The sequence below is a fragment of the Manihot esculenta genome, chromosome 13, assembly GCF_001659605.2.
Source record: "Manihot esculenta cultivar AM560-2 chromosome 13, M.esculenta_v8, whole genome shotgun sequence".
Taxonomy (NCBI): Eukaryota; Viridiplantae; Streptophyta; class Magnoliopsida; order Malpighiales; family Euphorbiaceae; genus Manihot; species Manihot esculenta.
In genome coordinates, this window is record NC_035173.2 from 8,532,372 (window position 1) to 8,604,460 (window position 72,089).

A 72,089-nucleotide genomic window follows, 5' to 3' on the forward strand; every position below is an offset into this window, starting at 1 on the left:
AAATTAATTTAATTTAAATTTTACTAATTAAATTAATAATAGAGTTTATATAAATTTAAATCCTTAATCTTCTTCTGTTTAAAATTTTTATATAATTTGTATTATAATTTAAAATCTCAAAAATTAAAATGTAATTTAATCATAAATTTTTGATATATAATATTATAATATTATAATTTTAATATTTTATTATAAAATATATATTATGATCTTTATAATAAAAATATAAACATCAAAGTATTTTTATAATATAATTTTATATTATATTTAATTTTTTTATTTTTAAATTTTAATATTATAAATTGATTTATATATGTATAAATAATAAACTAGAAAATGATTAAATTAATTATATATTTAAAATTTTCATATATAATATTATATATTTATAATTTTAGTATTTCATTATAGTATTAAATTATAAATATATATCATGATTTTTATAATAAAAATATAAAATATCAAAATATTTTTATAATATAATTTTATATTATATTTAAAAATAATGTTATACAACAATAGTACAAAATAAATTATAAGATATAAGTTATAAGTTGTTGTGGTATGACAGGCTGATAAGCCGATATGCGGTACCATCCGAGAAAAAGAAGACTTGAACACCATTAAACTTGATTTTTCATCAAAACTCGTCTTCTCATAAATAAATTGAGTCTTTCACATAAGGTTATCACTATACTTATAATCGCGGAATCCCCTACCGATTAGCCGGTGAGATCCCTTATCAGTTAGTCAGCCATATTATTTCTGCATTTTCAGGAAATGTTATAATTAACTCTATCTTTCTACATTATAAAAACTAAGGATTACATAGATAATGAAATCCAAATTCTTACACAATTACTCTTAACTTCTAAGCATTATGTTATACTCGCTCTTATCTTTAGTTTACTGATCTGAGCGTCGGAGTGGTTGCTATAGACATTAACTACCTTATTTTCTCTTTCTTGCAGATTAGCCAATCGCAGAACAGCTCTATTTTGGCCACATAAAAATGAATATAAAAATATGTAAAGCAATGTTGGATAATACTAATTTTAATAAATATTCGAGTTAGTATTCTACAATATACTAAATTTATTATCTATTAAACTCTAAATTTTATATTTTCTTCTATTCATACGGTTTTTTTTTCAATTGGATTGTTGGTAAAATTTTCTGTAGCTCTTTTTGCAGTGGCCCTAAAATAACATGCTTGCTAATCGGGTATATCACCCTATCACTTGCCTAACTAGTGGCCATAAAATAACTTAAAAAATTTATAGAACGAGATTAACATTGGGATACATGGCTTGGCGATTACCCTCCTTGTGGCACTTTTCAATAGAAAATTATCTGTCATTTGAGACTAACGCCCGAAAACTAGCCTAGTGGTTATCTACCTTGATTCTTTAGAGACTAACGTCCAAAGACTCGTCTGGTAGTTACTCTCCTTGTGACATCTTACGGTAGAAATTTTTTAAGACTCGTCTAGTGGTTACTCTCCTTGTAGCATCTTCCGGTAGAAATTTATCTTAGTCTTTTGAGATTAACACCCGGACATGTAGCTTGACAGATACCCGCCGCGTGGCCTTGGCATGAATGTCTTAGGTAGCGGGAATAACACCCAAATTCTAAGCCTGGCGGAACGACAGGAATTCGCCTTAGAGATTTTTTGTGAAATGGGACTAATACCCTGTCTCATGGCCTGACTAACACTCGCTTTATGGTATGGGCATAAAATACTTTTGAAACTTTTTGTGAAGTGGGACTAATGTCCGATCATGTGGCCCGACTGACTCTCATCTTATAGCTTGACTAAGATGCCTTGTTTAGCGGGACTAACACCTGAATTATGGCTTGATGGATTTCTACCTTATGGCCTAGTATAAGATGTCTCATTTTACCATGATTGACACCTGAATTGCGGCCTGATGGATTCCCAACTTGTGGCCTGGCATAAAATGTCTTGTTTTATCGAGACTGACGCCCGGATTATGGCCTGATGGATTCTCACCTTACGGCCTGGCATAAATACTTTATTTTATCGGGACTAACACCTAGATTATATCCTGATGGATTTTCATCTAGTGGCATGGTATAAGATGCCTTATTTTATAGGGACTGACACTCGGATTATGACCTAACATAAGATGTCTTATTTTATCGGGACTGACACCCGGATTGTGGCTTGATGGATTCCCACCTTGTGGCCTAGTATAAGTTGTTTTAGCAGGACTAACACTCAAATTATGGCCTGATGGATTCTCACCTTGTGACCTGGCATAAGATGTCTTGTCTTAGCGAGACTGGCACCCGGATTATGGTCTGATGGATTCCCACCTTGTGGCCTTGAATGCTCTTTAATCTTTTTGAAGAAGGCAACTCCATCGTTCCTTGTTATTGAATAGCACAATACATGAAAAAACATATATTGTTAACTGTTACTAATAAAATCTTCTCGGCTTACAAATATTCTAGGAGTGGGAAATGACTCAGTCATCTAATCTGGCCAGCTTATAAGATCCTAGATGAATAACCTTCGAGAAACTTAATGGTCCTTTTTAGTTTTTCCTCAACTTACCAGATCCGGCATTACCTCCTATTTCATCTGTTCTTTTAAGGACTAAGTCTTCTGCATTAAGGACACCACCTGACTCTGCTGTTTGAACATTCTGGACATCTTGTTTCTATAAACTGCCATTCTAATTGCAGCATGTAAAAACTCGGCTTGATCCAATTTTGTATTTCTTCAAGGTTTTCTAAGACTTCGAGGCGCTACTTCTGGATTTATGTGAGAATCAGTTTTCTCCAGCAAGTCGATAGGCATTGTTGCTTTCCCAAGACTTTTTGTGGAAGGTCTATAGCATTTTTGGGCTGATCTCTGGCTACCTCGAACAACCACCAATCCTCCTAGAGCTAGCAGTTTAAGACATATAACATCCATATTAATAACTATACCATTGCAATTTATGACTGGGCGACCTATTATCGCATTATATACGAGCAGGATATCTACCACCGCAAAATCCGCATATAGCTCCCGCTTATGCTTCTCATCACCCAGCACAAGGGGGAGATTAATAGTATCCAGTACTGCCACGGTCTTATTTTCTAATCCCATTAACGAGTAGAAGACTTTAACAAAGTTATTCTTATCTAACCCCAATTTATTAAACACATCTAAGGTGAGGAGATTAACATAACTACCTGTATCCACCAAGACACGCCTCACCTCATACCTATTTGATAGATGTTGACGACCAGCTGTTCATTTTAAAAAAATCCTATTGTCTTATCTGTAGGTTCGAACCTTACCTCTTGTTTGGCCTATGGTTCCTGCTCAACTGACTGGAAGTCTTCTATGACGCGTTTATTTTTCCTCTTGCCATTGCAGGGTCCTCCTGTAATTATATGAATAACCCCCTACAGGTTCACTGTTAGGGATAGTTTCATGAGTTGTTACCTCGGGTTTAGGACTCCTCTCTTCCCTACTTTTTTTGGCAAACTTTCAAAGTATGTCATCCCTTATTAACCTCTAGTTCTCGTCTTTCAGTTATCGGCACTCCTCCATTGTATGTCCGTGGTCTTTATGAAAACGACAGTATTTGGTCCTGTCTTGCCTTTCGGCTCTCTTTAGATTGAGCTTGGGAGGCCATCTGACTTCCTTGTCATTCTTTCTAATCTACATTAGAATACGTATTCATGAGTCATTCAATGGAGTATAATTCTTATACTTGCTTTGGTCATCCCTTCTCTGGGAGACTGGATAACTTCTATGATCTCCTTCATATCCTTGCTTCTTTGACTTTTGATTTTGCTTTTGACTTTTCCTTTTGTCTTCTCTCAATGCTTGGACTTCGTCATCTAGCCTGATGTACTTTTGAGATTTGTCCATTAGCTGTTGGTACGTAGTGGCTGGGTTCTTAATTAGGGAATCCATAAACTTGACATTGCATGTCTCTTTCTTTAATATTTCACATGCTATCTCATTATTTAATTCTTCCACCTATATGACTTATGCATTAAACCGTGAGATAAAATTCCTTAATTACTCACCTTCTCTTTGGAGGATATTCCAGAGGTTAAAGGAGAGTTTTTTAAGAAGTATACAAGTAATAAACCTGAATTTAAATAACATAGCAAATTGCATAAAGTTTTGAATTAAACCTGAGCTCAGATGTTGGTACCAGTTTTTATCTAAACCTGTGAGTGTTGACGGAAATACTCGGCATAACATGAAATCATTGACATCTTGAAACTGCATTGTCATCCTAAAGATCGCCAAGTAACTTCTAGGATTTTCTGTTTTGTTATATTTGCCCAAGCTGGGTAGCTTGAATTTAGTTGAAAAAATTTCTACTAAGATCTCTTCTAATAGGGGTGAGACATCGTCCAGGCTATAGTCCTCCTCCTATTCTTTTTGATACCTTTGTACATCTCGTACCAGTTTTTAGTCGACGTCTTTCAGAGCATTATCTAGCGACCCTTCTCTTTGAACTTGACCTTCTTTTTGGACCGCCTCTGTTCGAATCCTTGGGGTATCCATGGAGACTTCCTCCCTTTCTTTGTGAGCCATGAATGATGCTCTAGAGTAATTGCAACATTTTGATGTATTGGAACATTTGCTCATTATCTATATTATTAAAGATCTACTTCGTTTATCATAAAAGAGTGTTTTGTCCAATACCAAAAAGAAAAAATGATAGCACCCTCATTTGTAGCAACCCTAGCGGTCGTTCATGAATTATCGATCATTTCGAAAAGATAAGTTTTTTTTTAAGAGAAAAAAGGGATAATAGACCTGTTTTTAATCTAAATGAACAGATGAAATTCAATGAATTTTGTAAATAATACATTTAACATATTTTACAATTCATTTCGTGAATTTTTGTAAATAATACATTTTTTAAAAATAATTAATTATGAAAAATTACTAAATTTAATGAAAAAAAGTATTTTCATAAAAATTTAATGTTTTTAGTAAACAAGGTATGGTTATCAAAATTTCCCAACTTAGATCTAAAAATCTTAATTAAAATTACAAAAATTTAGAGAAAATTTTATGTTCTTGCAAAATATGATGATTTAATTCAATACTATTTTACAATTAATCTTAAGAAAGTTTTGTAAAATTGCAAAGTAGTTCATTAGGAAACTTTATTAACCTTAATGCAAAAAAAGAAAAAAGTTCAAGTAAAAGAGTAATATTTTTTTGGTAATTCCATAACAAAATAATTATAGATAACAACAAATATGTTATAATTATCTAAATTTCAATAATTAGAATTTATAACTTAATTAGAATTATAAAAATTTATGAAAATTTAATATATTAAAAAATAATAATTTTGTAAAATGATTTTTTATTCTGTACAATATTTAATTTCAAAATTTTTTGACTAACTTAACGAAAAATAAAGTTTCTTCATAAAAAAAATACATATAATATTTTAGTAATTATGTAAAATATTAATTATTAGTCGTATCATATGAAAAATATGAGTGACCATTTAATTGATTTGATTTAAAATTAAATTAAATTAAATAAATTTAAAATTAAAATTTTAATATTTATAAAAATCAAATCGAATTGATTTTAAACATAAATTGAATTGAATTGAACCGATCTAATTTGTTTTGAATTAGTTTAATCGGTTGTAATTTTTAATAAATTGTTTTACACCTTATTTTTAATATTTTAAAATTTAATTAAAATATTTCAACCTTAATTATGGTATAACCTCTATGAAAAATAATATATTATTTTCAGTTCAATTCAATTTTTTTATTTTTTTATTAAAATAAAAGCGAATCAAAATAATTAAAATTTTTAAAATTAAAAATTAGATAAAAAATAAAAAAAAATCAAATAAAATTTTTAAATTAATTCAGTTTAATCAATTTTTTTAATTTGAATCAAATACTCTACGTTTCTAATAAGAAGCGGTCCATACTTACATTCATATTATTAATAAAAATTACAAAATTTCATAAAAAAATTAAAATGTTATAAAAAATACGATTAACGTGATTTTATAGTTCACTTAATGTAAAATAATTAATTGCAAAAATTTTTAATTATGATATAATAAAATTTTAAATTTTTTAATAAAAATCTTTGGCAATATAATAAAAATATTAATTATAGATTATTTCAAATAAGATATGGTCGTCTGTATAACATATTTAAAATCTGTAATTTTAATTAAATTATAAAAAAATTTAAATGTTGTGGAAAATTTGATACTTAACACAATTTTACAACTACTCTCACAATATTTTTATATAACGAAAATTTAATTTGTAAAGTAATTAATTACTATAATTTGCTAAATTTAACGAAAAATTAATTGTTGAAGAAAAAAAAGTTTATGTATACTATTTTTTTAATATTATAAAATAAAATATTAATTTAACGTTAAATACAATTGATAAAATATTAATTAAAATTAATAATCGAATAAGATATTTAGATGACATTTGGTTTTATAATTTGCTTAAAATATTTTAAAAAATATTTTTTAAATTTAAATTATTTTCTACAGATAAAAAATATATTTGTGAAAATTATGATATTTAAAATTTTTAATATAATTATATAATTCACGTAAAGCTATTGGATGAAAAAGACTAAATATTTATACTAATTCATATTATAGACAAAACATAAAATAAGGATGATAAAAACAAATCTTTTAAATTAATAAATTTATAAGTAAAGAATTAAATTAAATTTTAAAAATTAATAAAAAATTCCAATATGGTCCTTAATTTTATTTATTAATAAAATAATCATTCAATTGAAATTTAATAGTAAAAAAATTTATTAAATATTTATTACACATCGTAAATATAATACTTATAAATATGAAATATCTAAAAAAATTATTAAATATTTTAATATATTTTTTAAAATTAAAAAATCAAAATTTCTATAAAAACTCAATAATAACTTTTTTTATTAATTACTATTTAAAATCAAGAAAGCAATATCAAATAGATTGTATTTTACATTTTTAAATCTTAATGAAAAATAATCTGTTTTGATATTTTAATAATAATTAAAAATAAATTTAAATTAAAAAATAAAATTTAATGTATTGTTTTACAATTTAGCCTTTTGGTCAAAATATATTTGTCAAAAAAAAGGGTCGACGCCGTTGTCCAAATTTAGCACAATAAAAGCAGTAAACCGTTGCAGAAATCGCGCTAGTGTTCGTATGGGATCGAAGGCGAAAGAATTTTTAACATTTCACATGTTCACGTGACACTCACATGCATCTATGGCTTATGCAGACTATATACTCTACCCGCACCCATTCAGATTTCACTTCTCTTCCTCTTTCTCTTTCCTTCTTCTTCCATTGCCCACTTCACTCTCTCGAGTGAAGAAGCAAAGCAACCATGGAGGATGAGAGGAAGAAGAAGAAAAACCAAACCCTGTATAGACCTCTAAAACCCCCTAGAATTGCGCGCCATTGCTGTGCTCTCTTCTCCTTCTTCACCATTTTTAAAACTGGACTTGCTTTTGATTACGCTGATGCATTAACCAAGAGCCTCCTCTACTTCGAAGCACAGCGCTCCGGTCGCTTACCCTACAATCAGCGAGTCACTTGGCGCGACCATTCAGGCCTCACTGATGGCTTAGAACAAGGAGTTAGTACAAAAAATTGCTCAGAATTTTGAGTATTGCGTTAAAATTCGAAATTGAAGAGACTCTGTTGTGTTCTGTGATGTAGGTGGATTTAGTTGGAGGATATTATGATGCAGGGGATCATGTCAAATTTGGGCTACCAATGGCATTCACTATTACTATGCTTTCGTGGAGTGTCATCGAGTTCCGTGATCAGATCTCTCGTGCCGACGAATTAGAACACGCATTAGAGGCTATTAAATGGGGGACTGATTATTTTATCAAAGCGCACTCTAGCCCAAATGTGCTATGGGCAGAGGTTGACTACATCTTCTATTGCTACATTTGCTTCATCAGGATCAGAATTTAAATGATTTTGTTTCTTTTCATTATTAATTATTCATTTAAATTATGTCCTTGTGGTCGCATTTATAGGTGGGTGATGGTGACACTGACCATTACTGCTGGCAGCGACCGGAGGACATGACTACATCCCGCCAAGCCTACAAGATCGATGAGAACAATCCCGGGTCGGATCTTGCCGGAGAAACTGCCGCCGCAATGGCTGCCGCATCAATAGTGTTTAAAAGAAGAAACCCGCATTACGCTCACTTGCTTTTGCACCATGCCCAACAGGTGACTGTTAATAACTGTCATTAGTCAAATTGGCGTCAACTTATAGACCTGGTGGGTCAATATTGGAAATCACATACAATTCTGGTGCGCTAGAATGGTCACAATATAATATTAATTAGTGGCATAATTATAGGGGACTTTACGGTGAAATTCATGTTGTCTCTGTCTACCATGGTCATTTTGGCTTGGAAACTTAATTTTTAATTAAATTTGATAAGATGTATGATTTTTCTAAATCAAGATTTTATAAAATCTCACATTTTAATGACGATATGACACTAATAGATTAATAAGTCAAACAATTAACAAATTATTATTGATTATAGAGAAATTTTATAATATAATTTTCATATATTTATTTTAAAATAAATAACAAAAATTTATTTTGAAATAGTTTATAGTATTATAAAAGTCATTGTATATTATTTTCTTTAATGACTTTTAATTCACTAATATGAAATTTTGTTTAATATGGATGCAGTTGTTTGAATTTGGAGATAAGTACAGAGGAAAATATGATGCAAGTGTGGAGGCAGTAAAGAGTTATTATGCGTCGGTGAGTGGGTACATGGATGAATTGTTGTGGGGAGCTATGTGGCTGTATAAGGCCACCGACAATAAAGAATACTTAAATTACGTAATTAACAAAGCTCATTATTTTGGCGGGACTGATTGGGCCATAACTGAGTTTAGTTGGGATGTTAAGTATGCTGGTCTTCAAATTATGGCTTCAAAGGTAAACTTTCCCTTTTTTTTATATACTCTCTTTTCTTGAGCATGAAGGCTGTGACTGTGTGCTTGAAGAAATGGGGTCTTTGATTTAGGGACTGCTCTCTCACAATCTTTATATGATTTGCCTACAACTCAGGGACGGAATATATAATAACGTAGTACTTAGTTAGATTATGCTTTTACTTTCTAACAAAGTTAATTACATAGAGTAAGCTCTAATTAAGGTATATACACTACTAGTCCTCTATTTTTTTAAGCAACTTTTCAGAAAAAAAACATGTGAAAAGAAAAAAATAGGTTCTCCAGAAGCATAAAAGCATGTGCTGCTGATGCTTTGCATTGCAGTACTTCCGAGTTTGGACATTGACGAGTGGTGTTGCTGCTTCAAAAAATAAATAAATAAAAGGTAGTGCCACCGGGCACAATGCTAGTGGGTGCCTTGCATAAAATGTGATATCAGAATTTTATCACATCACAGAGAAGGAAGCAGGGGGAAAGGTCATGCTGGATTTGCAGATCATGATCATGTATGCAATTCTATATGCATGATTCTTTTGTCCCAGCTTTTAGATGGGACCTCCTATTTCAGTTTGTGGGTCCCACTTGCTTAAAACAAATTGAATGGACAACTCTTTCTTTCATTTATGGTCCTCATGGGTGTAGTCTGCAGGGTAAGGCACAAATGCACAAGCTTCTTCACTACAATAGACCCACATGTAACTTGCTGCATGCTGTGCTGGGCCACTTGTTGAACTAAAAATCCATTGAGCAGAGATCGTTGGTTGTGTGAAAAATTTTTGGAGAGTTTTGAGGTCTGAAACTTTGTGTCACACTGAATAGGAAACATGGGCCTCATGCAGTAAGGGTGGCATCGCCACTGGAGTGCCTTAATTTGAATTTTTTTTTTTTGGCTGTTTATGGGTAGAAAGTTATTGATGAGCTCATCATTGGCTTGAGTTTAAACATTTCAATTCATTTCTTTTTACTGCTTTTCAAGTTCTATGATTCAATGTTATCTGTACACAAATTTTAAATTGCAGTTGCTTATGGATGGACACAAGGAGCAGAGTCACATGCTAGAGCAGTATAAATCAAAGGGTGAATACTACATATGCTCATGCCTAAACAAAAACAATAATGGCAGCAATGTGGACCGAACTCCGGCAGGCCTCTTACACATCCGGCAATGGAATAACATGCAATATGTTTCTACGGCAGCATTTCTTCTGACTATATACTCCGGTTACCTTCAAAGCTCCAATCAAAAGCTTGAATGCCCTAATGGAGTAGTGGATCATGAAGAGATCTTCAATTTTGCTAAATCACAAGTTGATTATATCTTAGGTTCTAACCCAATGAACATGAGCTATTTAGTGGGATATGGTCCTAAATTCCCCACAAGGGTGCACCATAGAGGGGCCTCAATAGTGTCATATAGAGAGAACAAGGGGTTCATTGGGTGCACCCAAGGATATGATAACTGGTACAGCAGCCAAGAGCAGAACCCCAATGTCTTGGTTGGGGCATTGGTTGGCGGACCTGATAGGCAAGACAATTTCAGGGACCAAAGAGGTAATTATATGCAGACTGAGGCCTGCACATATAATACAGCACCATTAGTAGGAGTTTTTGCTAAGTTGTTAGAAATGGAGGATCCAAAAGGTTATCATGATCATACTGGGCCTTTGGTTGCTTCTTATTAAAAATAAAAATATACATATATATAAATTGGGATATAGAGTGTGTTGTCAAAGCGCTCGTAGTTTGGTGGTTATAGATTTGAGAAGGCAAAAAGATGGCCTCATTCTAAGTTTATAATACCAAATATTAAGCCATTATTGTTCATTCCTTGTCTTTCTATTTCATTTTTGTTTTTCTATTGTGAAATGTATGCTCCGTAAATTTGATTGATTTAACGGTTCTTCTTAAATCTATTAAAGTATTTCTAATATTTTAAAAGGTCTATATCTAATTTCTGTATTAATTTTAGTCGTTAAATATTTTATTATTTAATTTATATGATTTTAAAAAATTCATTAATTTATTACTTATATTTCTAAAAAATCTAGTAATTAGTCATCCAAATAACATTTTTCAACCTAAATGCATGTATACTAAATAAAAAAATCTAAAAAACTTCAAAACAATATGACAAAAGAAAAAGTTTTAAACCCAAATAACAATATACAACTACACCAACAAAGGATTCAAAAGAAACTAGCACTGATCAAGTACTACCTACACATAAAATAAGAAACCAAAAGATTACCAAACGACGTCACAGGGAGTAGTGAATTGTTCTTGTCTAACAACATCTTATTTAGCTAACACATCAACAATCCAATTGGCCTCCCACAACACATGCTAAAAGCAAAGGGAGGAAATTTTTTTAAATAAATTAACTATCCAATTATGGACATAATCTAATTTCCAAGGATGGCTTCCATCCGAAGATGCCCATGATACAACAGCCTGTGATTCATTTTCAATAATGATGCTCACATAAGAACTCCACAAATTTGTCTTAACAACTATAGTACTCAAGGCCTTTTCAATAGCAAAAAATTCTGCAATATTAGAATCATGTTGCCCAATGGAACAAGAGAAAAAATATAGGAAATGACCATCACAATTGCGAAGGACTCTACCAATATCTGTTGTACTAGGCTTGCCTTTTGCCGACCATTAACATTCTATTTAAGACAACAATGAATCAACTCCTCTCAAACAACTAGAGGCCGCTAATCATGGGTAGCATTAGTCTAAATCTTAGAAGATGAGAGCAAATTTAAACTAGTATATAGAAAAGAGGCATTTAAGACTCAATATTTTTTTACTAGAAGCACTACCAGACTATACGAATTTTAATTTTATTAGTTATTTTCTTAGGAATCTTGAAAATGTAAAGATAATAGAAATGTAAACTATCGATACAAAATTTAATCAAAGTTAATCTCCTTGCCAATAAAAGAACTTTACCTTTTCGAAAGAACTCATTCTGCATTACCGATGTTCAATACTATATTTTCTACTATTTGCTCCTAAGGAAACCCAAGATATCTTATAGGCAGGCCACATTATCATGTAGCAGTTTTAATTTCTTTCAAAGAGAAAGGCAACTTTAAGGCTCGTAGCAATATCCAATGACAAAGATTGAAGGCCATATTAAGGAAAACACACTATAAGAAATTAGCATTTTAGTAGAGATAAAAAATTCACTACTAAACATTAGTGGCAAAATTAAAATGCGGTCCTAGTTCACCCCAATAATTACGACGCTAAAATTTTAGTGGTAATTTTTTCTATTTAGTAGCGAAATTTTAATGCACTTTTAATGGTGATTTTTTGCCACGGGAATTTCATTGCAAAAGGTTCAATATATCATAGTAACACTAGAAAAACCTTTGAATTCCAAATCTTTAATTTTTGAGACAAAAGCTTCATTTTAAATAGAAGAGAAACATTAGCATTATTCGACGTTATTTCTTTTCAAAAGTAATCCACCACAGCACGGAACCCAGGCCAAGATCACAATGCATCAAGAAAAAAAAGAAAAAGAAAAGGCTTGCGTCCCAGATTGAGAGAATTCTCTATAGATAAAAGAACAGGATTATGGTCAGAGGGCCTTCTGGATAACCCAATTAATCAAAGAGAATGAAAGGGTTGTACCCAGTGAAAGAAACTAGCACTCGATCAATTCAACTTTTATTTATGGAATTATGCTAAGTAAAATTATAAGTCAGCATCCACCGAAGATCAGGCATCTACTAAATTCTTGAAATTATGAACCCTACAGGAGGAGACATGACCACTAATTCTTTTTAAACAGTTCAACACCTGATTAATAATAAATTTTATATTATATTTAATAATATACTTCCATTCCTATTGCTTTCTTGTTATGTTACTCTTGAAATTAATAAATTTTATTATTGTAATAGAAATTAAATAGTGATACATTAAAAGGTTAATAAATAAATTATTATTTTAAAAGAAAATTACTTTATTATTTAGAACGAATAAAAAATGAAAATAAATTTATTTTTTAAAAAATAGTATAATAAATTTTAAAAAAGAATATGTTAGAGAATTGAATTGAGTAGTTCACTATAAAATAATGTTTGCAAAGTCTTTTTCATTATTTTCCAAAATAAATTGCAAATTGAACAGTAACACATCAAGTGAAAGAGAAGCAGGGAAATAATTGATAAGGCATATTTTTCAAGCAATTATGCTTATATGGCATATGCCCGTGGAAAGGGACTCAACACAAGCGGCCATTTATTTCTAAATCGGGTATATATGAATTTATAGTATAAATATATAAAATTTTATATAAATTTCATTATGTTTTTTTATTAATAAATGACTAATTTGATTTCATTACGAATTTTAATTAATATTATTTAGTTAAGACGATATAAGAGAAATGAAAGGTTAAAAATCGAAAAGTCTTATTCAAGTAATTCAAAAATTGAAAGTGAGTTCTAAATAGGAAGAATATTTATAATAAAAAAATTTTTTAATATTTAAAATTATAAAAATATTTAATAAAATAATTAAAATACAAATTTGACTCTCTAAACAGTGAAATTTTCATATCGAATTTTGTAACAGACGTACGACTTTTGTCACACTTTTAAAAGTCATGCATCTCGAAATTTTCTTTTTCGAAAAATTATCGCGGGTCTCTATCGAACGTCAACAATAAAAATTAGGTCTGATTCAAGTGTGCCATAGAGTGTAAGACTGATTGTTTCGTGTCATTTACGCTATAAGTCTACATGAAATATAGTCTAAGTAAGTATTTTTTTTAAATACAAACAATTCTTATTCAGATGGGAATATATGAATTTATACTATAAACATATGCAATTCCATTTAGATTCCACTATATATTTGTATTATAGGTCTGTTTAGATCTGATTTAAATAAGTATTTTTCGTAAGATAAACATGTTTAATAAAAAGCTGAAATTCATAGTAGGCCTATAATATCAAGCTTTCATACAATATAGTTTAAAAAAGAAAAATTACTACTTAATTCTTATAATATTAAAAAACTTACTAGTTAGTATATCAATTTTAAAAAATATATTAAAACGTTCTTTATATTTTAAAAAATATACTAATTAATCTCTCCATTAATTTTAACGGCTAAATACTATATAAAAGTCTAAAATATCTTTGATATGAAAAGACTAATTAATAGACTTTTTAAAAATTTGAGGGATCAATTAATAAATTCTTTTTAAATTATAAGGATTAAATTATAAAATATTTAATGGTTAAATTAATAGAGAGACTAACTCATAGACTTTGTAAAATATCAGGATGTTGTAATGTATTTTTTAAAATTGAAAAACTAACTAATGAGTTTTCTATGTTAGGGATTAAATAATAATTTTTTCTTTAAAAATTTATAGATAATTAAATATTTCAACCATCACTAAAAATGTTATAAAATAAAATAAGTGGTCCATTTTAATAATAAATGAATGAAAAAATAGGATAAGAAATCTAGGTCTTATTTAGTTGGAATAATTCAACTAAAAAATTTTAAATTTTCATAAAATATCAAAATTTTATTTATTTGAGTGTCATTTTTATTAATTTCTTACAAAGTCAGAATTATTATTTTTTTTGTTATAAAGAATGTAAATTACTGTCTGATGACCATTGGGCTTCATCTCCCCCATATAAGGCTAGGTCCACGTTGATGATCCCAGACCAAAGGTCTTGAAGCCTATTCAGTGAGCCGGCTTGGACCCTTCGACTTCGAGATTGGACCTCCCATGGGCCTCAACCCTTTCACATCTAGTCCAGTCATGAGGCCTAATAGGAGAGGGATAATCGGTTCATCCATCCAACGTGATCTGTTCACACGTGCGTCCGGAAGGGATTAAATGGCCGTTTAGCGTGGAGTAAACGTCTGATACTTTTGAGACAAGTGGGCCAATAGGAGCAAGACCGTTATGCGTCACTAGCGGACAAAAGAAAAATATAAAAGGGAGGAACTCTCTTCTCTCGGACTAAACTTACAAATCTTTTTTGAAAATCTCTATTTTCTGGATTTCAGATTATCACTTCCTATAATCTAGTTAAGTTATTTACAGAAAGTAAGCCATTTCAATAAGGCATTAATAGACATAGATTCTTTGACTAAAATCTACAAGCAATAATTTAACATACAGACCAATATAAAATTTCAGTTTGTTGATAAAAATTCTATCAACAAGCAACGAGCAATAACAATCTAACGTATAGACGAATCTACAAGCAATAATTTAACATGTGGTTTAAAATAATAAATTTTAATTTTTAAAAATAATTTTATAATAATAATCATTTATTTTTATTTTATTTTAACTAAAATTATTATTTATCGATTTTTCTTAAATTTATCTAATATGCGTAACATTACTTTTAAAACTATTATTTAGAAAATAATCTTATTAAATACATTAGTTATGAAATATTAAAAAATAATTTAAAATAATATTTAATATAATTTAATTTCAAAATATTAAAAATAATAAAATATTTTTTTTAGAATATATTTTTTAAATTATTTTTTTAATTCTCAAGTATAATACTAATTCACTATTTTTTTCTAAATTATACTAATATTTAAATTGAATTTTAAAAAAATTAATAATATATAAATTAAATATTTAATTGTATAGTACGACTTAGTTAAATAATTAAAAAATAATATAATTCATCTAAAATTATAAATTTAATTTTCATTCCTCCATCTCCTAAAAAAAATTATTAATAAAATAGATAATTGCTAAAATACTCTATATTTTTAATTTTATTGTAATTATATTCTAAACTTTTAAATTATTATCAATTTTATCTTAAAATTTGTTACCGTAACATGTGGCAATAACGGTAAATATAATTAGAATAATTTTAAAAGGTTAAATTTTAATTGGTAAAAAAAATATAGGATGTAATTATAATAAAATAAAAAATAAAGATTTTTTTATCATTAACTCCTTAATATTACTAAACAAAGTCTTAGTTGTTTAGAATCATATACTCTATGGTTCCATATTTCATGGATTTTCCTAATTAGCAAAAGATTTTCCTAATTGCATTTTTTAATTAAATATATATACTATTCATTTTACAGTAATAATTTTTTGTTTGACTGATATGTTTTTGGGTTTTATTTATTAATATGAGTTTTACTTTAATTATTATTTGATTTTAATAATATATTTATAGACTTATATCTAACAATAAAATTTTATTAATACTAAATATTAATTGATTATAATTTAATTTGAAATGTTAATGAATAATGCTTAAATAGTAATATATTCATATATAATATAAGGAATTTTAAGATAACAATTATTATATTTTTGTATGAGATAAGATTTTTAGTATTTAAAAATATTTAGATAAAGTTTAATAGATTAATTTTTATATAATAAAATATGAAAATAATAAAGAAAATAATGCCACGTGTCACTTTTTAAAAAATATTATTATCATAATTTGTATTAAATAAAAATTATATTTATTTTTATTTTATTATGATTTGAATTTAAATAAAAATCGATAATAATTCAATGTAATGCCGGAGCGAGAATAGAGAGGAAGTGATCAATATTTGATTTAAATTAAAAAATTTGATCGAAATGAATTAATTTAAAATTTTAATTTAATTTTTTTAAATGTTTTAGTTCAGTATAATTTTTAATTTTAAAAATTTTAATTATTTTGATTTACTTTGATTTTGATAAAAAAATTAAAAAAATCAATTAGTGATAATAATATATTATTTTTAATAATATAAAGAGATTATATCATATTAAAATTAAAATATTTTAATTAAATTTTAAAATATTAAAAAAATAAAAAAATAAAAAAATTATTAAAAATTTAAATAGATCAAATTGAACTAAATCGAATCAGATTGATTTGATTCGATTTAATTTTTAACTAAAATTAATTCAGTTTGATTTTTATAAATACTAAAATTTTAATTTTTAATTTATTCGATTCAATTTAATTTTGAAACGAATCGTCTAAATGCTCTGAGGGAGGATAATTTTGAAATTTTATATTAACTAATCGTGCATTAATTAGGTATAATTTTAATATTAGTAACTATTTAATTACATAATGATTTTTTTTTGTTATTAGTAAAATTTTATTATTAAAAAATAAAATTTAAAATACAATAATTTGAAGGACCACAATTGAAAATGATTTAAAATCAAAGATGGGAGTGTTGCGTTCAACTACGTAAAGAAAGACTGGAAATGACCAAATGCTTTTCATATTTTTGCCAACTAACTTTATTACACATATACGACAATCCAATCTGGACCTTTTGCAATTTAAGCCTAGGGCTCAGTTTGTTTTACACCAAATATTTTTTATGCATTTAAAAAAATTAATTAATAAAAAGTATTTTTTAATTAAATAAATAATTAAATTATTTTCTATATTTTAAAAACTTTATCAAAATCATCTTTTACTTTTTTTAATTTAAACAATAAAAATATACTTATTTTATTTAAAATTAAAAAATAATATTTTTTAAAAATTTAAATACTTATTAAATTATAATTAAAATTAAAATATTTAATAAATAAAAATATTAAAATACAGATATAGCGACAATAATCTCACTTATCTAAAGGTGAATATTCAGTCAGTTCGATTTAAAATCGAACTGAACTGAATAAATCGAAAACTGAAATTTTAATATTTATAAAAATCGAATCGAATCGATTTTGGTCAGAAATCGTATTGAATCGAACCGGTTCGATTCAGTTCGATTCGGTTTGGTTTGATCAGTTTCGATTTTTAATAATTTTTTTTATTTTTTACACTTTATTTTTAATATTTTAAATTTAATTAAAATATTTTAATTTTAATATAATTTAATTTCTCTATATTATTGAAAATAACATATTATTATCATTAATCGGTTCGATTCAGTTTTTTCGATTTTTTTCTAATCAAAATTGAACCAAATTGAAATAACCAAAATTTTTAAAATTAAAAATCAAACTGAATTGAATAAAAAACCGAATCAAATTTTAAAATTAATTCGGTTCGATTAATTTTTTCAATTTGAACCGAATACGCTCACCCCTACACTTATCCACTCTTTTCTTTTTATTATTCATGAAATGATATATCTCAAATCTAATTATAAATATTTCTTGCCCACTTACTTGAGAGTATAAAATTCATTAAAATATAAAAAAATATTAATTAATATTTACTTTTTTTTTTCTAAATAATTAATCTTTGCTTAATATAATTGAAATGAATATGGTGACTCACCCTCATGTGAATTGTGTTTTTCACTACCAACTTATTTAAATAAAGTCTATTCATATCCATCATCTTGTATTGTTTAATATAGAATTAATAATTATAAAATTTAATTCAATTATTTTTTTATATTTAAAATTAAAAAATTAATTTTTAATGTAAATAATTTATTTTAAAATTTTAAAATCATATATTATTTTATAAAAAAAATAATTAAAAATTTTTATTGTAAAATGAATTCTTTTAAACAAAGGTTATATTAATAATTTAGCAAAATCAAGATGCATAATTATTTTTGAGATATTTAATTTACATTCGTTGCCTTAATTGTGTTGAAATTCATATTTATTAAAAATATATATTAATACTTAACTTTAATTTTAAGAGATAATAAAAAAATAAAAATTCTGAACTAGATTTTTTAAACTATTAAAATTAAATCCAAACTCTCAATGTTAAATGTAAGTATTTAAACATAGCAAACATAGCATAAAGTTAGGTATTAAGAATATTTGAATTCAAATATTAAATGTTGATATAAAATAAAAACCAAAAAGATAAACCTAAAATTATAATTTTTTTAGAAAAATATTTTGCATTTGAGATATTTTGGGAAGGTATTTGGAAGCTATGCAAGTAATCCAAAATTAGGAAATAGGGCCAACAAAGCAAAAGATTTTATAAAATAAATAGAAATGAATCTTACCAGACAACAAAGTAAAAGGCAAAAATTTTCAGACCACCCTCAATAATTTTCTCAAAAGTAGCTTTTGCTTTAACTAGCCAACAATGGTGGAAAAAAGAAACCTTAGACTGTTTCTTTGATAGGAGAATGTCTTTATTATACTATTTTCTTTTATTTTATTTATAAAAGTAGACAAAACAAATAAAATTTATCTAAAACATATTTAGATGAGATCTAATATTGACAGAAAAGATCTTGATCTAACTTCAAAAACTAGTTCAAAAGCGATATTTATCACTTTATATTGTTTACTAACCTACTGAACTAAAAGAGTTAAAAATACAATTATAAGAATTGCTTGACAAGGGTTTCATATGACCTAGTATCTCACCTTAGACGCACCTGTATTATTTGTAAAAAAGAAGGATGGGACACTAAGATTGTGTATAGATTACAGGCAATTAAATAAGGTGACAATTAAAAATAAATACTCTTTGCTCCGAATAGATGACTTGTTTGATTAATTAAAAGGATCAAGTGTCTTTTCTAAAATTGATTTGAAATCGGATTATCATCCGTTGAAGATAAAAGAAACAGACGTTTCTAAAACTGCTTTTAGAACTCGATATGGACACTCGATATGGACACTATAAATTTCTTATTATGCCTTTTGGTTAACTAATGCTACAACTTTATAATTACTTTTTTGTCTCATAATTTTATCTATTTTTTTATTTTTAAAATTATTATTCATTTTTTTAAAACTATAATAATATATAAATTAATTATTATAATTCTATTTAATTTTATTTTATTTTAAAAAAATTTCTTAAAATCTAATATAAATATAATTAAAAAATTAATAAAAAATTATATATTTTTAATATGCATAAAAAAATAAAATATGTAAAAATTATGAAATGAAACGAGTATTAATTTAATATTATGAAAGGACTAAATATTAATTTAACAACGAATTGATGATTGATGGAAGCTAATGTCAATTCTCAATTACTTAAAAGTTAGCATGTCATATGGTTCACTCATTTGTAGAGTGATGAATCCAACGGTCCAGAATATCCCACTAGCCCCACATGAAATGGCATTAGCCATATATGTCCAACCGGCCAAAACTTTAGAGAATTTTTCAAATCCTTGAGCTCATAGATCATAATCATTAAGAGATAAGAACCAAAAATGGAATGAAATTGAAACGATTGTCACTTTCCAATCAACTCCTTGATCTTTGATTAGGGCTATAGCCACCAACAGGTTCAGAAACCCTTTTCCAAAATTTAAAATTCGTCTCTAAACAAATTAATTGCTTATTTTTTAAGTAAGAGACTAATAATATGGGATTCGACATGAACTTATTATGGAAAAATATACTTTTATCCATTTAATCAAGTTAGATTCGGATATCTTTTTATTAATATTCAAAAAATATTTTATTCGTAATAAAATTAATTCACTCATATTGTAAATTCGATAAGTCAAGCAGATTACTTCTATATTTAGTTATAATAAATTTAAACGGCTAAAAAATTAAATTTGTCCATAAACTATATAGTAGAGACAAAAATATTAAATTTTATTTTTTAATAAATTATCGTTAAAAATTGAGTAAAGTAGCACTTACAGATTTAGCTTGGTGGTACATGTATCTGAGTAAATCTGAGAGATCTCAGGTTCTACTTCCTTAATCTCCATTTAAAAAAAATTAATTAATTAATTTCTTAGTGTGATCTATGCTTTAGTTTATTTGATCTTTTATTAATAATTTATAGGTAAGTTTAGACAAAAAATAAAAGTTGACATTTTCGACCCCAGTAAAGTTAAAGTTTTCGCTAAATTTAGACTGATTTAGGGTTGGATCTATCAATTCAGTGGTTGGACCGGCCAGTTCAATTCAAGCTAATAGCCATGCATCTAATAACTCCAAATGGGGGGGCACATGGTTGTTGGTACATACAATGCAAACAACAAATCATCTAAGTCACTGTTTATGAGTTATCAATGGATACAAGTTGTGGAAACTATGACAACTCTACCACTGCCAAATACTTATCATAATTCCCTCCTAATCATGCAATTTCTCACATTTTTTATACACTACAAACACACAGAGAGAGAGAGAGAACTAAATAGCACCCATCTCCTTCCCAACTCAAATCATTCACTCCTTTTTTATACACCCACCCTTTTCAGAGCTAAAGCATTATCAACTCTCTCTCTTACAAAATGGTAACTGAGCTTCCTTAAAATTTCACCATTTTATTAATTATGGGTTCTTTCTCTTAATCATCTCTCAACTGTAACAGGTTCTAGTATCCAACCATGGAGACAAAGATGGAGCACATCAAGACACTGCTTTGGATTTTCATGGAAATCCAGCAGACAAGTCAAAAACTGGTGGATGGCTTGCTGCAGGGCTGATTTTGGGTGCTTCTGCTTGAACAACAGCTTGTGTTTGTTGATTTTTTTGGATTGTAATGAAGCTATGTTGATCTCCATTGTAATAATTTCTTACAGGAACTGAACTCTCAGAGAGGATATGTGTTATGGGGATAGCAATGAATCTGGTGACATACTTGGTTGGGGATCTGCATATTTCTTCCGCAAAATCTGCGACCATTGTCACCAACTTCTTGGGTACTCTTAATCTCCTAGGTTTACTTGGAGGTTTCTTGGCAGATGCTAAACTTGGTCGGTATTTGACAGTTGCAATCTTTGCATCCATAACAGCTTTGGTAAGCTCCGCATAAATTACTCTCAAGTCCCCGTATTACGTCAAAATTAACTAGTTCGTCCTATTTATCTGCACCAGGGGGTAACTCTATTAACACTGGCAACAACCATCTCCAGCATGAGACCACCACCGTGCAGCGACTACAGAAGACAGCATCATGAATGTGTTGAAGCCAATGGCAAGCAGCTGGCTCTGCTATATGCAGCACTGTACACCATAGCACTTGGTGGTGGAGGTATCAAGTCCAACGTTTCAGGGTTCGGTTCGGATCAGTTCGATTCGACGGATCCCAAGGAGGAGAAGGCTATGATCTTCTTCTTCAATAGGTTCTATTTCTGCATAAGCATAGGTTCATTGTTTGCAGTGATAGTGCTGGTTTATATACAAGATAATGTGGGAAGAGGGTGGGGATATGGAATCTCAGCAGGGACAATGGTGATTGCTGTGGCTGTGTTGATTTGCGGGACAGCTTGGTATCGTTTCAAGAAGCCTCGAGGTAGCCCTTTAACGGTGATATGGAGAGTATTGTTGTTGTCTTGGAAAAAGAGGAATCTTCCTTACCCTTCTCATCCAAGTCTTTTGAATGATTACCACAATTCTAGGGTCCCCCACACTCAGAAGTTCAGGTAAGTTTTGTTCACACCATCAATTATTTCAAACTTACAAAATTACTTTTACCTTGTTGTAAAATTATCAAGTTTTTTCAAATATATGGAAAATTATTTGATGCTCTTAGCATATTAATAAAAATTTAAAAGGTTGATTTTGCTTGTTGATATACTTCTACTTTCTTAGCCTTTATGTTTTCTAAGTTTCCAGATAAATTTAAGCAGTAGAAAATTTCTTATCTATATTAAGCTGTATACACACATGGTGTGTAATAAGATTTGCTCTATGCTACAAAACAATAATGCAAAAGCACACATGAATATGAGAACTCATCACTACCAGACATAGAAGCTATTTTGGGACCAAAATACTAGTTAATCTTCTTCAATATTTTATGTCAGTCAATTTATTTCACATGATTTTCTTTTGCTATGCATGTGAATCGTTAGATGTCTGGACAAGGCTTCAGTTATAGAAGACAACATCTCTGCTGGAGGCAACAAAAACAACCCTTGGATAGTATCCACTGTAATGGAAGTTGAAGAGGTGAAAATGGTACTGAAACTCATCCCCATTTGGTCCACATGCATCCTTTTCTGGACAGTCTATTCTCAGATGACCACTTTCACCATTGAGCAAGCAACCTTCATGGAGAGAAAGCTTGGCTCCTTGCTTGTTCCTTCTGGTTCGTTTTCTGCTTTTCTCATCATCACCATTCTTCTCTTTACGTCCCTTAACGAAAGGCTCTTCGTACCTCTGGCTCGAAATCTTACCCACAACCCCCAAGGACTCACAAGTCTTCAAAGAATTGGTATTGGACTAGTTTTTTCAGTAGCTGCAATGGTGGCCGCTGCTGTTATTGAGAAGGAGAGGAGGATAATAGGTGTTCAACGAAATTCCCAAATAAGTGCTTTTTGGTTAGTTCCGCAATTCTTCCTGGTGGGTGCTGGGGAAGCTTTTGTTTATGTTGGACAACTTGAATTTTTCATCAGAGAAGCACCTGAAAGGATGAAATCAATGAGCACAGGGCTTTTTCTGAGCACACTCTCAATGGGTTTCTTTGTTAGTAGTTTGTTGGTGTCAATAGTTGACAGAGTGACCAACAAGACATGGCTGAGGAGTAATCTGAACAAGGGAAGGTTAAATAACTTCTATTGGTTGCTTGCTTTGCTAGGAACGTTGAACTTCTTTGTTTTCTTGATGTTTTCAATGAGACATCAGTACAAAGTTCGGCTTACACCAGGGGACTCTGGTGAAAAGGATATTAAAGCTTCCAATGACTTGATTGCTGTTGAGATGGAGAAGGTCAGTGATGGAAAAGAGGGAGCTCTGGTGTAATGTTCTCATGTGCCTTTCAATCCTTATTTTGATCTAAATATTCATATTTTACTTGAAATGTACCACGCTTAGTGTAGTAATAAGTACACATTTCGCTTGGCCCAGATTTAGTTCGGTGACTAAAAATATATCGCTCGAAAATAACATTCGAGAGTCCATACCTCAGTTCTCCTACCAATTAGAAATATATATGTTTTCCTTGCATTTTAGACCTAAAAATATATGTACATTTTCCTTTCAGTGTTAGCAGAAAGGCGAAATTGTTGGATTTCTTCACACTTGTCAATTGCTAATTGGCATTAAGTCATTCAATTTTTGGTTTATTTTCATCAATAGTCACTCATATTTTGAGTCATTTTATGGTCATTGAATTTCAATTGCTTATGACAATAACATGCAAGTTTTAATTCACCTTGATCACAATTGGAAAATGGCGAGAAATTTGAGTCATTTGAATGAATATTTTCTTAACCATAATAAAATGGTTTAGTGGGTCCAATGAAAAATTCTCTATTGTGACCTGGAGGACACGTATGTTTCTCCTTTCTCGTCTATTTCCACATCAGATCTTCAACCACGTTTCAATGAAAGTGGCCTGATTAAATCGAATAAATCATTTGCAAGAAAATAATTCAAATGAATTCTTTCAAAATCATACCTACATTCTTAAATGATAACTTCCAGAGACCATCAGTAAATATAGTCCTCTAATTTTCACTCATTGAAAGCAGTTAAAACTTACGATGCAATATTGTGTGAAATGTGCACAACGTTAAAAAGATTAAAGAAAAAGAAATTCCTAGGCCTGTAATCCAATATATCACAACATCATTTAAGAAAAAAATCATTTATCAAAACATCAAAAGAAAAATTCAATTTGTATACCAGTGTCATACGATTGTAATATTGCTACTTCAAGAACTTCGAAAAATATTTTTGAGATGATCAGAGTTAGATACACAAGTGTATCTATTATGTCAAGTAAACTAAACAAAGCTCCGAGAATTCAGTTCATTAAATCAGCCGTACTACAGAAAATACATTGCCAAAAAAACATACCCCATGAGCAACAGACGCATACTAAAGAAACAGAGAGCTGACCTCTAAAGGACTATATAAAACAGATGGAATGATCTAGGAAGAATTGCTTGCATGCGCAGGTGAGTGGCTAATGACCAAAGGGGGACGTAGTGATCCATGGTTTGCCTCGTTTTGTTTGCGGGCCTTGTACATCTCTTCTGTCTCAATCACGACTAACCTCTTTACCTGCAGAGTAAAATAAATAGTATATTGAAGACAAGGACCATACAGTATAAGCTATGTAAAGTTAAAAGGATTTATTCAGCTTATATTAAAACCTGTTGGAGCATTCCCCTGACAGTGGGCGTATTCCATCGCATAACAGTACGGTTGCATTTGCGAAGACGCAATGCCTCTAAGGTACGTCTATGAAGTCTCCTGGTTCCTGGAATGCCCCTCACTAAGGTTATATATAAGTTAGGACTCCATGCAATTGGAACTTGGGCTTTGAAAGCCTTGAATGCATTCATGTCTTTCACTCTTGCACCTGCATCACCCACTAATACATTTTAGCTTTATCTCATGATATAAGCAAATGGAGTTGCACTACAATGACAAAACTGGAAGACAGATTATGATAAATGAAGAGTTGAAATTTGGCATGGTAAATATTTGACTGCCATCAACCTGAAACACACACACGCACACATATATATAAGAGAGAGGGGGGTATATAATCAAGGTAAATAGTGGATTTCCCTGTTTGATATGCATAGCGAATGCAGATATCTTTGAAGAGGATGAAAAATTCAGATAGGAATCAACAAACTTTTATATCAGAAAAACATATGTAAAATTTAGCCAACGAAATGAAATTCAAATACAAAACAGAGAAATCCAACTGAAAGTGAAAATTTAAAAAAGAAGCTTGATCCTTCATAATTTTTGCAAATTGAAAGGGGAAGCTTGATCCTCCTCCAATAAAATGAAAAGCAACGAAATGAAACAAAAATGAAATTATGAAAATAACAAAATTCTCGTAGTTTGCAGCTAAATTTAAATTGCCTCACATCATATGGAAATTATGCATGCAACATGAGATTAAAATACAAATGCGAGAAATTTGATTATCCACTCTGCTGCCTACACTCTAATAGCATGTTTGGTTCACTTTTGCAAGAGAAAATAAAGTGTGACAGTGCACGCATGTGTTTGTGTGTGTATTTATATATTAATCTTATCTATGATTCTCGCTCCAAGTTTACTTTTTCATACGATAAAATACAATTTAATGTTAGTCTTAAGAACTACACTTAAAACAAATGTTATTTTTTACACCTAAATTGCAATGAGTCGAATAAATAAGACTACAATGAATTTAGGCTCCTCATATACCAAACAAGAAATGGAATCATATCCTAGGGCATTCATATCCAAGCACACTAAATGTTACCTAAATCCTCATCTTTTTTAAAAATTTCATTGGATATTTGGTTTTCTTACTCTAAAAACTGAAAATCAGTTTAACATTTTCCAGTGTGTTTTTTCATTTTTCCTACAAACTGATTTTTGCTTAACTGAAAAAGCAAGAAGACAGCAATCCACTGCAGCTTCAAACTATTTCCAATCACCTAACCTGCAAAATCTACAAAATGGGAATAGGAAATATCTTCTCACAACAGCAGCAACCTCTCACTATCACAATCAAATCTGAAACATTATAACTCAATCCTCATCCTTCAAAAAAAAACACCTTATCACCATTCTTCAGATGGAAATCCGAAATAACAGTAGACGAGAGAGTATAGCAAAGGATTACAAGTTGATATAACAAATTCATTTGGAAAACCTGGGAGGTAATAATTTTGTCAATTTCATAATTTTTTTATATGTAAATGAGAAGACCCTAATTATTCAATTGAGTGAATCAAACCCAGACCAACGTTTCCTGTAAACACTCTTTGAGGGTTAGCAGAATCAAATCAAATATAATCACCACTACATGATACCTATACCGCCGAAGTAGCCATAGCTATTAAGAATCAAAAGAGGCGAAACTATAGCAAATAACAGGCAGAAGCAATTGAAAGAGAAACAGAGGCGGAGGCGGAGGCGAAGGCCATTGAGAACTCACCTCGAATTTGACCTGTAACGGAGCTTGTTTACTGGTGAACCTGAAAATTAGCGCAGAAGGTTTTCTTAAGAAATAGGCCTATGCCTGTCAAGCCCAACTTAACCGGCCCGTATTATATAGACTTTAGGGTACACATAAGTAGGCCCAGTAACCCAAGTTTGCGGTCCTCTTCTGCGAGGCAGGAGGCAGAGCGCCAGTGAGCCAATTAACAATGAATAGAGCCATCCTCTCCATCGCTAAAAGAGCTGCAACTACAGTTCAAAACTCTGCTTCAGCGGCACCCAATAGTAAACTATTTGTTGCAGGTCTCTTTCTCTTTCCCTCTATCACCCATTTGTTATTTATGCTTTTGTATAATTGTATGGCTATTTTGCTAATGGAGGGCATTTGTGTATGTTGAAGGTTTGTCATGGTCAGTTGATGAGAAATCCTTAAAAGATGCTTTCTCTTCGTTCGGAGATGTTACTGAAGGTACTGATATACAATCCACCAATGACATCGTTTAACAGCATAACTCTTTTTAATTAAGTAGTCATCCACCCGTTCGACTAAATGCCTACATGAACATAAATTATTATCTTATCTTTTGGTGTTTGTGTTTCAGTTAAGATAACATATGATAAAGACAGTGGCAGGTCAAGAGGCTTTGGGTTTGTTAGTTTCTCAAAAGTAGATGAGGCTGTATGTGCAAAAGATGCCATGGATGGCAAGGTGAGTTGTTGTTCTCATGGACTTGAAAGTGTTGAATTCTTGTGAAGTAGATAAAACTACCAAATACAGAGATAGCTTTCCTTTCATTGCAGGCATTGTTGGGTCGATCATTGAGAATAAGCTTTGCACTTGAAAGGGTTCGTGGTGGACCAGTGATTGTCCCTCGCCTTTCAGACAGTGGAGATCACTATAATCGCAATGGTTGAAAGTTGGAACTCCTTCGAATTTGAGCAATGAACTGTGTGTTGTAATTGTAACAATGGAGATGAATAATGTATTTTTTTCTTTTATGGCAAAGTGAAATTATATTCATAAAAAATTATAGTATCATATGAAAATTGGAGAGACAGGATCCTACTCCTTTAGATCAGTTTGTCGTATTTGTTGGTCGTCTTACACAGTTTACAGCCTGCACCAATCCCATCCACCGACTGAAGCATAGCAGCATCACAGTTTACATTTCATAAAACCCATGGAGGCTTGGTTCACATTAGCATACCATCCTGTCCCGAGTCATCGTTAACGCCAGCGGGATCGGTCTCCTTAGGTTGAGCAGCTTGCTAACTCTGCAGAAAAGTAGAAGCCAAAGAAGAGACTCAATCCACCGATGATCTTTTTTCCTACCACATTGTAACAGTTCGAACACAATTTGCCTGGACTTGCTATGGTGCTACTGCTATATCAGGTACAATTACTAAACTAAATCAGTACTAGACCGTCCAATAATGTGGTTAGGTAAGCTTGTGTTTGAGCGATTCCATCTCGTTTATAACAGGTTTAAATAATATTTGAAGACTTTTTTCACTTTGTTTAAAATAGTTAATTCAAGTTTTCTAAATAGATTTAATCTAGAATATTTTATATTACTTGCATTTAATTTTCTCAGTCAATAGTGAGATTGTCACACAAACAACCTCCGCTACATTGTTTGTATAAAACCAAAATAACCATGCATATTAAACATACCTCCATGTAACAATTTCGAAGCAAAAAAGACAAATTCATGCATTAAAATGCTGCATTGATGACTCCCTTCAACCGGAACTCTTTAGCCACGTTGCATGAAATAAAACATCATCCACAGACTCAGTCCCCGAAGCACCCCCTTGTGGGGATTCTGGCATGATGCACTCTTAGAATATACTAGCTGGTATTAATAATCAATTATCAGTTAATCTCGGTTATCTATTAGCCACCATTGGACCAAACAGATACAGTAAATAATAGGATCAATTAGTTTTTTTTTAATCCTTCAATTATGTCAACAATAGCACATGTATCTTTTGATTTTTTTACTATATATTAAAATGAGCAATTTTCTGGCGAACTCAAAAACTATATATTAAAATGATTAAAATATGTAATAATTATAATAATAAGAGAATAGAAGTTGTGAGAATATAGATACATGTATAAATAGGGAGCATTGTAAATAATTTCAGGGGGAAGAATTCAATAATACAACAATTCTTTCTCTATATTTCTCTCCCGCTCTCTCTCTCTCAATTCTATTTTCTCTCCCCATTTAATCTGATTCTTTCTCTCATCTCATGATCTAATCTTCTGCTTCTCATCTTAATTTCTTCTCTTTGACATTTCTAAATGTTGTTCTTAATCTCTCTTCTTGACAAATTGGTATCAGAGCCTATAATCCACAGGTACTAAATTTTAAGTTTTTCTTATGTTCTCATCTTATGCTTCTTTTGCTTTTCTTTTTATAATTCTTTCTTCTTTCTTTCTTGAATTTGTTGGAAATCCAAGAAATATCAAGATTCTGATCATTTTACCTCTCTAACTCTCTCTACTTTGCATTTCTTTCCCTTCTTTCTCTACTATTTCTTCTATTTTTCTCCCTTTCCTCTATTGCTTGAAGTTGTTGAATTTTCTTGATTTTCTTCTTTTCTTGAAGTTCTTGAATATGTAACAATTGGACTCTTTTCTCTTCTTCTACTTCTTTTCTCATCCAATCTTTTCCGTAGACCATTCCAGGGCTCTGTTTCTATTTCTTGCTCTTGATTAATTCAGGGCTGATCTTGTTTTGGATTTTTGTTTCCTTATTTTTTTTTATTATGAAAGACTAATATTGGGAGCAAATGCTGCTGGAACTTTTTTTTTTGTCTGAGAAAGCTGCTGGAACTTGAACAAGCCATTGGCAAAGCTATTGACCGAGCATTTAAAACAATAGAGGAGGGGCTGGATAAAAGATGGGAGAAGTTGGAAATATTGTTTCAAGAAAAAATGAAGTTAGAAGGCTCAGTTTAAAGAAATATGGAAAATGTGACAATAGATTCCAATAAAGAAATATTTGATGTGCAGATATTGAATGTAGATGAGGAGCAAGTGAAAGTTCATGTTCGACTTGCTACTGTTATTGTTGAAGAGAATTCAAAAAATGGCTTAATGTTAAGGCTCATACTTCAACCAAGAGATGGATGTCAAGGCTGATACGTCTAAACCTACAGATTTTTTCAGTTATGATATCCCAGAAAATAATCCAAAACGATTTTCGATGGTGGTAGGATAGAGGGAAGTGGTTTGAATTGATGAACTTAGAAGGTGAACAGGTGAATGTTGTTTCACCCTTAATGACATCTACAAATTCATGGCTTAAATTGGATGACTCAATGGCAATCAAGGTTGGTGAATAGATTCATCTTGAGTTTCATTGTTGTGAGTTGGAGACGTTTCCTTTGAGATTGTACTTTTCAAAGAGGATGAATATAAGAGATGGCAGAGAAAGAAAATGAAAATAAATGTTTGTCATTAAAGAGATGAGATATGGTGGATGATTCAGTTCTAGCATTCAAGTGCAGCTCCTACCTTAGCATTTCGGATACTTAAACAGAAGGCCTTTTATTCATAGAAACTTTTGGTTACATTCGTTCTTGAGGATAGAATGATCTCAATAATTCTAATAAGAGAGTAGGGGCTATGAGAATATAGATAACATATATAAATAGGGAGCTTTTAGGAGAGAATTCAATAATACAACGATTCCTTCTCTATTTCTTTCTAGCTCTCTCTCTTCTATTTTCTCTTACCATCTAATTTGATTCATTCTCTCATCTCAATCTAATTTCTACTTCTCATCTCAAATTCTTCTCTTTCTCACTTCTAAATTTTATTTTCACTCTCTGTGCTTGACAAAATATCCTTAATAATAATTTATTTTATATATTTATACTTGAAAAAGTATATGTATTTTTATCAATTTTATATTTTAAAATTTATAATTCGATTTATATTAAAATAATAACTCGTGCAATTATTAACAAATAATGATAATTTCTAAATATTATAAAAAATATTTACATAAAAATCATATAATAAAATATTTTTTTGATATAAATTAAATTATAAAGTATAAAGTAAAAATGAGGTGACTCATATGTTTTTTTATATTTTTTTAATTAATAATTAAATTTTTTAAAATATTTTTTAGTATTTAATAAAATTTAATATATTTAAAATAGATATAATTAAAAAATTAATAAAAATTATATTTTTTAATATAAAAATTATAAAAAAAGATAAATTAATATTTAATGGTTAATTTATAAAAATATAAAATAAATTATAATTAAAGGAATTATTTTATTACAACATAAAATTTTATAATTAAATTTATAAATAAACAGGTCACATTATATATTTTATTAAATTTTAAAAATTAAAATGTAATTTATTTTAGTTAAAAATTATTTTTAATTGATATTAGTAAGAAAAATATCAATTTATTGACGGAATGGAATCAGTGATTGTGTTTGTACCAGATTAAATCACAAATACCTATTTGGAAAAAAACTGTGGTTTAAGTTTTTTATAATTATCCCTTCATATAAATGCCGATAGCGGATTAACGAAGAAGTTTGGCCTGAGATTTACACAGCTGCCATGGAGGACAACACAGACACAGCTGCTCTTATCAATTCTTTCTGCGAGATCACCTCCTCCTCCAAGGAAGAAGCCCTCTTCTTCCTCGAGAGTCACCAATGGAATCTCGGCTCCGCCGTGTCTACTTTCCTTGACAGCAACAATTCTATTAATAACAATATCGACGACCATGCTTCGCTTCCCATCGCTCCTCCTGCTCCTGTTGCGAACTCTCCCTCTCATTCTTCCTCGCCTTCGGAGTCTCAATCTCCCAATTATTCTCCATCGCAATCTCCGTCTCGCTCTCGCTCTCGCTCTCCTTCTCCGACGCCGTCTCGGGTCCCTTATCGGCTTCGATCGAGGGGTAAGAGGCCGGTTAAGTCTGTGGCTGATGGGAGTAGGACGCGTGGAGGAATTCGCACGCTTGCTGATCTGAATCGGACTCCTGAGGTTGCATTGGGGAGTGACGATGACGACGATGATGAGCGACAACAGTATTACACTGGTGGCGAGAAAAGGTAACCTTTTTTGTTCCAAAGCTCCGACTCAGAAAATTAAAATTCAATGTAGTGTTTTGGGATCGGTGGCATTAGATCATGAATTCTTCGATAGAGCTTGATAGCAGTTGATTAGATTCTTCGATCATTGCTTGATACCTGCATAACTCACCTGTTTCATAACTCTGAACTGTCAATTCTTATCACCGTTTATTAAGCTGTCTTGGGGTTAGTTTAGTGCTATTACTTGTAAAGACTTAGATTTTTTTGGAACAAGCGGATTATGGAAATTTAATTAAAATTCATTAGCAAATCCACATTTTACATGTTTGTAATCTCATAAAATTCAATTGATAATGAGGAGAAATTGATTAAGTAAATTGCAAAGATGATAGATTGGTATCATTTTGGTTCCTAATACTGTTGGAGAAAAGTGGCAAATAGGAGGATGGGCAATACAGGAAGAAGGGGAGGAGGAGGAGGAGGGAATTCTTTAATTAAATTGCAAATAAAATTAACTTTGTATTCATTTTGTTCCTGATACAGTTGGAGACAAGTGCAAAAAGGAGGATATGCAATAGAAGAAGGGGAGACTTTCATTGCTATGCTGATGGATATTCACTATTTAACCTCTTCTTAATTTTTCTTCTTTCTTTATATATCTTTGTCACTTCAATGTTTTTTGCTTCTATATTGAAAGTTGTCTTTCACTTGCCCTATTGTGCAGATTGTCAACTGTATTTGTTCCATGTAATACTTATCTTCCTTTCTTAAAGGAAAGGAAAAAAAGAAGAAAAATTAACTTGTAAAATAAATATCTGTAATTATCATTGGTATTGGTATTTTTTTTTTTAAAAAAAAAAACTTAACTAAACTTGGCTGCCCAGATATTTTGCAGCTCTATGCATAATTTCGGTGAAATGCATATTTTGCTGTCACATTGGTATAATTTCTTCACACTTGTTGACTATGAATTGTTAACCAGAATCTAAGCTTTATCCATGTTTCAGATGTATTTCACCTGATTATATGAGATGGTCTGACACCAGATTGTATATTTTCTGTGAATCTGGGTATGAGCGTAAATATTGTGGCATACTTCACCGTGCATTTAATTTTTGGTTGCAGTGGGATGCTGGTCCAAGACCCTACCAGACGATATGATGCAGATGCCGTTTTTACTCAAGCTAGACATTCAGGAGCTGTGGAAAGGCCTGCTGATTACCTACAGTCTTCTTCAAGTTCAAGAAGCTTCACTGGAACAGGGAGATTACTTTCAGGTGAGACAGTTCCATCTGCTCCTCAACCACCTGAGGTTGTTCATCACACTGTCACTCTTTGGAGGAATGGCTTTACTGTAGATGATGGACCTTTGCGAAGTTTTGATGATCCTGCCAATGCATCATTCTTGGAGGTAATACTTGATTATTTTCAGAAATTACTTGAATCATAATTGCTGATAATCATAATACGCTGTAGTGCATGTATGATGCATGTCTATAGGATAAGGTCAACAGACCACTGGACGTGAGGCCTTAAGGGATGATTGTTTAATCCAATTAATTCATCTTGTTTAAGGGTAAACTTTTGTTTTAACTGATGACTGAATGGTAATTTGATTTGAGTGCATGCTAGATTTGTAAATTATTTCAGATGAAATAGGTTGATGGATTTATGTTATGATATGCCTTTATTTGTTTCAGCTTCTTGGATGATAAACTTTTTCATGGTAAAATACAGATGATAAACTTTTTCATGGTAAATTATTTGTCATAGGAAAATTCTTTTTTCTGCTTTCTCCAACTTAAATTGGAGGGTGATGTTAGAACGCAGCAATAGAAGGATTCTCTGTTACTAATGTGCATTCTTATGACTTATAGCATCTTAATAATGCAGAGCATCAAGAAGTCTGAGTGCCCCTTGGAGCTTGAGCCAGCAGATAGGAGAACTCAGGTCCATCTTGATCTGATGAGACGGGAGGAAAATTACTCAGTGAGTCATTTGTTTATCCCATTTGTTTCATGTCTTTACCCTTTCATTATTATTACCATTTTCATCTTTACTTTTCACACAGGAACCAGAGAAACCCCAAACTCCATTCAAAGGCTTGGGAAGAACTTTGTGCAGCAGCAGTGGCAGTGTCAACCCAGCAACTGCCTCCAATCCAACGTCTCCCACTATTCCGAGTAAGATGGTTCCATCGCCAGAAGTAGGCCTAGTTGTAGATTCTTCAGCACCAACTACGTCAATTCAGGTTAGGTTAGCGGATGGCACACGTATGGTTGCACGTTTCAACTTACATCATACTATCAGAGATGTACGTGCCTTCATTGAGGCATCAAGACCAGGAGGGGCAAGAAATTACCAACTGCAGACAATGGGGTTCCCTCCCAAACAACTCACAGATCCAGAGCAGACAATAGAGGAGGCTGGCATAGCAAGTTCTGTTGTTATACAGAAATTCTAAACAGATAGTTGGTGGGTTATTTACTTTGTTCTGTAACATTCCTGACATATTAGGTTCCATTTCCTTTTATTAAGGGACCCAGTGGAAATTCAATTCTATTTAGTTTGAATGTATTTCGTTCCCCTCTCTTTGTTTCCTGCAGAGTGAATATTTTCATTGAATAACTACAGAAGATCTATTTAAAACAAGGTAATCTTGGAATCCATGTTGGTGAATGTAACATTTGTTTGCTATGGAGGAAGAGTCTAGTGTGAAACTGGGCTGGTCTCTTATGGGTTGGAACAAAGGCACAAATAGAGTTGTATTTTGGTCCTATTCCACGATAGTAGCTGTTTTGTTGGTAGATGTTCTTTTAACCAAAAGTTGGAGAGAGAACTTTTCATGATTTGCTCTCACGACCTTCAAATGCATATGGGGGATGTGGAGTAGAAACTAACCTATTTGGTATCATCAATAAGCTTATAGACTCTTGAACTGTTGCATTTAGAAAAACTGTCCAATTAGAGCTGTTTGGGATTAGGTATTGTTATTTCGATTTTGATTACTATCAACTAATCGATGCTCAAACCCAACTGGGTGTACAAGCACAGATAGTATGCAATAATATATAAAATTATAAGACGATGACATATAAAATTATAAAATTAATTTTAATTAAAAAATGGCATCAAAGAATATATCAAAGCATATTCTTATATATCTCCATAAAAGGTAAAATATATGGAGCTCTTTTTTTATCTTGATAAAAGAGTTTCTCTTCCTTTTTATTCTTTTAACTTCTTTCTCCTCTTTTCTATGATACTTTTCACTGCATTTTCTATCATTAAAATTTTATTTTAAAAATTTTAAAATTTTTAAAATTAATCTAAATATTGGAAGGTCTCCACTGGAATATTTCGATAAACTCCTGAGCTCATTTTCTCTATTTTGTAAATTTTTATTTTTAAATTTTACATTGTGAAATCTATATGATATGATAGAGTTATAGAAAAAATTTTTATCACCAAACATGATAAATGAGTTAAATAAAGAACTTGTTTAAATTAAAATTTTTACAAATATTTAATTTTTAGATGTAGGAGATCAGTCCAGCTAGTAAAATTTATTAACTTTATAAACAAAGGCAACTTAATGTAAAGGAAACAATTCAGAAGCATTAGGGAACACACAAATTAATGGAATTGAAGGAGAATTCAACACAAAAGAAGGGTAAGATAGAGCAAAATAGAGAATGCCATGAAAGGAAACGGGAAATAGCCACTGCAAATTGATTGGTTAAAAAGCTCAACATCCTTCAAGCTTAGCTACTATAAAATCATTTCCCTTGTGTACTAAGGCCTCCTCCATTATGAACTTATGTCCTCGAAGGTTGAAATTTAGGCTCTTTTATTTCACTGAAATATTTTTTTTTAAAAAATATTCTACATAAAAAAATTAATCTACAAAAAATTTAGAAGAAAATAGAATTTCTGTGACAAAATGAGTGACAGTAGATACCTTTGTTGCAAATATTTTTATTATCGCTGAATACATGACGGATTTGCCATCCGTTGCAAAAAAAAAACTTAATTACCAACTAAACATAATGGATTAGGAAAAAGATTTGAACAATTTCCAATAGCTTTTAGATAGATTAGCGACAGATTCAAAGGCAATTAGCAACGGATTTTAATCCATGGCTGATTCCATCATATATTACAATAAGAGCCCCAATTTTAAGATTCTGTTAAATACCTTGCCCACTCCAATATTAATAAGATGGATTTAGATATTTTTTAAATGGATTCTGATTTTTTTTAATAATTAATTTAATCCTTAATAAGTTATTAAGAATAATAAATGAAGTTCACAATATTGTATTATATAATTGAATTTATTTTATAAAATCTATATCTCTCTTCTCCCTTATAATAATGTACAAATATATATCAGATATTTTTTTTTCTCTGAGTTATATATAATTCCTTATATTCAATACTATTCTCTTCCTACCACTATTTCTTTCGATTAAATTGCTTATCATTTCTTAATACTCTATATTTTTTTATATTTAAATTATTTTTAAGAAAAATGATATTCTCTTTTTAAAAATTTTATTAATATTACCATATAAATTTATTAATATTTTTTATTTTTAAATTAAAATTAAATAATTGGAAAATATTTTTTTGAGAAAAATATTTTTTAAATGCTCAAATTACCGTAATTTTTTAACATGGAATGCGATACAAACAAGCAGCTGATCCAAGAAAGTCATGGCTCGTTGATCTGCATTCAAACGCTGGAATAACAGTCCAATCCATGTAGAAATTGAATGAGCATCACTCCACCAGCTTAATCCGCTGCGTAACCATAAGGCCTTAGAAAAGGAGCAGTCGTACAGACTATGAATTATTGTTTCATCACATTCAGCAGATACTGGACAATAATTCTGCACTTCGACCCTACGTTGAACAAGTCGTGATAGCACAGAAGATGGTTTGATACCTCCCTCCATACAAAATTCAAGATCTTCTTTAGCACATCCACCTTTCACAGGCCTAACCACAAATATGCAGAAATAGAAGGTAAGTGGTATAGGCCATTTACCAGTAACCTGTAGCCACTCTTTACCGAATAAATCCCTCTGCGTTCCTCCAACCAGAACCAAGAATTATCAATGGTGGTGTAACTGACCAGGATCCTCAGGATTGCTGCTTTCTCTTCCGAAGAAAACAATGAATGTAGGGCCTTATATTATCCCATGATAGGTTATCCTCCCCTTTAATATCTACAACCACCAAATTTGCAACACCTGAGTTGTTTGTAGAGGTGATCTGAAAACCTTGTAGTTATAGTTAAAATGAGAAATAGGTGATTCCATTCATTAGAGAGGTTTTACATTTGTATTTATACAGCAGAATAATGTGTGAGAACCCTAACTAAGAAACGTATACAACAACTATTATGATAACAACTAGTAGCTAACAGAATAACAAACTTTGGTTAAGATAAATTCTTATCTCCTAATACCCTCCCGCAAGATGGCAGACCGTGAAGAAATGCCAATCTTGTCACACCATTTATTAAAAGCTTGCGTTGAAAGAGCTTTAGTGAGCAAGTCCGCAAGCTGTTCTTTTGAGGAGACATGAGTCACGCGCAATGAGCCATTTTGTACTTGCGACCTGACAAAGTGGTAGTCAACAGCTATGTGTTTCATCCTTGAGTGAAACACGGGATTTGCAGCAACATACGTGGCACTCAGATTATCACAATAAATAACAGGTGTAGAAGAGATGTTCACCTGAAGTTCAGCTAAAAGATTTTGAACCCAAGTAACATCAGCAGATGCGGATGCCACTGACTTGTATTCAGCTTCTGTGGAGGACCTCGCAACGGACTTTTGCTTCTTGGATGACCAAGCAATAGGATTGCGGCCAAGAAAAATAATATTAGCACTTGTGGACGTGCGATCATCAGGATTGCCGTCCCAGTCAGCATCGGAAAATGCATGGAGATCACACTTGGAATCTCGTCGAAGAAATAAACCTGTATCAAAAGTACCAATTAAAAATCGCAACAACCGTTTAACCGCCGACCAGTGATTAATGATTGGTCGAGAAGTGAACTGAGAAAGCCTATTTACAGCAAAGGCAATGTCTGGTCTAGTAAGTAAGAGATACTGCAGTTTGCCAATAACTCTGCGAAAAATGGAAACATCATCAAGATGTACTGAATCAGCTAACCGAAGAGTGGACGATGTTGACAATGGAGTATTGACAGCCTTTGCACCCTCCATTTTCGCAAATTCAAGTATCTCCCTGATATAGTTTTGTTGAGATAGAAAAATTCCTGTTGGCAGTCGTTTGACTTCAACACCCAAAAAGTAACTTAAATCACCCAAGTCTTTAACCGAGAAATTGGATTTGAGCTGAGAGATAAATTTTTCCACTGCTTCCAACTTGTTTCCTGTGATGATTATATCATCAACATAGACTAAAACATAAATAATCAGTCTATCATGAATGTAAGTAAACAAGCAAGTATCAGAGTGAGACTGAGCAAATCCACTGTGAATTAAATAATTTTTCAACTCCGAATACCAAACCCTTGGTGCCTGTTTTAGCCCATACAGAGATTTATGCAGTCGACATACAGCAGTGGGATCATTACTATCAACATATCCAGCAGGCTGTTCCATGAAGACAGTCTCGGTTAAATGCCCATGCAAGAAAGCATTATTAATATCCACCTGTCTCAATGACTAATCATTAGTGACAACAATAGATAACAAAATGCGAATGGTTGGATGTTTGGCTACCGGAGAAAATGTCTGATCATAATCCAAACCAGGCCGTTGAGTAAATCCTCTTGCAATGAGGCGTGCCTTGTGCCAAATTGGTTTACCATCCGAATCATATTTGATGCGAAAAATCCATTTGCAACTGACCACATTAGTTGCCATAGATTTCGGCACCAATGTCCATGTCTTTTGTCTTTGTAAAGCATCATACTCTTCATCCATAGCAGCTCTCCACTGTGGAATTTTTAAAGCTTGACTTACTGTTTTAGGAACAACCAACAAAGAATCATTAGCTTTTTCCGCATTCAAACATAAACGCTGCACAGGTTTGACAATATTGTTCTTGCCCCGAGTAACCATCGGATGAGTATTCTGAAGTGCCATTGGCACAGTTGTCAATTGCCTTTGGGAATCGACCACTGTTGCACTAGAAGGCAACATGTAACACCCCTTACCCTATCAAAGAGTAGACAGTGCAAGGAACGTCACAAACTATACCTTTTTAGATATATCACAACTAAACAATTACCTTTATCTGTAAATACCAAGTTTTAAGGTAATGCATGTAAATTTTATCAAATAAATGTGAGATTTTAAAACCAAAAAGTTAACAGAGTCTCATCTGTTTCATTAATATTTCAAACTGTAGCACATGAAAAACACATGAAAAATTATCAATTAATATTTGACATCTTACTAGTCTTTGATTACATAACCTTTACAACTCACTCTATTAAATATGTACATGCCAAAATATAACTGCACGATGACTCAGAAACTCAAAACAACCAGCTATGATAATGGCCTTGGTATCTGATGTAGACCTCTGATGAACTTCACGTGCCTACGTTATCTACAACCTGCGTGAGGTAAAAACCAACACGCTGAGCTAATGCTCAGTGGGTGATAACAACAAATAATATAATCAAACAAACAAGCTCGCATACATAGATAATCAAGTAATCAATTACAAGCTAGTAGATGTAAACATGTTAACATTCACCAATAAGTTCACAAAATCAAGTATCAATCTTAATTAAGATCTTAGCCCTTATAACCACATATTAGGATCGACTAGGTAGATAAGGAGTTATAACGGTAGGCACAGGGTGCCGAACAGTAGGCTCAGAGGCCAAAACTGTGATAGCAGGGCTCTGTGGCCATGCTTATAAGGTACCAGATATGTAACCTCTAATATAGATCATGTATCGGTAGCAGTACTGCGAACTCTGTATATTTATATGGCATGCCATACCCTTAAGCTAACCTCGACTCCTATTACGTTTACCAGGGCCAAGTATCATTAACTCAATGTATCAATGTAAATGCATGTCATTTGAAGCTATTTGATTTCTTTTTCCAAAGTACATATATCATATGCCAAGGTTTACAATATGGAAAACTCATGGCAAATAGTGCAAAACTCTATTGACTTAGCATTTCAATATAGAAAACTACATTCTGCCATATATTGCATAAACTTTTCAAGCAGTTTAGAGTTACAATTTGACTTCAGTTTCTTCATAAGAAATGTACATTTATGTCTTATCTTTCCAACAAGGTATGGTTCATGCAAATCTGATCATCCTAGCTTAAGTTATGAATTTTTCTTTACAAGCTGCTCAATAAGGTCTTAATCAGTCCAGTATTGGTACTTGTTTATAGTATCACAAAACTTATCAGATTCATGTATTTCCATACAAATTCAAGCTTAAGTGTCTTCTAAAAAGTTTTAGGTATACTTCGTAAGATTCATTTGGCACTGGTTTGAACAAATTTCACTGAGTATGTAATTAGTTATGGTATAATCAATAGACTCTGTTCCGGATGCACTCCCACTGTGTCCAGTTTAGTTTCACTTGCAATTTTCATCATTTTAACTACAGATTCAGAATTTTGTCAATTCATGAAAGTTTTAGATATTTGTCTTAGCTTTCATTTGGTATATCTTAGGCCTAATTGCAATAAATACACAATAAGTTATGAAGTTAGTAACACAAGCTGTCCTGTTACAACCTATTCTGCCAGATTTACACTTTTAGCTCCCATGTTAAATTTCTTTACTCTTAAGCCTTTCAAACATCATGTTAACATTCATATAACATATTTATACAATCAAAGAAACATTTCCAGCAAGTAAAATCAACCCCTAATTTCACTTATTCATGGCAGAATCAAAGGAAAACAGAAAATCATTAAAACACCAAACCTTTCTTGAATTCTTCTTTTCTTTTCCTCTTCTAATCTCTAGCTATCTCCTTTCCCTTTGATGTTCCTTCACCTATGCCAATTTATATCTTAGGGAAGGATTGAATAAATTGTAAATTAAAACTTTATAATTCACATTCATGCATGAAGAAATGAGATGATGCTATTTCCTACTCATTTCTAAGCTCACCTTTGATTTTCAAGCTTGGTGCATATGGAACCCTAAACTTTTCTTCTTCAATTCTTTCACTATATGGCTGTTCCTTTAGCTCTTGATCTTAGGATGAATTTTGGTTAAAGGAAGAAGTTGTTTTGGTAAGGTTTTGGCTTGGCTTTGGTGGGAGAAAGAAAAGCAAATTTTTTTCTTCTTTGAGGTTGGATGACCTACGGCAACATGGACAAAGGAAGAAGACAATCCCTTTTCTTTCTTTTGCATTGTCATTTCTTCTCTCCTTAGGTAGGTGACACATGGAAAGTAAATCTGAATTTTTATGTTTTAACTTTCCATATTTCTACTTTAACCTACTAAACTCTTTCCAATGTTTCAGTAACTCCATCCATCTTCTCTGTCTCAGGTTTAGCTCCTTTTGTGTGGGCAAGTATTTCAGGCTTTTATGATCTGTATAGATGTAACATTTCTCACCATATAAGTAATGTCTCCATATCTTTAGTGCAAAAACTATGGCCGCCAATTCTAGATCATGGGTAGGATAGTTCTTCTCATGTGGCTTCAGTTGTCTGGAAGCATAGGCAATCACTTTACCTTCTTGCATCAAAACACATCCAAGTCCATTGTGAGAAGCATCACTGTATATCACAAATTCCTTGCCAGAAACAGGTTGTGTAAGTATAGGTGCTTCAGTAAGCATAGTCTTCAATCTATCAAAGCTTGCCTGACATCTATCATCCCAAACATACTTAACATTCTTATGTAGTAATTTAGTCAATGGAGCTGCTATAAGTGAAAACCCTTTCACAAACCGTCTGTAGTATCCAGCTAGACCCAAGAAACTTCTGACCTCTGCAACATTCTTTGGTGGCTTCCATTCCAGAACAACATTAATCTTCTGAGGATCTACCCTGATTCCCTCTGCTGATACAACATGTCCCAAAAATGCTATTTCATTGAGCCAAAAATCACATTTACTGAACTTGGCATAAAGTTGCTTTTCCCTCAGAGTCTGCAATACTACCCTCAGATGTCTATCATGGTCTTCTCTCGTTTTAGAGTATACTAGAATATCATCAATGAATACTACAACAAACTGATCTAAATATGGATGGAAGATACGGTTCATTTCCTTTCCATGTGTCACCTACCTAAGGAGAGAAGAAATGACAATGCAAAAGAAAGAAAAGGGATTGTCTTCTTCCTTTGTCCATGTTGCCGTAGGTCATCCAACCTCAAAGAAGAAAAAAATTTGCTTTTCTTTCTCCCACCAAAGCCAAGCCAACACCTTACCAAAACAACTTCTTCCTTTAACCAAAATTCATCCTAAGATCAAGAGCTAAAGGAACAGCCATATAGTGAAAGAATTGAAGAAGAAAAGTTTAGGGTTCCATATGCACCAAGCTTGAAAATCAAAGGTGAGCTTAGAAATGAGTAGGAAATAGCATCATCTCATTTCTTCATGCATGAATGTGAATTATAAAGTTTTAATTTACAATTTATTCAATCCTTCCCTAAGATATAAATTGGCATAGGTGAAGGAACATCAAAGGGAAAGGAGATAGCTAGAGATTAGAAGAGGAAAAGAAAAGAAGAATTCAAGAAAGGTTTGGTGTTTTAATGATTTTCTGTTTTCCTTTGATTCTGCCATGAATAAGTGAAATTAGGGGTTGATTTTACTTGCTGGAAATGTTGCTTTGATTGTATAAATATGTTATATGACTGTTAACATGATGTTTGAAAGGCTTAAGAGTAAAGAAATTTAACATGGGAGCTAAAAGTGTAAATCTGGCAGAATAGGTTGTAACAGGACAGCTTGTGTTACTAACTTCATAACTTATTGTGTATATATTGCAATTAGGCCTAAGATATACCAAATGAAAGCTAAGACAAATATCTAAAACTTTCATGAATTGACAAAATTCTGAATCTGTAGTTAAAATGATGAAAATTGCAAGTGAAACTAAACTGGACACAGTGGGAGTGCATCCGGAACAGAGTCTATTGATTATACCATAACTAATTACATACTCAGTGAAATTTGTTCAAACCAGTGCCAAATGAATCTTACGAAGTATACCTAAAACTTTTTAGAAGACACTTAAGCTTGAATTTGTATGAAAATACATGAATCTGATAAGTTTTGTGATACTATAAACAAGTACCAATACTAGACTGATTAAGACCTTATTGAGCAGCTTGTAAAGAAAAATTCATAACTTAAGCTAGGATGATCAGATTTGCATGAACCATACCTTGTTGGAAAGATAAGACATAAATGTACATTTCTTATGAAGAAACTGAAGTCAAATTGTAACTCTAAACTGCTTAAAAAGTTTATGCAATATATGGCAGAATGTAGTTTTTTATATTGAAATGCTAAGTCAATAGAGTTTTGCACTATTCGCTCCAGGTTGTGGGCCGTCTCTACTAAAACTGAAAGTTCCCTGATATGCATAGCTGTGAGGTACATCCTGATCTCAGCATGTAATCCCTGCTCAAAGCGTTTACATCTTTCTTCCTCTGTAGGAACTATCTCTGTGGCATACTTACTAAGTCTGACAAATTCTCGCTCGTACTCAGTTACTGTAAGCCTGCCCTGTCTGAGGTATAAGAACTCCCTCCTTCTCTCCTCTATATATAAGGCCCCAACATACTTCTTCTTAAACTATGACAAAAAGAATTCCCAAGTCTGGCGCTCTGGTCGAACCATCTGTGTTAAAGTTGTCCACCATCGATACGCTACATCTTTTAGCAATGATACTGCACACATCAAGCTCTCTACTGGTGAACACTGTAGCTGCTGTAAAACCCTTTCTGTACTTTCTAACCAGAATTCTGCAGCTAAAGGATCCTCTTCCTTTTTACCTCTAAAATCTGTTGCACCATACTTTCTGAGTTTTTCTATTGAAGGCCTAGCTACCACAGGTGGGGGAACCTGGACTGCTACAGGTGGTGGTGGTACCTCTGGTACATTTTGTGTAACCCTCCTAAGCAACTAAGCTATTTGCTGAAATAATGCATCCTGCCCTAGTCCGCCAGCAGCAGCAGGTGGAGGAGTAGTAGCAGGTGTAGCTGCCTCAGAGGGAGCATGACTCTCTACCTCCTCATCTATTGCTCTCTGTGAGTCAGATGACATCTTATATACGACCTAAACACAAAAAGAAGAGATTTACATCAGAACCATATCATAGCTGTAACTCATTTTGGCATGTACATATACTATGCATATACACATACATACTATGACCTAGAACCGCCTACACCTAAGCTCTAATACCACTAATTGTAACACCCCTTACCCTATCAAAGAGTAGACAGTGCAAGGAACGTCACAAACTATACCTTTTTAGATATATCACAACTAAACAATTACCTTTATCTGTAAATACCAAGTTTTAAGGTAATGCATGTAAATTTTATCAAATAAATGTGAGATTTTAAAACCAAAAAGTTAACAGAGTCTCATCTGTTTCATTAATATTTCAAACTGTAGCACATGAAAAACACATGAAAAATTATCAATTAATATTTGACATCTTACTAGTCTTTGAAAAATACAGTTACAAGAGTTACTAGATAAGGGCTTTATTCGACCTAGTGTTTCACCATGGGGTGCACCAGTGTTGTTTGTGAAAAAGAAAGATGGATCTCTTCGATTGTGCATTGATTACAGACAGTTGAATAAGGTAACTATAAAGAATAAATATCCACTGCCCAAAATAGATGATTTGTTTGATCAGTTGAAAGGGGCCAGCATTTTCTCTAAAATAGATTTGAGATCGGGTTACCATCAGTTGAGAGTTAAAGGGGCAGATGTGCCTAAGACTGCATTCCGGACACGATATGGACATTATGAGTTTTTAGTTATGCCATTTGGGTTAACAAATGCACCTGCATCATTCATGGATCTAATATAAACAAGCACCTCAAGCAAGCACGTCGGGAAATCCTAAGCACCTCCCGAAAGTGACTCGTTCCCGACTCGCTAATTACACTGTCTGCTTTATTTCTGGATATGTCCGTTTCTTTATTTAAGTTTTCTATGATTCAGTTATTAGGAGATTAGAGTTAAGCTAGCACCTCCCCTAATGCCACTTACTCTAGGAATGAAATAGCCTAACGATGGCACTACTCTACCTATGGGTTTGAGGATGTTACACAACACGACAGACAAGGGAGTAGTGTCCTGAGCATGAGCAGAGGCTGATTTCATACCTGAGGATTCTGGTTCCAAATTCTCAGTATTCGGATGTGGCGAATGATGCTCCAAGGTTGCCGTCGGCGAAGGAAAAGCCAATTGTTGAACAGACCCCATTCCTGCATTATTAGAACTGATCGGAATAACAAAAGGGTGATTTATGATTTAGTCCCTGGGTATTGCCATTATTAATAAGTCAGTCCCTGTATTTTTAGAAACCTATTAAAACGTCCTTATATTTTCTCTCCGTCAACGAAATAGTCCTTCTGTCTATTTTTGCCGTTAAAAATATAGTAAAAGACTAAATTACCCCCAATTATTTTTCTCCTCCTCCTCCTTCCTTTTCTTCTTCATCAATTCTTCTTCCTTTTGCTTCTTCTTCTTCTGCTTCTTCTCCTTCTTCTTCTTCTTCTGTTTTTTCTCCTTCTTCTTTTGCTTCTTCTCCATTTTCTTCTTTTGCTTCTTTTTCTTCTTTTGCTTCTTTTTCTTCTTTTTCTTCTTTATCTTCTTCTTCTTCTTCTCATTCTTCTCCTTCTTCTTCTTCTTTTTCTTCTTTTTCTTCTTTATCTTCTTCTTCTTCTTCTCATTCTTCTCCTTCTTCTTCTTCTTTTTCTTCTTTTTCTTCTTTATCTTCTTCTTCTTCTTCTCATTCTTCTCCTTCTTCTTCTTATTTTTCTTCTTTTTCTTCTTTCTCTCCTTCTTCTTCTTCTTCTCCTTCTTCTTCTTCTCCTTCTTCTTCTTTTTCTTCTTTCTCTTCTTCTTCTTCTTCTTCTTCTTCTTCTTCTTCTTCTTCGGAGGAGGAGGAGGAGGAGGAGGAGGAAGAGGAAAGAAAAGATAGGGACTATTTTGTTGATAAAAAGAAACAATAAGGATGTTTTAATAGATCTGAGAAAAGATAGGGACTATTTCGTTGACAAAAAGAAACAATAAGGACGTTTTAATATATTTCTAAAAATATAGGGAGGGACGATTTCGTTGACAGAAAGAAACGATGAGGAAGGACTATTTCGTTGACTTAAATAAACGATAAGGATGTTTTAATAGATGTGAGAAACGATAGGGACTATTTTATTGATGGAAAAAAATAATAAGGACGCTTTAATAGATATGAAAAAAGATAAAAATATTTTAATAGATTTTTGAAAATGTAAGGACGAACTTGTTAATAATTACAATATACAAAGACTAAATAAATGGTTTTATTTGAGGGTAAAATTGGATTTTAAAAATTTTCTCTCTCCTCCTTTATCTAATTTTAACAGAAAATAGGATGGAAGGACTATTTCGTTGACGGAAATAAAATATAAGGACGTTTTAATAGGTTTTTAAAAATACAGGGACTGACTTGTTAATAATGGCAATACTCAGGGACTAAATCGTAAATCACCCATAACAAAATGAAGAGGAATCCACGAGTCTAACGTAGATTCAGTGGGACGAGCAGATTGTGTATCGAAATTTTGGAATGGAAAAACATTTTCAACAAATTGAACATGGCGAGTTACATAAATTCGAGAGGTTTTGACATCCATACATTTATAGGCATTTTGATTGGTAGAGTAACCAAGAAATACACAAGGTGAGGATTTGGATTGAAGTTTTGTGGAATTATAAGGACGGAGCCAAGGATAGCATAAGCTTCCAAAAACACGCAGTTTAAGATAATTGGGTTCAGTTCCATGTAACTTTTGGAATGGAGAGACATTATTAATCACACGAGTCGGCATACGATTAATTAAATAAACTGCTGTAAGGAATGCATGTGGCCAAAAATGTAAAGGAAGATTGGCTAGGTGTAACATGGTCATACCAGTTTCAACAATATGTCTATGGCGTCTTTCTGCAGTAGCATTATGCTCCGGAGTATATGGAGGTGTGAGGAAATGTGTTATGCCATGTTCCTGAAAGAAAGGTTTTAAAGAGACAAACTCGCCACCATTATCAGAATAGACAGAGATGATTGACCGTTTAAAATATTTTTCAACTGTTCGTTTAAAGACAGAAAAGATTGGGGAAACTTCAGATTTCTTTTTCAAAGGAAAAAGCCATACATACTTTGTAAAATGATAAACAATAATCAAATAATACTTAAATCCTTCCATTGAATAGACCGGGGCAGGACCCCAAACATCACTGTAAAGCAATTCTAAAGGTGCAGAACTTGTAACCGAAGACTCATGAAAAGGAACTTTATGCATTTTGTTGCATTTACATGATTCACAATGAAAAGAATCATTAATAGACATAGAACTTTTATTTAGACTCTTAAGAAGAAAACGAATAACAGGAGCAGAAGGGTGACCAAGACGCCGATGCCATAACGATTGAGAAGTGCAAACAGTATGAGACACAATGAGATTTAATTTCGACTTTGAGAAGACTGGGGGCCATTTGTAGAGTCCGTTCTTAGGCTCTCCTTTCGCCAGCAGCTTCTCTGTGCGCATATCCTTCACACCAAAAGAGAAAGAATTAAAATAAACTTCCACATCATTTGTATCACAAAATTTATGTACTGAGATTAAGTTTCTATTAATAGCTGGCACGCAGAAAACATCATTCAACATTAAATTTCTTGTAGGAGTTGAGAAAGAAACAGAACCAGTATGTGTTACAGGATGACTCATTCCATCACCAAGCATAACATCTTCACCACCATCATACTCTGAATGAAGAGATAAATTCTGGATATCCTGTGTCACATGTTGATTTGCCCCAGAATCTAAAAGCCATTTTGAATTTGCAGACTGCTCAGCAAAATTAACTTGAGGTTTGGAAGTCTGAGAATTGGAGAAGAACCACGGACATGCTTTCTTCAATTTCCAACACTGTTTAGTTGTATGTCCAGGTTTTTCACAAAATTGGCAAACAATACGACCTCTATTGCCAGTTGAACCAGAGTTGTTCGAATTTTTATTCGGAGATTGCTTCCCAAAACCACTGTGGTTATTTCTTGTGCCTCCAGAATATGATTGATTCTGAGTATAATTAATACTGACTTGATTGGTAACAACATTAGAGTCTCGATTCAGCTGAGTCTCCACATCTGTGAGCTTCTCATGAAGTTCATCAAAAGAGACAACATTATCTCTTGCTCGCAAAGCCGCAGTGATTTCTTTGTAATCAGACGGAAGGCCAAGAAAAACAGACAAAGCAAATTCAGCTGCAGAAACAGAAACACTGCAGTTTCAAGTTGAAAAGATATAGACTTTGCCTTTTGCAAATATTCAGATATGGTTAATGATCCCTTCGTGATCGTGAGCAGTTGCTCACGCAGACTCATGATACGACTCTGCGATGGTTTCGCATACATCTTTGATAATGATTGCCAGACATCATATGAGGTTTTGTCTCCAACAACAAACGGAGCAACTTCAGGTGACAAAGAAGCTATTAACGCACTACGTATAAACTGATCTTGTCGAAATAGGAAAGAATTTCCAGTCGCCTCAGTTTTGCGATCTTGTTCGACAAAGTTGAGAAAATCATATCCGATTAAAAGAGAATACCATTGGGTATACCAAATCTGATAATTGAATGGAGTGAGTTTAATTGGTGTCTGAGCAGAAACATTAACGAAATTAATTGATTTGTCAGGGTAGGATTAACATTAATCGAACCTGATGGTGTTTGAGGAGAAGAGGAAGAATCGTCAGGCTGTTTTATGAGATCAGTAGGGTTCGTCATGATTTGGAATAAGGATCGAGAGTACCGCTAAGTTTGAGGCTCTGATACCATATAGTTAAAATGAGGAATATGTGATTCCATTCATTAGAGAGGTTTTACATTTGTATTTATACAGCAGAATAATGTGTGAGAACCCTAACTAAGAAACGTATACAACAACTATTATGATAACAACTAGTAGGTAACAGAATAACAAACTTTGGTTAAGATCAATTCTTATCTCCTAATAGTAGTGAAGAAATCCACGGGTCTGAAAAACCAAGGTTTCAATTCCTGATCCAATCCTTTTCAAACAGCCCCTCCTTAATAATTCCTGAGAAGCCAGAATACTCTTCCAAATGAAGCTAGGATTGGATCCTAGCTTTGCCTTAAGGAAACCACATTTATGAAAATATCGAGCTTTGTATACGCGAGAGACAAGAGCTTTAGAAGTTGACAAGAAACGCCAGCCTTGTTTCGCCAAAAGAGCAACATGAAAGTCTCTAATCTATCGAAAGCCCAAACCACCTTCACTTTGCTCCGTGCCAAACCTGACCATGAGAACCAGTGAATACCTGTGCTACTTACAGAAAAATTCACCCACCAAAACCAGTTCATTGCCTTCTCCAATTGATCCACTATTTGCAGGGGCAGCAAAAAAACCTGCATGAGATAATTTGGCACCGCCTGAATCACTGTTTTGAGAAGAATTTCTTTTCCAGCTCTACTCGAAATATTGCGGTTCAACCCTTGGAGGCGTTTTCATACTTCGTCAACCTCATGGTGGAAGATGTTAGTTTTATTTCTGCCCACAATTGCAGGCAAACCAAGATACTTCGTAAAACCTGCAACTTCCTTTGTTAGTAGTTTAAACTTGTTACCGTTAGTTTTAATTACTGTTGATATTTTCATATGTTTTGTAAATAGAAAAATAAGTGTGATCTGCAGAATTTTTCTGTTAGAGCATTTCTAGGAGTCTTTTTCTAATTGTTGACCATTTAATTGTACTGGAGAAAATATGGGAGCACGTAGCCAAAAGCTTCCTACTTTCTAGTTTTGTTTGTTGAGTTTTCATATATAAAAATGGTGCCTGGTCTGTGTTAATGACCACCACAAAAAAGTGAAATTAATTGTGTTGTTCTCTTGATTGTTTTACCAATTTGATCTTCATTTGGTATCAGAGCCTGACCAATCTAGGCCTAAAACATGTCTCATCTTGAGATTGAGAGAGCAAGAAGAGAGAGAGAGCTGAAAGTAAGAGAGGATACCACCAGCGATGCTTCAAATAGAGAAAGTGTGTCGAGTCAAGAGAAGGAGGGTTCGGTTTTGATAAAATATCCCTTGTTGACGAAGAGCAATTATGCAGCATAGGCCATTAAAATGGAAGTATTTATGATGGCTCAAGGTGTCTGGGAGCCAATCGAGTCTGAAGGTCCTGTTGATAAACAAAAAGACAAGATGGCATTAGCGGCCATCTATCAAGGTATAAGTGAGGATACCTTGCTTCAACTAGGGGCCAAGAGGACAGCTAAGGAAGCATGGAATATGCTCAAAATTATGAACCAAGGCGCAGAAAAGGTGAAGGAGGTTAGAACTCAAACCTTATGGAGGGAGTTCGATGCATTGGGGATGAGTGATTCAGAGACAATAGATGATTTCTCTGGAAAGCTCACCATCATTGTCAATAAATTAAGAAGCCTTGGTAACATAGTTGAAGATGAGAAGGTAATTAAGAAGTTGTTGCGTTCTACTTCCTCAAAATTTCTGCAGATTGTTTTCGCTATTGAAGAATTTAGTGATCTGAAAACCAAATCGATAGAAGAGGTAATTGGATCACTAAAAGCTCATGAAGAATGGTTGCTTGGTTGTGGAAACAATTCTGCTGAAATAGTTCTTATTACTAGAGCTGAATGGAAGGCCAGAGAGGAGGAAAGCTCTTTTAAGAAAGCTCAAAATGACAATGGTGAAAGAGGAGGCAGAGGTCATGGCCGTGGGCGCGGCCGAGGTAGAGGGCGTTACAATGGTGATTCAAGTCGTGGTGGCGATGATGAATCGAAGACACAGAAGAAGAAATATGATAAGAGTAGAATCAAGTGTTACTATTGCGGCCAAATGGGTCATTATGCTGTAGAATGCCCATCGAGTGAATGGGAAGAGAAGGCCAATTTAATACAAGAGGAAGAAGAAGAAGAAGAAGTCTCTTTGTTGTTAATGGAAACAGTAACCCTCAATTCACCTCAAAAGGAAGTGGAGTCCCTTTTGTTGATGCTGGAAACATGTGAGCTCTGGTGACACAACAAATGGAGCCAGAAGTTGCAATGGTAAAAGAAGTAGTGAAAGAGCAGCCATTCAAAGACGGCGTAGAGACTACTTGGTTCTTTGATACCGGAGGCAGCAACCATATGTCAGGTGATAAATTTTGCTTCCAAGAATTAGATACTTCAATTACAGGAAGAGTAAAATTTGGAGATGGTTCAATTATTGAAATTTGTGGACGAGGATCAATACTTTTCAAATGCAAAAATGAAGAGCATTTGATTCTCTCTGAAGTATACTATATTCCAAAACTTAAAAGCAATATTCTGAGTCTTGGTCAACTTGACGAAAATGGTTGCAAAATTATAATTGAAGGTGGTTTTATGAAAGACTATGACAGATTGAAGAATTTGATTGCTAAAGTTGAAAAACAGTCAAATAGGTTATATATGGGCAAATTTTGACTTGCTAAAGAAATTTGTCTCTTGACAAAGCTGGAAGAGTAAGGATGGTTATGGCACGCCAGTTATGGTCACCTCAATTTTCACTCCTTAAAGAAGCTGTCCAGCAAGGGAATGGTAGATGAAATGCCCAAAATTAATCAATCTGCTCAGATTTGTGATGGGTGCATAATCGGTAAGCTCCATAGATCACCATTTCCACAGAAAGCTATTTTTAGAGCAAATGAGCCGCTTGAACTCATCCATGGAGATCTGTGTGGACCGTTTCACCACCCACATATGGAGGTAACAAGTATTTTATGCTGCTAGTTGATGATTTCTCACGTTTTATATGGGTTTATATGTTGAAGAGCAAGGATGAAGCACTACCAGTTTTTAAGAAGTTCAAACTCAGAATTGAGACTGAAAAAGAAAGAAAATTGAAGGTTTTCAGAACAGATCGCGGAGGAGAATTCATGTCTGTTGCCTTCAAAAAATTCTGCGATGATGAAGGGTTACAAAGGCACCTCACAGCACCATATTCACCACAGCAAAATGGTGTGGTGGAGCGAAGAAATCAAACAGTTATTGAGATGGCCAGAAGCATGCTTAAGAGCAAGGAGATGCCGGCAAGTTTTTGGGGAGAAGCAGTTAAAATAGCCATATATATCCTGAACAGAGCACCAACAAAGAGCACTGAAAATTCAACGCCATATCAGCTATAGTTCGAAAGAATACCAAAAGTACAACATATGAGGGTCTTTGGCTGCATTGCTCACGCAAAAAAATTGTCTCCACATCCTCCAAAATTAGCTGATAGGAGTGTGAAGACAATCTTGCTTGGATATGAGGAGAAATCCAAGGCGTACAGGTTGCTGAATCCTTTGGAGAACAAAATCATTGTGAGTCGAGATATTGTGTTCGAGGAAGATAAGAGCTGGAGCTGGACAGAAAAACTACAGAACGTTGATACTGGGAATATTTTCACTGTGCATCAATCTAACACATGGAATAATGTTTCCAGTACCAACGAAAATCAAGGCAATATCGGGCAAAATTCACCATCAACTCCTTCAACTTCAGCCACGACATTATCCTCAGATTCCTCAACTCCAAAAAAATATAGATCTCTGCAAGAAATCTATGATGAAACAAGAGAGGAGGTAGGGCTTTGTTTTCTCTCCATCGAAGAACCAGTCTCCTATGAAGATGCTGCAAGAAACGTGAATTGGAGATTTGCAATGGAACAAGAAATTCAATCCATAGAGCAGAACAGAACCTGGGAGCTAGTAGATCTACCGACAGGTCACAAAGCAATTGGTTTGAAGTGGATTTACAAACTAAAGAAGAATCTGAAAGGTGAAATAACAAAGCACAAAGCGAGGCTCGTAGCAAAAGGGTATGCGCAGAAGTTTAGAATCGATTATAGTGAGGTGTTTGCACCTGTGGCTCGACTTGAAACAGTGAAATTGGTGCTAGCTTTTGCTGCCAGCAAGATGTGGAAAATTCACCATATGGACGTCAAAACGGCGTTTTTAAACGGTGAACTTGAAGAGGAAGTATATGTAGCACAGCCCGAAGGTTTCAGCAGTAAAGAATATCCGCATAAAGTCTTAAAACTTCATAAGGCTTTATACGGATTAAAATAAGCACTGAGGGCATGGTACTCCAAACTCGACAAATGTCTGAAATCTCTTGGTTTTACGAAATGTCCTCAAGAACACGCATTGTATAAGAAAGATCAAGGTGATAATGCTATGATAGTTGGTGTTTATGTTGATGATTTGATCTTGACAGGTTCCAATCAGCTTGTCATTAATCAATTTAAGCAAGAAATGCAATGCAAGTTTGAGATGAGTGACTTGGGTTTACTTAGCTACTACCTTGGCATCGAGGTAAAACAAAATCAAAGAGAAATCACTCTTTGTCAAATTGCATATGCTAAGAAAATTCTAGAAAAGCTTGGAATGGGGGAGTGCAGCCCTTGTCAAATTCCAATGGAACCGAGAACCAAAATGAGTAAGTTTGGAAATGGAGAGCCTCCAATTGATGAAACACAGTATAGAAGCGTCATTGGGAGTCTGAGATATTTGGTGCATACTCGGCCTGATCTTGCCTATTCTGTTGGAGTCATGAGCAGATATATGGAAACTCCAAACACATCACACTTGACTGCAGTAAAGCAAATTCTCAGGTATGTGAGGGGAACTTTGAATTATGGTTGTGTATACCAGAAAGGACAGCCAAGCCTAGAGCTTGTTGGTTTTAGCGATAGTGATATGGCAGGCGACATCGACGATCGAAAGAGCACTACTGGAGTAATTTATTTCTTAGGAAATAATCCCATAACATGGGTGTCTCAAAAGCAAAAAATAGTGGCTCTTTCATCTTGTGAAGCTGAATATATAGCAGCTACTGCAGGAACTTATCAAGGAGTTTGGCTTGGAAGAGTACTGAGTAATATCAGTAATGAGAAGGAGACTGCCACAATGAAAATCGATAACAAATCTGCAATAGCACTAGCAAGGAATCCAGTTTATCATGACAGAAGTAAGCATATCGATACCCGTTATCATTTTATTCGAGAATGCTTACAAAATGGAGACATTAAATTTGAGCATGTGAAGACAAAGTTACAGCTTGCAGATATGTTAACAAAACCACTCGCAAGACAGAGGTTTGCAGAACTACGTGAAAAGATTGGAGTGGAAGACATTACAAAGTTTGGATAATAAGTTTAGGGGAGTGTTTGTTAGTAGTTTAAACTTGTTACCGTTAGTTTTAATTACTGTTGATATTTTCATATGTTTTGTAAATAGAAAAATAAGTGTGATCTGCAGAATTTTTCTGTTAGAGCATTTCTAGGAGTCTTTTTCTAATTGTTGACCATTTAATTGTACTGGAGGAAATATGGGAGCACGTAGCCAAAAGCTTCCTACTTTCTAGTTTTGTTTGTTGAGTTTTCATATATAAAAATGGTGTCTAGTCTGTGTTAATGACTGTAACGACCCGAAAATCGGACCGCTACCGGCGCTAGGATCCAGATCGGCTTAAAGCCACCGGGACCCGTAGCAAGCCTGACATACAACCTGTAAACCTGTGTAATCCCATACATGATCATACAAATACATAAACATGTAAACTTTTTCTTTCATAAATCAAGCTTAACCTGTGCATGCACACTAACATAACCATAAATCTCACACTGGAGCTCTCATTACATGCTCCAAAGGGGTATCAATAACATATATTAAGCTTGATTATTCATCTCATCAATAATAATAGTGATCATGCATTAAAAGGGATACCATACTCATAGGGTCAAGCACAACCTCTAATCCTCAATATCATTTTACATATCATGACTACATAAAACATTACATTACAATTTCATCATGTCCACAACTTCTAACTATTACATAAAAAAAAAAGACTTTACTCCTGCTGACCTCCTGGTCTACCCTATACATGCAAACCTGGGGGATAAGGGGAAAGGAGTGAGCTACAAGAGCTCAGTGAGCAGAATAATAATAATAATTAAAACACATGCTATCATGTAATGCATCACATCACAACCATATCACATCAAGGATGGACTTGTCACCAAGGGTCCTCTACATAGTCCAACTGTGCCAGGGGCGTAGTGCAGGCCACACCTGGTCTTTCTCTTATATATCTCATAACATACATGTCCAACTGTGCCGGGGGCGTAGTGCAGGCCACACCCGGACTTTCACTTACATAGTGCCAGGGGCGTAGTGCAGGCCACACCTGGACTTCCATATCATATCATATCATGTCTCGTCATACTGAGGACCAATGGGTCATCCAATATCCATCCATATTAACATCAAGATATGCAGTGCAACATATTCGTGAATTCTAATGCAAGCAACCTAGGATATCACATGGCATTCATGATGCATGATTCATGCTAAGGTTTTTCATTTATTTAAAACGTAAGAGTTTATTCTACTCACCTTTGGCTAGCTCTGACACTGACTGAATCAGCTGACTCACTGCTGGGGTCCTCGGTTCCTCGGGTCCGAACCTACACAGGTGGACTCAAATGAGGGACCAAACAACTAGAACATAACTCTAAAAACATCCCCCAAAAACCCTCTAAAACACCTCAAAACATCAATGCAAAAACATGCAAAGGAAGGCTGAACAGGGCACTTTCGGCGGTAGGTTCGGCGGCTGAAAGTCCCTCCAGAGCCGAAAGCCAGACAGGTTCGGCGGCACCTTCGGCGGCCGAAAGTGCCCTCCAGAGACGAAAGTGTCTTTTCGGGGGCAGGCTTTGGCAGCCGAAAGGCTGGCCTCCCAGGCAGGTTCGGCGGCCAAAAGTCCTTCAGCTGCCGAACCTGGTTTCTGCTCCTCATGCACATTTGCCTCCCAAAACCATCCAAACATGCATTTTTCCTAATCTACAACATACATACTCAAGCATACAAGTTCCTAGGGGCTTCAAACTATCTTAAACCCCATCTACAACACATCAAACATCCACATTGTCCAAAAACATAACATAAACCCATAAACCTAACTATAAGCTAAACATGCATTCTACCCCATAGATCTACTTAAAACTTACTTAAAACATGCCATAAGCTCAAGATCAGCTCTTACCTCTTGAAGATCGAGAGGAGAACGACCCTAGCTCCGAAAATGGGAGAGAGAGAGTTCCTTGAACCTCCAAGCTCTCAAACTTGCTCAAATGTTCAAAATCTTCAAAACAAGGGTAAAACTAATGAAAATCGAGAAAGATTTGAAGGAAGGAACTCAAAACCGGCGAGGGATGGCGGAGAGCTCACCTTGGCCGAAAATGGGGAGAAAAGCTCGCCCGTTTTCGGCTAAGGGACCTCTTTATAGGTGGCTGGCCAGGCCACGTTCGGGAGCCGAAAGTGCCTCCGCATGCATGCCATGTTCGGCGGCCGAACATAAGGTTCGGCGGCCGAACCTGGGCTTCCCTCACTTATGCCTTCGGGGGCCTAAGGCACACCCGAAACGCATGCATGTTCGGCGGCCGAACCTGAGTTTTCCTCCAAGGTTGTTTTCATGCAAAAACTCATTTTCTTTCATGCTTAAAACATAAAACACATTAAAACATTTTATGAAAATATAGTTTTACCCTTCTAGAGGTCTCCGACACCCGAGATTCCACCGGACGGTAGGAATTCCGATACCGGAGTCTAGCCGGGTATTACATTCTCCCCCCCTTAAGAACATTCGTCCCCGAATGTTCCTCAACTAACACATGCAAGGCATACAACATAAAACACATAAGAGACTAACCTGAGAAAAGATAAGGGTATTGCTGGAGCATGGACTCCCGTGTCTCCCAGGTGCATTCTTCCATATTGTGGTGGTTCCAAAGGACTTTCACCATCGGGATTTCCTTATTCCTTAGCTTTCTGATCTGGGTGTCTATGATCCGTACTGGTTGCTCAACATAGGTGAGATCCTCTTGGATCTCCACATCAGGTTCACTAAGAACCTTGCCTGGATCTGACACAAACTTCCTTAACATTGAAACATGGAAAACCAGATGGATTCTTTCCATTGAAGTAGGTAAATCCAGCTTGTACGACACATTCCCAATCTTTTGTAAGATTTCAAAGGGTTCGATGTACCGTGGAGCCAGCTTACCTTTCTTCCCGAAGCGAACCACTCCTTTCATAGGAGACACCTTGAGCAATACCAAATCCCCCTCCTGAAACTCTACTTGCCTTCTGCAGATGTCTGCATAACTCTTCTGTCTGCTTGTAGCAGTCTTGATCCTTTCTCTGATTATGGGTACTACCCTGCTGGTAATCTCTACTAGCTCAGGCCCTGCCAAGGCCTTTTCTCCAACTTCCTCCCAGCAAACAGGTGATCTGCACTTCCTTCCATACAAAACTTCATATGGAGCCATCCCGATGCTAGCATGATGGCTGTTATTGTAGGCAAACTCCACCAAAGGTAGATGCTGCCTCCAAGAACCGCCAAAGTCCAGCACACACATTCTGAGCATATCCTCTATTGTCTGGATGGTCCTTTCTGATTGTCCGTCCGTCTGTGGATGGAAAGCAGTGCTAAAATCCAACCTGGTACCCATGGCGTTCTGCAGACTCTACCAAAACCTGGAGGTGAACTAGGGCCCTCTATCTAATACTATCGAAACAGGAACCCCATGCAGTCTGACGATCTCATCAACATACACCTGCGCCAACTTGTCCACAGAATAGCCACTCCTGACAGGGATGAAGTGAGCAGATTTGGTGAGTCTGTCCACAATCACCCATATGGAGTCCAATCTGTTGGACATCGCCGGTAACCCCACTACGAAGTCCATAGCTATATTTTCCCATTTCCACTCTGGAATAGGTAGCGGGTTAAGCATTCCAGCCGGCTTCTGATGTTCCAGCTTCACCCTCTGACACACTTCGCAGGCTGACACAAACTGTGCCACTTCTCTCTTCATAGCTGGCCACCAATAAACTTTCTTCAGATCTTGATACATTTTGGTGGCTCCGGGGTGAACGCTGTATCTTGCATTATGAGCCTCTCTCATAATGTCTCCCTTTAGCCCTATATCATCTGGTACACACAAATGACTCCCATAGCGGAGGATCCCCTTGTTGTCGAATCTGAACTCACCACCCTTGCCTGACTGAACAGTCCTGGCAATCTTCACTAACTCTGGGTCCTCATGCTGTTTCTGAGCCACCTGCTCCAGAAACACAGGTGCCACTCTCATCTGGGCAACTAAAGCACCTGTACCAGACAACTCCAACTGAAGACCTTCATCAACGAGCTTGTAAAACTCCTTCACTACTGGCCTCCTCTCTGCCGATAAGTGGGATAAACTGCCGAGTGATTTTCGGCTTAAGGCGTCTGCCACAACATTCGCCTTACCCGGATGGTACTGAATCTTGCAATCATAGTCACTCAGCAGCTCCACCCATCTTCTCTGTCTCAAGTTCAAATCTCTTTGACTCAGGATGTACTGCAGGCTCTTATGATCTGTAAAGATCTCACATTTAACCCCATAGAGGTAGTGCCTCCACATCTTGAGTGCAAAGATTACTGCTGCCATTTCCAGGTCATGTGTGGGGTAATTCAACTCATGCTTCTTTAGCTGCCTAGAAGCATAAGCAATCACCCTTTCATTCTGCATTAACACACAACCCAAACCCACTCGGGATGCATCACAGAACACTGTGAAGTCCTCATTGCTAGTTGGCAAAGCTAACACTGGTGCCGACGTTAACCTCTTCTTAAGCTCTTCAAAACTCTCTTCGCACTGATCGGTCCACACGAACTCCTGATTCTTCCTGGTTAACCTGGTCAGAGGAGCTGCAATTTTTGAGAAGTCCTGAACGAACCTCCTGTAGTAACCTGCCAAACCCAAGAAACTTCTGATCTCTGACACTGAAGTGGGTCTAGGCCAGTTAGCCACAGCTTCTATCTTCTTGGGGTCCACTTCTATCCCATTTTCTGACACAACATGCCCCAAGAATGAGATGCTCCTCAACCAGAACTCACACTTGGAGAACTTGGCATACAAACCGTGTTCCCTCAAGGTCTGCAGAACCAACCTCAGATGATGGGCATGCTCCTCTGCATTCCTGGAATACACTAAGATATCATCTATGAAGACAATCACAAAGTGATCCAGGTACTGGCTAAACACTCTGTTCATGAGATCCATGAATGCTGCAGGGGCATTGGTTAACCCGAACGGCATTACAAGGAACTCAAAATGCCCATATCTGGTTCTGAAAGCCGTTTTTGGCACATCTTCCTCTTTGATCCTCAGCTGATGATACTCGGACCTCAGATCTATTTTGGAGAAACAACCCGCTCCTGCTAGCTGGTCGAATAGATCATCGATCCTTGGCAAAGGGTACCTATTCTTGGTAGTGACTTTGTTCAACTGCCTATAGTCGATACAAAGTCTGAGGGATCCATCCTTCTTTCTCACAAACAAAACTGGAGCACCCCAAGGTGAGGTACTCGGTCGGATGAAGCCCTTGTTGTAATACCCGGCTAGAATCCGGCATCGGGATTCCTGCCTTCCGGCGGAATCTAGGGTGTTGGATCTCTCTAGAAGGGTAGAATGTGTTTTCTAAAATGTTTTCACATGATTTCATGGTTTTAAATGAAAATGAATTGAGTTTTGAAGAGAAAAGGCCAAGGAGGAAGAACCCAGGTTCGGCCGCCGAAGGTGATGTTCGGCCGCCGAACATGAGATGGTTTCGGATGGACTTTTGGCTTCCGAAAGTTGAGTTGGGCAGAAACCAGGTTCGGCTGCCGAACCTCAAGTTCGGCCGCCGAACATGGGGGACTTTAGGGTGCTGGTTTGGCCGCCGAATGTGGCTCAGCCGGTCGCCTATAAAAGGCCTCAGATCGAAAATGGGCGAGTTTTCCTCCCCATTCTCGTGCCCAGGTGAGTTCATGTCCTCCCTTGGTCGATTTCACGTTTTCCTTCATCTTCTATGGTTTTTATGAGTTTCATTCTTGGTTTTGAAGAGTTTTAAGCTTGGATCAAGGATTTGGAGCTTGGAGACCCCGGAGCTAGTTTCCTCCACATCTCCAAGGTTCGGATCACACCAACCCTCGATCTCCAAGAGGTTAGTGTAGATCCTTGCTTTTCCTTATGTTTAATGAAGTTTTAAGTAAGTTTTATAGAGTTTGATGTTTGAGTTTGGGTAGAAATGCATGTTTAAGGATTATGTGGGTTTTATACCCAATGTATGTTATGTGATGTTTGTGTTGAGGAGTTTATGTTAGTTTATGCTCCTTTATGCTTGTGGGAGTGAGTATGCATGATTGGGAGAGAGTATGTGAGGATTTGGGTATATTTGAGTTTGGTTTTTGGCTTGGCAGAATCGGACCTGTCGTCCAGAGGGGACCAGGTTCGGCCGCCGAAAGGAGTTTCGGCCGCCGAACCTGCATGGGAGGCAGTCTTTAGGCTGCCGAACGTGCCCCCGAAGGAGGGACTTTCGTTTCTGTCCAGGAGTTTCTGCCGCCGAACTTACCCGAGTTTCGTCTCTGGAAGGGACTTTCGGCCGCCGAAGGTGCCGCCGAAAGTGCCCTGTCCAGCCGTTTCTTGGGTGTTTCCTATGCATGTTTTAGTGATGTTTAGAGGGGTTTTTGGGGGTATGGTTATGAGTTGTTTAGAGTATGTTTGGCACCTCATTCGAGTCCACCTGTGTAGGATCGGACCCGAGGGACCGAGGAGGCCAGTAGTGCTAGCAGTTGCAGAGTCAGTCAGCGTCTGCCAGGAGGTGAGTAGAACTAAACCTAATCTTTTATTTTAAGAAATCAAATGTCTAATGCATCTTTATTTTAAGGAATTCAAATGCCTAAAGCATATGCATGCATCATGTTTATATGTAATAGGATGATTGCACTAGTTTCACGTGTAATACCCGGCTAGAATCCGGCATCGGGATTCCTGCCTTCCGGCGGAATCTAGGGTGTTGGATCTCTCTAGAAGGGTAGAATGTGTTTTCTAAAAAGTTTTCACATGATTTCATGGTTTTAAATGAAAATGAATTGAGTTTTGAAGAGAAAAGGCCAAGGAGGAAGAACCCAGGTTCGGCCGCCGAAGGTGATGTTCGGCCGCCGAACATGAGATGGTTTCGGATGGACTTTTGGCTTCCGAAAGTTGAGTTGGGCAGAAACCAGGTTCGGCTGCCGAACCTCAAGTTCGGCCGCCGAACATGGGGGACTTTAGGGTGCTGGTTTGGCCGCCGAATGTGGCTCAGCCGGTCGCCTATAAAAGGCCTCAGACCGAAAATGGGCGAGTTTTCCTCCCCATTCTCGTGCCCAGGTGAGTTCATGTCCTCCCTTGGTCGATTTCACGTTTTCCTTCAATCTTCCATGGTTTTTATGAGTTTCATTCTTGGTTTTGAAGAGTTTTAAGCTTGGATCAAGGATTTGGAGCTTGGAGACCCCGGAGCTAGTTTCCTCCACATCTCCAAGGTTCGGGTCACACCAACCCTCGATCTCCAAGAGGTTAGTGTAGATCCTTGCTTTTCCTTATGTTTAATGAAGTTTTAAGTAAGTTTTATAGAGTTTGATGGTTGAGTTTGGGTAGAAATGCATGTTTAAGGTTTATGTGGGTTTTATACCCAATGTATGTTATGTGATGTTTGTGTTGAGGAGTTTATGTTAGTTTATGCTCCTTTATGCTTGTGGGAGTGAGTATGCATGATTGGGAGAGAGTATGTGAGGATTTGGGTATATTTGAGTTTGGTTTTTGGCTTGGCAGAATCGGACCTGTCGTCCAGAGGGGACCAGGTTCAGCCGCCGAAAGGAGTTTCGGCCGCCGAACCTGCATGGGAGGCAGTCTTTAGGCTGCCGAACGTGCCCCCGAAGGAGGGACTTTCGTTTCTGTCCAGGGGTTTCGGCCGCCGAACCTGCCGCCGAACTTACCCGAGTTTCGTCTCTGGAAGGGACTTTCGGCCGCCGAAGGTGCCGCCGAAAGTGCCCTGTCCAGCCGTTTCTTGGGTGTTTCCTATGCATGTTTTAGTGATGTTTAGAGGGGTTTTTGGGGGTATGTTTATGAGTTGTTTAGAGTATGTTTGGCACCTCATTCGAGTCCACCTGTGTAGGATCGGACCCGAGAGACCGAGGAGGTCAGTAGTACTAGCTGTTGCCGAGTCAGTCAGCGTCGGCCAGAGGTGAGTAGAACTAACTTAATCTTTTATTTTAAGAAAATCAAATGCCTAAAGCATGCTCATGCATCATGATTATATGTAATAGGATGATTGCACTAGTTTCACGAATGTGACGCATTGCATTATTTGATGTTGATTCAGGAGGTTTGGACCAAGGCGACTTCAATAGCCCATTTCTGTCATTGAGTCTTGGGTAAGTCCTTTGAGAGCCGGACAAGTACATATAGGAAAGTCACTGTGAGCTCTCTGTGGACTAGGTACCCTGTCATGTATGTGAAAGTCCTGTGTGAGCTCCTTTGGGGGAGCCGGGCACCGACAGAGGGAATTTTGAGGTCATGTCCGATCCTTGAGAGTAAAGGATGCTAGCAAAAAGAAACTCTCAAAAACAGTCCGTGGGGAATATTTATCTGCATGAGCCCCGAGACGGACCAGATACAGTTATGTGATTTCTTTGTGATATGACGCATTTCATGAGAGCATGTAATTAATGAATTGTTTTCCTAGTTTCTACTCACTGGGCATCTAGCTCACCCCTCTCCCCTAACCCCAGTTTTGCAGGTCAGAAGTAGTCCAGGAGGACGTCAAGGGTAAAGGTTAAGCTTATGTAATAGTATTAGCTTAGTACTTTTAGTGTGGACATGTATATTGATAATGATTTGTAAGATGTTATGTATTGTAAGAGTTATGTTTATGGATTAGAAATGTGCTTGGCCCTAAGACTTGGTTAGTCCCTGTTCAATACATGATGTATGTTATGCTAGATGTTGAGTTGTGTTGAACTAATCTTGTGGCATGTGTTGTTTACCACGTTATGTTATGGATGAGGACCCTAGTGGAGGTCTTATGTTTGTGGTTTGATGCATGCACAGGTTAGGTTCTAGTTCTTTGGATGTATCCCAGCTTGATGTATGTTATGTTGACCCGGCTAGAGTTTTGAGGGCTCTAGAAAAGGGGGGTTTCTTTATGTTTTCAGTTATGTCGCATACAGGTCAGGCTCGGGTTGTACATCAGACATTTCAGTTTTTATGTTAAAGTTTTGATCATGTATGGGATTTGACCAGGTGATAGGAGGTATGTTTGGCTTGCTACGGGTCCCGGCGGCCTTAAGCCGATCTGGATCCTAGCGCCGAACAGTTTGGAGCCGTTACGGCAGGGTACCGGTTTTCGGGCTGTTACATCACGAATGTGACGCATTGCATAAATTGTTGATTATATGATGAGATGGGTGGACCAAGGCGACCTCAATAGCCCGTAAGTCTGTCAATAAGTCTTTGTCAGTCGGGCAAGTACATGTAGGAAAGCCCTATGAGAGCTCCTTCGGGGCCAAGTTTTGACAGAGGGAATGTTGGGGTCATGTCTAACCCTGAGGGGAAGGACGTTTCGAGAACCCTCTAAAATCACCCGCAAGAGGAAGAGATTGCTAGCGTGAACTCAAGCGGGGAAGAAATGTTTGATGTGTATTCGTTGTGATATGACGCATTTCATGAAAGCATGAAATAAAAGAAAGAATAAAATAAAATGAAATAAAATACAATAAATAATGAATAATAAAATGAATAATAATATACCTAAAAATGGAGGAATTAAAGCAAATGTTTTTAGTTTCTGCTCATTGGGCTCTTGTAGCTCACCCCATTCCCTTAACCCCAGTTTTGCAGGGCCAGAGTAAGTAAGCCAGAGTAAGTCAGATAGAGCTATGGGAAAGAAGAGGTTCAAGCATGGGTTGCCATGTTTGGTTGTAATAGCTTAGCTGTGTTTTGTTTATGTTTGAGTAAGGCTTGATGTGTATGTTTATGGTTATAGTGGATGTTATGTAAGGAAGTTGTTAAAGAGATGATATGTTATGTAATGCTATGAATGTTTTGTATGCTTGTTTATCTTAGTAGTGGACATGATGATAATGATGATAATGATGATCATGATGATAATGATGATAATGATGATATATGGACATAATAGATGGACTTGATGTATGGTCCTTATGTATATAAAGAATATGATGAATGGAAAGAGTAATGAGTATGTTATAAGAGATAGAGCCAAGCTAAGAGAAGTATGTGAGATGTATAGTATAGAGTTGTGTTTTGCCTAGTGTTAGTAAATCCCTTGGTTTTGCATGATCAATATGAAAGTTAAAGAAATGTTTTAAGAATGTTTTCAAGTTATATGAAATGTTTTAATGGTTTGAAGTATGTATGGCCGTGAGGGAAGAAAGGGTCTCAATCCCTTGACCCAAAGCGGATATGTTTTTACAGCTAGCTTGATGACTCATCTAGTATGAAGTTCTATGTTTCTATACATAGGTCAAGCTGAAATAAAGAAAAAGTTTAAAGGCTTTCTGAAAAAGCTTAAGTTTTTTATGAAAATGCTGATCATGTATGGGATTATACCTAGAGTTCAGGATGTCTAGAGGCTTACTACGGGTCCCGGCGGCCTTAAGCCGATCTGGATCCTAGTACCGAGCAGTTTGGGGCCGTTACAAGAGGTGTACCGGTTTTCGGGCTGTTACACTTGTCTACCAGCTCTTGTAACTGCTCTTTCAATTCTTTCAATTCTGCTGGTGCCATCCTGTAGGGAGGGATAGAGATCAGTCGGGTTCCAGGCATCAATTCTATCTCGAACTTTATCTCCCTAGCAGGTGGTAAACCTGGCAGCTCGTCTGGGAAGACATCTAAGAACTCTCTGACCACTGGCACCGAGGCGGGCTCTCTAACCTGACTGCTAAGCTCTCTCACATGAGCCAAATACCCCTGACATCCCCTCCTAAGCAACCTACGAGCCTGAAGAGCTGATATCAGACCTCTAGGTGTACCCCTCCTGTCTCCTCTGAAGACTACCTCTGACCCATCCTGACCTCTGAATCTAACTACCTTGTCCCTGCAGTCTAAGGTAGCACCATGGGTAGATAACCAGTCCATCCCTAGAATGACGTCAAAATCTGTCAAGTCTAGAACCACAAGGTCGGCAGACAAGCATCTTCCCTCAACAAACACAGGACTACACTGGCAGACTGACTCTGCCACTGATGGATCACACTTGGGTCCACTGACCCAGAGAGGACATTCTAACCCAGAGATCATCAACCCCAACCTCTCAACGGCTCTCGGTGCAATAAAAGAATGAGATGCACCAGGGTCCATCAAGGCATACACATCTGAACAACCAATGACTAAGTTACCTGCCACCACGGTGTTAGATGCATCTGCCTCCTGCTGTGTCATTGTGAAGATCCGTGCTGGAGCTGATGGACCTTCACCTCTGAAACCCGCTGAAGAAGAGGCTGCCCCTCTCCCTCTGCCTCTGCCACTGGCCTGAGTCGTGGCTGGAGCTGCTGGCTGCGCTACACTACCAGAAGCTGTCTGCTGGGACTGTGCCATCGGGACTGCTCTTGGACATTCTCGAGACATATGCCCCTCCTGACCACATCTGTAACAGGCCGTCATCCCAAACCGACATACTCCCTTGTGTGGCTTACCACACCTTGCACAAACTGCATTATCCGCACCAGAGCTTGAGCCACCTCCAAATCCCAGACTGGACTTGACTTTGTTCCAGAACTTGTTCTTCTTAGACTTCCTAGAGCCTCTGTCCCACTTTTTACTACCTGAAGCTGCTGCACTCAGAGAAGAAGAGCCTGGGGTCTTAGAACCAGAAGGCTGTGCCACTGACTGCTTAACTTTCCCCTCGATGATAGCACTAGCCTCCATCCTCCTAGCCATATCCACTATGGCATGAAAGCTCTCCCTATCTGTGGACTGAATCAAGGAGGAATACCTGGAGTGAAGTTTCATGATATACCTCCTTGACTTCTTCTGGTCTGTGTCAAGAGTTTGCCCTGCAAACGGCAACAGCTCCAAGAATCTGTCGGTGTACTTCATCTACACTCATCTCCTCTGTCTGCCTTAACTGTTCAAACTCAATCATCTTCAATTCTCTCGAACTGTCAGGAAAAGCCCATCCTGCAAATTCATTTGCAAACTCCTCCCATGATAGGCTGTCCAACCTCGGGCTCACATAGTTCTTAAACCACTCACGGGCCTTTTTGCATTTGAGTGTGAACCCAGCCATCTGAATGGCTCTGCTGTCATCAGCTCCTATCTCATCTGTAATTGTCTTGACCCTTTCAAGGTACACAAACGGGTCATCACCGGCTTCAAACTGGGGAGCACCCAGCTTCATGTAGTCGGTCATCTTGACCTTGCTCCCTCCAGATGAGCTAGGCTTAGGTATTTGGGTTTCTGGAACTGTGGGTTCTACTGATGGTGGAGGAGGTGCAACATTTTCTGAGGTAGGGTTAGCTGGATTTGGATAGTAAGGTGGGGGTGGATACATTGGGTACTGTGGATATGGTGGATAGTAGGGTGGGTATGGCATCTGTGTGGGATAAGGGGTAAAGCTAGGGTAATCCGATGTACCTCCCATCGAATACTCGGGATTTTGTGAGAAGTGTGGGTAGTGGGGTGGCTGAACAAATCCCAAGGCCTGAGTGCCTCCTTGGGACTCTCTCATTCCCTCTTCTGACATGCTAACTCCCAGACTGCCATCTCTCCTCTGCTCTACATCCATATCATCCCTCATGTCCTCTGACATTCCTCCCTGAACTGTTCCTCTCACTGATCTGCTTCTACCCAGATCCAGAGACCTTCTAGGGTCTCTTGCTGCTCTTTCTTTGCTAGCCCTACTAGACATTGCCCTAGGCAACGCAGGAGGACGGGCGCTCATGCCCTTATCCTCAGGTGGCACTCCAGTCAATCGTGCAGATCGACGAGTCCCTCTCATCCTGTTTTCTGAAAAACAGTACACATCACATAAACGTTAGCATCATATGGTTCATGTGGGCACACATGAACCCGCATCACATATATATCATTCATATCATAGCATTAATGCACATGCATATCATCATGGCATTTCACATCATCATACAAGACATGACTCCACATCCTATCCTAGTGGACATGATCTTTCCTATTGTGCTTGACCTTCTATAACATCTATGAGCCCGACACTCTAGGTCCGACCATATGAACCTAGGGCTCTGATACCATTCTGTAACGATCCGAAAATCGGACCGCTACCGGCGCTAGGATCCAGATCGGCTTAAGGCCGCCGGGACCCGTAGCAAGCCTGACATACAACCTGTAAACCTGTGTAATCCCATACATGATCATACAAATACATAAACATGTAAACTTTTTCTTTCATAAATCAAGCTTAACCTGTGCATGCACACTAACATAACCATAAACCTCACACTGGAGCTCTCATTACATGCTCCAGAGGGGTATCAATAACATATATTAAGCTTGATTACTCATCTCATCAATAATAATAGTGATCATGCATTAAAAGGGATACCATACTCATAGGGTCAAGCACAACCTCTAATCCTCAATATCATTTTACATATCATGACTACATAAAACATTACATTACAATTTCATCATGTCCACAACTTCTAACTATTACATAAAAAAAAAAAAGACTTTACTCCTGCTGACCTCCTGGTCTACCCTGTACCTGCAAACCTGGGGGATAAGGGGAAAGGGGTGAGCTACAAGAGCCCAGTGAGCAGAATAATAATAATAATTAAAACACATGCTATCATGTAATGCATCACATCACAACCATATCACATCAAGGATGGACTTGTCACCAAGGGTCCTCTACATAGTCCAACTATGCCAGGGGCGTAGTGCAGGCCACACCTGGTCTTTCTCTTACATATCTCATAACATACATGTCCAACTGTGCTGGGGGCGTAGTGCAGGCCACACCCGGACTTTCACTTACATAGTGCCAGGGGCGTAGTGCAGGCCACACCTGGACTTCCATATCATATCATATCATGTCTCGTCATACTGAGGACCAATGGGTCATCCAATATCCATCCACATTAACATCAAGATATGCAGTGCAACATATTCGTGAATTCTAATGCAAGCAACCTAGGATATCACATGGCATTCATGATGCATGATTCATGCTAAGGTTTTTCATTTATTTAAAATGTAAGAGTTTATTCTACTCACCTCTGGCTAGCTCTGACACTGACTGAAGTAGCTGACTCACTGCTGGGGTCCTCGGGTCCGAACCTACATAGGTGGACTCAAATGAGGGACCAAACAACTAGAACATAACTCTAAAAACATCCCCCAAAAACCCTCTAAAACACCTCAAAACATCCATGCAAAAACATGCAAAGGAAGGCTGAACAGGGCACTTTCGGCGGCAGGTTTGGCGGCCGAAAGTCCCTCCAGAGCCGAAAGCCAGACAGGTTCGGCGGCACCTTCGGCGGCCGAAAGTGCCCTCCAGAGACGAAAGTCTCTTTTCGGGGGCAGGCTTCGGCAGCCGAAAGGCTAGCCTCCCAGGCAGGTTCGGCGGCCGAAAGTCCTTCGGCTGCCGAACCTGGTTTCTGCCAAAGGGCAGAAACCTGGCTCCTCATGCACATTTGCCTCCCAAAACCATCCAAACATGCATTTTTCCTAATCTACAACATACATACTCAAGCATACAAGTTCCTAGGGGCTTCAAACTATCTTAAACCCCATCTACAACACATCAAACATCCACATTGTCCAAAAACATAATATAAACCCATAAACCTAACTATAAGCTAAACATGCATTCTACCCTATAGATCTACTTAAAACTTACTTAAAACATGCCATAAGCTCAAGATCGGCCCTTACCTCTTGAAGATCGAGAGGAGAACGACCCTAGCTCGGAAAATGGGAGAGAGAGAGTTCCTTGAACCTCCAAGCTCTCAAACTTGCTCAAATGTTCAAAATCTTCAAAACAAGGGTAAAACTAATGAAAATCGAGAAAGATTTGAAGGAAGGAACTCAAAACCGGCGAGGGATGGCGGAGAGCTCACATTGGCCGAAAATGGGGAGAAAAGCTCGCCCGTTTTCGGCTAAGGGACCTCTTTATAGGTGGTTGGCCAGGCCACGTTCGGGAGCCGAAAGTGCCTCCGCATGCATGCCATGTTCGGCGGCCGAACCTGGACTTACCTCACTTATGCCTTCGGGGGCCTAAGGCACACCCGAAACGCATGCATGTTCGGCGGCCAAACTTGAGGTTCGGCGGCCGAACCTGAGTTTTCCTTCAAGATTGTTTTCATACAAAAACTCATTTTCTTTCATGCTTAACATAAAACACATTAAAACATTTTATGAAAACATAGTTTTACCCTTCTAGAGGTCTCCGACATCCGAGATTCCACCGGACGGTAGGAATTCCGATACCGGAGTCTAGCCGGGTATTACAATGACCACCACAAAAAAGTGAAATTAATTGTGTTGTTCTCTTGATTGTTTTACCAATTTGATCTTCATCCTTAACCTGCAACATGTTGCATATAGCATTCCTCATCATAGGCTGAGTGTTCCGAGTGAAAAAGATCTCAGATTTGGAGAAATTGAAAAGTTGGCCGAATGGTTGCTGATACAAAATCAAGCATTTCTGGACAATGGTATCTTCTGATATCGTTGCCTTGAAAAAATAGAGTGCATCATCGGTAAAGAATAAATGATTAGTAGCAGGGGCGGATCTTGCCACCTTACAACCATGAAATTGGCCCAAACTTTGATGGTACTGTAATAGACAAGAAAGAGTTTCAGCACAAAGAATGAACAAATGCGGTGACAAGGGATCCCCTAACATAGACCCTTCTTCGGAACAACTGGACCAAAAGAAAAACTATTATGACATAAATTATAGGTAACAGTGGTCACAATAGTCATGATTTTTTGAATCCATTCATCGCAGTAACCCAGTTTCACCACCAAATGCTGAAGGAACTACCACTCCACACTGTCATACGCTTTGCTCATATCGGTTTTAAGAGCCACAAAAGCCTCCTTGCCTCTACTTCTCCTCTTCAACCAATGCATGGTTTTAAAAGCTACCATAGCATTATCTGTGTATAATATCCTGGAACAAAAGCACTTTGGTACTCTGAAATCACACTCGGTAGGGAGGCTTTCATACGGTTAGCTAGAGCTTTGCAAACAATTTTATCAATAACATTACATAAAGAGATTGGCCGCAAATCTGATACTTGCTCCGGGTTTTTTTTTTTGGGGATAAGTACGATATTTGTGGCGTTCTTTCCAGGCAAGGGAGCAGAAGTATTAAGCACTGCCAAACAAGCTCTATTGACATCATCCCAACAATATTCCAGAAGTGTTGAAAAAACACGGGTTCAATTCGTCAGGTCTAGGCACCTTCTCTGGATGCATATCGAAAATGGCTTGCTTAATGTCTTCCGGTGTGAAAGGTTGCAGAAGCACTGCGTTATGATCATCAATAAGCTTTGCTGGAACACAAGGCATGATCTCCTTGTAGTCACCCTGCTCTGAGTTAAAAAGGTTGGTATAAAATTAGCAAATTAGCTGCTACAGGCCATTACCCCAAGTATGCCATCATCCACTATCATCCTTCAGCTGGGAGAAAGTTTTTCTTTCGTCGATGCGAAGCTGACATATGGAAATAATGAGTATTCTGATCACCATATTGTAACCAGAACTGCTTTGCCCTTTGTTTCCAGTAAAGTTCTTGTTGGTATGATATAGCAGACAAAATAGTGCATGATAATTTTGATCATTGAATGTTGGATTAGAGAGTGAGGGGGAGAAAGAGAGAGAGGGTGTGGCTTTGTTCATGCTTCAAGTGTTTTAAGTGCCATACTTTTTCTATACTATTACTTTTACCTTTTTAAAGTAAATTATTATTAATTCTTTATAGCAAGAGAAATTGTGAAAACTGCCAATTTATGATGATTTGTTATGCAATGACTGGCATGAGCTTTTTGTTTCTAGCTTTAGCATTTTAACATTACTGCTTTCTTGCTGGATATGGATGTTGTATACAAAGGATTTTTGTTTTTAGCATACAAGCATTTGCTGATGGTTGCAGAACTTGTACCTTTTTGTGGCAGTCTCTTTTTGACTTCACCAGCTCACATATGTATGAAAATGTTGTGTACAAGTATTGGACATACTTTTACCTTGGATTATTCCTTTCCTTAAAAAATTTATCTCATCTTTGCTGCTTATTACATTTTTAAATATTTCTGGAATTTGGGATAACATCTTTATTGTTTAGTTGTCTAAAACTCCAAATGGAAAATGATATTAATAAATTCAGTGTGAAAGCAAATTCATTTGTGGTTATTTTGATCATTATATCTCTTGTAATATTCCTAGTGTTTGTATGTGTGAGGAGATGTCTTTGGTGCCCAATGATGTCCCCCATAAGAACTGTTCCAAACACTGCAATATCTTAATACCTTTGATGACTAATAAAACTAAACTTAAACATCTACAACACTTTGGATTTATTATCATATTGCTGTAACTGTCTGTGAAAACCCTTTCTCTTTTTTATTTCTTCTCCCCTTTGAATCATATGGGAGGAGTTGGGGTTTTAGTAAGAGATGTGACTATTCACTTAATCCGAGCATTGATTTGGACTCAACCCTTTAATTTGGTTTTTATGGGAACCAACACGTAATTTTGCTTATAAATCAAGATAATGGTCTTAGTTTTTAATAAATATAAAATTTGAAACTTTTAAAATATAAAGATATTTTCCAACAATCTTATACAATGTGGAGAGTTTCGTATGAAGTTTTGAGGTGGCCATGATATTCAAATTCTGTGTGAGGTCTACATGTAGTTTGCTTTGTAATGATCCCTCAATTGAGAAGAAAGCTTCTTTGAACAGCAACTTTGAAGCTTTTCTTTGATTAGCGACCCCAAAAGCACTTGGTGGAGGTCGAGACTTGTAGCTCATGTAAGTGCAT

At 35.5% G+C, this 72,089-nt stretch overlaps 6 protein-coding genes across 8 annotated transcripts; 5 read left to right on the plus strand and 1 right to left on the minus strand.

Annotated features, from left to right (window-relative positions):
* The first annotated feature begins 7,322 nt into the window (after window positions 1-7,322).
* On the plus strand, window positions 7,323-10,846 carry LOC110629536 (endoglucanase 11). Its single transcript, XM_021776556.2, has 5 exons — window positions 7,323-7,656; window positions 7,740-7,952; window positions 8,069-8,269; window positions 8,751-9,005; window positions 10,042-10,846. The coding sequence occupies exons 1-5, from the start codon at window positions 7,405-7,407 to the stop codon at window positions 10,702-10,704; spliced, it is 1,584 nt and encodes a 527-aa protein (XP_021632248.1). The 5' UTR covers window positions 7,323-7,404; the 3' UTR covers window positions 10,705-10,846.
* A 10,228-nt stretch (window positions 10,847-21,074) lies between these two features.
* LOC110629606 (protein NRT1/ PTR FAMILY 6.4) lies at window positions 21,075-23,966 on the plus strand. Its single transcript, XM_021776651.2, has 5 exons — window positions 21,075-21,238; window positions 21,316-21,436; window positions 21,527-21,744; window positions 21,822-22,369; window positions 22,802-23,966. Exons 1-5 carry the CDS (start codon window positions 21,236-21,238, stop codon window positions 23,688-23,690), a joined length of 1,779 nt encoding a protein of 592 aa, XP_021632343.2. The 5' UTR covers window positions 21,075-21,235; the 3' UTR covers window positions 23,691-23,966.
* Window positions 23,967-24,583: 617 nt separating this feature from the next.
* LOC110629608 (50S ribosomal protein L30) lies at window positions 24,584-26,972 on the minus strand. Of its 3 annotated transcripts, none has more exons than XM_021776653.2 (3): window positions 26,845-26,972; window positions 25,049-25,257; window positions 24,584-24,956 (listed from the first exon to the last, which is right to left on the minus strand). In XM_021776653.2, the coding sequence occupies exons 2-3, from the start codon at window positions 25,238-25,240 to the stop codon at window positions 24,825-24,827; spliced, it is 324 nt and encodes a 107-aa protein (XP_021632345.1). In that variant the 5' UTR covers window positions 25,241-25,257; window positions 26,845-26,972; the 3' UTR covers window positions 24,584-24,824. The 3 variants fall into 3 exon arrangements, with proteins under 3 accessions (XP_021632345.1, XP_021632347.1, XP_021632346.1); XM_021776655.2 differs by having other exon boundaries at window positions 26,720-26,850; XM_021776654.2 differs by lacking the exon at window positions 26,845-26,972 and adding an exon at window positions 26,289-26,313.
* A 15-nt stretch (window positions 26,973-26,987) lies between these two features.
* LOC110629607 (glycine-rich RNA-binding protein 4, mitochondrial) lies at window positions 26,988-27,925 on the plus strand. Its single transcript, XM_021776652.2, has 4 exons — window positions 26,988-27,149; window positions 27,247-27,315; window positions 27,449-27,555; window positions 27,648-27,925. The coding sequence occupies exons 1-4, from the start codon at window positions 27,056-27,058 to the stop codon at window positions 27,759-27,761; spliced, it is 384 nt and encodes a 127-aa protein (XP_021632344.1). The 5' UTR covers window positions 26,988-27,055; the 3' UTR covers window positions 27,762-27,925.
* Window positions 27,926-31,404: 3,479 nt separating this feature from the next.
* LOC110630211 (plant UBX domain-containing protein 4) lies at window positions 31,405-34,514 on the plus strand. Its single transcript, XM_021777578.2, has 4 exons — window positions 31,405-31,946; window positions 33,054-33,339; window positions 33,822-33,917; window positions 34,000-34,514. The coding sequence occupies exons 1-4, from the start codon at window positions 31,450-31,452 to the stop codon at window positions 34,390-34,392; spliced, it is 1,272 nt and encodes a 423-aa protein (XP_021633270.1). The 5' UTR covers window positions 31,405-31,449; the 3' UTR covers window positions 34,393-34,514.
* Window positions 34,515-50,295: 15,781 nt separating this feature from the next.
* On the plus strand, window positions 50,296-51,207 carry LOC110608303. The gene has a single exon (XM_021747524.1). It carries the CDS (start codon window positions 50,296-50,298, stop codon window positions 51,205-51,207), a length of 912 nt encoding a protein of 303 aa, XP_021603216.1.
* Window positions 51,208-72,089: the final 20,882 nt, after the last annotated feature.

Bases quoted from the DNA above. Each gene is read 5' to 3' on its own strand.
- LOC110608303 (XM_021747524.1), top strand. From the start codon at position 50,296: ATGGAAGTATTTATGATGGCTCAAGGTGTCTGGGAGCCAATCGAGTCT.
- LOC110629536 (XM_021776556.2), top strand. From the start codon at position 7,405: ATGGAGGATGAGAGGAAGAAGAAGAAAAACCAAACCCTGTATAGACCT. The intron at 7,953-8,068 runs GTTGACTACATC...TCGCATTTATAG, and splicing joins CAAATGTGCTATGGGCAGAG to GTGGGTGATGGTGACACTGA. The intron at 9,006-10,041 runs GTAAACTTTCCC...TTTAAATTGCAG, and splicing joins TTCAAATTATGGCTTCAAAG to TTGCTTATGGATGGACACAA.
- LOC110629608 (XM_021776653.2), bottom strand. From the start codon at position 25,240: ATGAATGCATTCAAGGCTTTCAAAGCCCAAGTTCCAATTGCATGGAGT. The intron at 24,957-25,048 runs GTTTTAATATAA...TTTACTCTGCAG, and splicing joins TCAGGGGAATGCTCCAACAG to GTAAAGAGGTTAGTCGTGAT.
- LOC110630211 (XM_021777578.2), top strand. From the start codon at position 31,450: ATGGAGGACAACACAGACACAGCTGCTCTTATCAATTCTTTCTGCGAG. The intron at 33,340-33,821 runs GTAATACTTGAT...TTAATAATGCAG, and splicing joins CCAATGCATCATTCTTGGAG to AGCATCAAGAAGTCTGAGTG. The intron at 33,918-33,999 runs GTGAGTCATTTG...CTTTTCACACAG, and splicing joins GACGGGAGGAAAATTACTCA to GAACCAGAGAAACCCCAAAC.
- LOC110629606 (XM_021776651.2), top strand. The intron at 21,745-21,821 runs GTAAGCTCCGCA...TATCTGCACCAG, and splicing joins TTGCATCCATAACAGCTTTG to GGGGTAACTCTATTAACACT. The intron at 22,370-22,801 runs GTAAGTTTTGTT...GTGAATCGTTAG, and splicing joins CCCCACACTCAGAAGTTCAG to ATGTCTGGACAAGGCTTCAG.
- LOC110629607 (XM_021776652.2), top strand. From the start codon at position 27,056: ATGAATAGAGCCATCCTCTCCATCGCTAAAAGAGCTGCAACTACAGTT. The intron at 27,316-27,448 runs GTACTGATATAC...TTTGTGTTTCAG, and splicing joins GTTCGGAGATGTTACTGAAG to TTAAGATAACATATGATAAA. The intron at 27,556-27,647 runs GTGAGTTGTTGT...CTTTCATTGCAG, and splicing joins AAGATGCCATGGATGGCAAG to GCATTGTTGGGTCGATCATT.